The sequence below is a fragment of the Pongo abelii genome, chromosome 12 (genome assembly GCF_028885655.2).
Source record: "Pongo abelii isolate AG06213 chromosome 12, NHGRI_mPonAbe1-v2.0_pri, whole genome shotgun sequence".
Lineage (NCBI taxonomy): Eukaryota > Metazoa > Chordata > Mammalia > Primates > Hominidae > Pongo > Pongo abelii.
The window spans coordinates 50,716,244-50,788,332 of record NC_071997.2 but is presented as its reverse complement, the minus strand read 5'-3'; the positions used below and the strand labels follow the sequence as shown (position 1 = coordinate 50,788,332).

Here is a 72,089-nt window from a genome sequence, read left to right as displayed (position 1 = left end):
ACTAAAGATGATGAAAATAAAAATAAACCAAAGCAAAGGAATGAAGTCCCCAAGAGATATCAAGGACTTATGTAAGAAACAAAAGGTTAACTGGTAATCTACTGCAGTAGCTGATATTTTAAATTCACAAAATTGATCAACCATTAGGTAGCCTAATAAATCATAAAAAAGGAAAAAAAACAGATATCTAATAGTAAATTAACTGAATATACAGAAGACATAAATATAAAATTTTTGTTTGTCATTAAACCATTAGTTATGCCTCATTAACGGATGGAAAATCCACACCTATAAAACATCTTTGAAGAATATGAGGCAATTATCTAAGGACAAGACTCCACCTTATGCAACATGCCCATATTGATTCACAGGTGAATTACTTTCATCTATTAAGAAACTAATGGCCAGGTATGGTAGCTCGTACCTATAATCCCAAGCACCTTGGGAGGCCCTGGTGGGAGGATAGCTGGAGCTCAGGGATTTGGGACCAGCCTAGGCAACATAGCAAGACCCCACCTCTTCTCCCCAACAAAATTTTTTTAATTAGCTGGGTGTGCAGTGTTGCATGCCTGTAGCCCCAGTTACTTTGGAGGCTGAGGGAGGAGGATCACTTGACCCCAGGAGTTCAAGGCTGCAGTGAACCATGTTTGTGCAGCTACACTCTAGCCTGAGCAACAGAATGACAGCCTGTCTCAAAAAAGAAACACAAAACCCACTAACAATTTTTACCTAATTTACTCCTAAAATGAAGAACATTTTCTATTTTTAAGCCAGCATAACAGATATGAAAATAAATAATGAAGATTGAAAAAAAAGAAAACTTTACAGGTATCATTTATTGAGCCATGATATAAAATATAGAAAAGATTGGAAAGTGAAATCAAATGCATATTAAAGAATAATTCATTTTGATGTTTATTTTGTCAAAATGAAAGTAGAATTTACTGAAGCCTATTAATATAACTCAAAATTGAAAATAATGGTTTCCTTAACATATGCTAAATGTTTAATATATAAGAACTATTCTTGACATTTATAGAAATTTCATTTTTTTTAGAGATATGGTCTTGCTCTGTCACCCAGAATGAAGTGCAGCAGCTCAATCATAGCTCACTGCAGCTTGGAACTCCTGGACTCAAGTGACCCTCCCACCTCAGCCTCCTGCATAGCTAGGACTGTAGGCACGTGGCACTATGTCTGGCTATTTTTTTTTTTTGAGACAGAGTCTTGCTCTGTCGCCCAGGCTGGAGTGCAGTGGCGCGATCTGGGCGCACTGCAAGCTCCGCCTCCCAGGTTCACGCCATTCTCCTGCCTCAGCCTTCCAAGTAGCTGGGACTACAGGCACCCGCCATGACGCCTGGCTAATTTTTTGTATTTTTTTTTTAGTAGAGACGGGATTTCACCATGTTAGCCAGGATGGTCTCCATCTCCTGACTTCGTGATCCGCCCGCCTGGGCCTCCCAAAGTGCAGGGATCACAGGCGTGAGCCACTGTGCGCAGCCCGTCTGGCTAATTTTTAAATATTTTTTGTAGATTGGGGTCCTCATCTTGTTGCCCAGGGTGGTCTTGATTTCCTCGCCTCAAGCAATCCTGCCTCGGCCACTCAAAGTGTTGGGACATTTTAGAAAAATATGTTTATGCCAATATAGATAGATAACTTCTTTAAAAATAACTTAAAAGTAATATAAAAATTGTGATTAATTATGAATCATAAGAAACAGTCTAATAAATTTCAGGAAGAAAATAATTTCCCACCTACAACATAAGTATTTAATGTTCTTTTGGGAGTGAATGGCACATAATGTGAAGAAATATAAATGAAAAAAATCAATGAATTAATGAATTGTTCCATTATTGGTTTTGAGAACCATTTGCTCATCTATCTAGGGGAAGTAAATCTGGTTTCTTATTCATTCCATACTTCAAATCATTCTATATGAATAAATAAATGTAATATAAAAAGAATATACCTATATATTAATCAAATGAAGTGTGCATGTTTTTGAAGTAAAAATTTTTCTAAGAAATCACATCTAAAATCCACAAAAGAAAAGGCTGATTGATTACATACATTTTTTGCTTAAAGATAACAATATTAATTACAATAACAAAAATGATATCTCAAATATTTAAAAAATTAAAAATACAATGCAAATATGAATCAGATAATTATTTAGCACAGAATTTTCATTGAAATATTCAAAGAAAACAGTAGCCTGGTTGAAAAATGGAAGTTTATAGAAAACAATTATTACAAATGACAAATTGGCATAAGAAAATTTGTTAATACTTTTCAATAAAGAAGAAAATAGGACTGACAATTACAGTGAGATAATAGCTTTTATAGATAAGATTGAAAATGCTTACCATTTGATGATGCTCAGAAAAGAATATAGAAAAATAGCCACTTCCATACAATGGCAATAAAATAATAAATTTGCTAATTTTGGGGGGCAATTCATGAACGTTTATCAATATTTTAAATTCATATGCCCTTTTTAACACTACAATTTCACCTATTAAAATTTGTCTTAAAGAAATATATATATATAAAGATTAAAATAGGATTTATATTAAGAATTAACTAGAAACAACTCAAAAGTATAATCAGAAAATAACTAATTCATTTAAATATAGTACAGCTTCACAATAAAATACAATACATTGAATAAAATACATTGTGAGACTATGTCATAATTAATTATTCATTTTTATTAATTAACTTAAATTAAAACAAAGCTGATTGGGAACTAGTGTGTGGTTTAAAAATTATAAATGTATATATGTAATAATGCATAGAAAGAATATGGAACACACCAAATATATACATAAAACTGTAACTCCTATGGAGGAGGGTTGCGAGGGAAATTTTACTTTTCCTTTTAGAAATAATCAGATAAGTACTTATGGATAATTAGTTTCAGAAATATATATAGGACATAATGGATAATGAAAGACCTCAGCTGGTGAAAAGGCCTGTGAAGGAACAGGAGAGAAAAGAAGGGAAAAATAAGAAAGGGAGAAAAATAAGGCTCACATATAATTTTAATTCATTTTTGGAATGTCTTCAGTAATCTGTTTTAAAATTAAGTTTTGCTTTCATGATTTTATTTCAGTGCCCCCATTTCATTTATTTTGACACACTATTTAAAATTCCCCAAAAATAATGAGCTAAAAAAATGATTAGTAAAATGCCTAGATCTGCAACTTTATTTGGGTTTTTTTGCATTTGTACCAGGAAAAGAGATTACTAGCTTGGCTGTAAACTTCCCTCATTAGCTGCAGAACTTAGCAAAAGAATGTCAAGTAAATTCACACTGACCGTTATCTTTTTTCATCCTTTTGGCATACTGGGCCCATTTTGTCTTGTCCTTTGTACTTTCCACCCTTTGGCTACAAATCTCATTCTGATCATTTTTAGTATTTTTTAAGAAAGTACAACACTTGTTGCTTTCTGCAAAATTCTGTCAGCTATAAGACTTGGGGTACGATCTACAACTAAACAAGTACATGCTCATTTGTAAGTATCTGAAATAGTCCTACAAACCATTGTACCATAAGAATTATAAAATTAACCAAACACAAACAAAAAACACTGAAAATCTTTTTCACAATTAAAAACTGGTAACTATTTCAGCCAAATTTCAAAATAATTTAGTCATTTTTTAAGGCCCAAATTCATAAGGGCCACTTTTAGTTTTCCTTTTGTTTATTCACTTATTTAAAACAAAAAATGAACAAAAAATAATACTCCTCCCTCAAATATTAATAATTTAGTTGGTTTGGGATGACCATATAGAAGATGTTTAGAAAATTTTACTAGGTCACTAAAAGAAGGCAATTTGTGAACAAAACAAAACAAAATGTACACTTTTTATTTAAGTTTCAATTCCATCTCTTCCATCTCTTCAACTTTGGCCTCAGAGTATTTGGGCAGAAAGGACTCATGAGTCCTTTCTGCCCAAACTCTTCCATTAGAGAGTTCTAAATTAGTGGGAGGTGGAGGGGGAGAAACTGATTCGATATAAATTTTTAAGAGATTCCTGGAGGTGAGGCCGGGTGCGGTGGCTCACGCCTCTAATCCCAGCACTTTGGGAGGCTGAGATGGGTGGATCACGAGGTCAGCAGATCGAGACCATCCTGGCTAACACGGTGAAACCCTGTCTCTACTAAAAATACAAAACATTAGCCGGGCATGTTGGCGGGCGCCTGTAGTCCCAGCTACTCCGGAGGCTGAGGCAGGAGAATGGCGTGAACCCAAGAGGCAGAGCTTGCAGTGAGTTGAGATAGCGCCACTGCACTCCAGCCTGGGCAACAGAGCCAGACTCCATCTCAAAAAAAAAAAAAAAAAAAAAAAAAGAGATTTCTAGAGGTTAAGATGAAGAAATGGTCCAAACTAAAGACAGAAAGAACAATTTGTAGAGTTTTGTAATAATTTGATTGAAAAGTGATAATTGTCTCAAATAAGTACAGACAGTGGGAAGGGTTAAGATGTGATGTTTTAGAGCATTATTAAAGAAATAGCATTTACTGGACTTAGTAAATGATTAAAGATGCATGATAGAGAATTATTTAGAAATCATGTTAGATGTCCTAAATTGGCTGTGTAACTGACCATATATTGTATGCAATATTTTCATTGCGTTAGGGAGTAGAAAGGAGATGTATATTTGTTGTCAATATGATACAGGGAACAGCTTCAGTGAGCATGAGAGAGAAGTCCAAGAGGAAGTGGGGGAAAGAAGTTAAGGACACAAGTGAACATGTTTCCATCACAAAGGAGAAGTAGGTAGAATTCCCTCACATCTCTTCTCTGAACTTTGAGAAAAGAAGGGAAAAATAGTTAAGAATATAGAATGAAGTTTAATCTTGGTAGGAGAGAGGGGTTGTTTAGAGGAATTATTCATGGAAGCTCCAACACCCCTACAAGAAATGAAAGGAAGGTTGACTTCCGTCTTCTGAGAAAAAGAGAATGTGCTTGAGTAAGAGACTGTTAGAGAATATTCAAGTTTTAAAATAGCAATTATGAAGAGACAGAAAAAAACAAAAAGCAATTGGTGGGTTGTAATGAAGCTCTTAGAACAGTAAATGAAAATGATATTTTTCTTCTAAGTTCACAGTAACTCAGACATGCAAATAGAGAATCCAGATTGTAAACTTCATCCAAGATGGTCTGTTGTTAGAATGATCTGGCACATAGCAAGTGCGGGGGATGGCATTATTGGTGAGAGAGTAGGCCAGAGGTGTTATTTAATTCATTTGGTAGAACAACTATTTACCTCATCATTTTGCATCTGTTATGGAATGGCAGAGTGATATACTTAAAACAATTACTCCTCAAATTGATACCTTACCAAGAACAGGATACAATCTGAGCACTCTATTATGTCAGTACATGGCACAGCCCTTCAGAATCTGACCCCAACTTACCTCCCTAACAATGCCTCCTAATAAGTTCCCTTTTTTATACTGTTACTATGGTGAAATCCTTGGTGAATTATTTTTGAATGGATACCAATTAATACATTATCCATTATGCATTATGTCACACGATTCCTACAGGTGATAGCCAAATTGTTTCAGTCCTTCATGGTTTTACACAGCTTCTTCCCTCTTCCTAAGATTCCCTTCCCCTATCTGGGGAATCATAGTCCACCATCCACACAATCACTGCATATCACTCCCACAGTCAAACTTTCACTTCAATAACTTCAACAGACTTTGACCTCTGTTTAGTGAATCACCCTTTCCTTTATACAAATGCTGTGAGTAACACATAATTCTTATCATAATTTATTTCAATTGTTCATTTAAAAATGTTCTCCCACTAGATTGTGAGCAGATTAGTATCAATGACTTTGTGATGCTTCAGTATTTAGGGCAGTATGTGAAACACAAAAGTTAATAAATATGCATTAGTAACAAGAGAGTGTGGAGTTGAACATCAGGGGAAAGGTGGGTTTGAAGAGAGAGTGAGTATCCCTGAAGGGGTGGCCTGCCCCTCCACACCTGTGGGTATTTCTAGTCAGGTGGGACGAGAGACTGAGAAAAGAAATAAGACACAGAGACAAAGTATAGAGAAACAACAGTGGGCTCAGGAGACCAGCACTCAGCACACCAAGGACCTGCACCGGCCCCGATCTCTGAGTTCCCTCAGTTTTTATTGATTATTATTTTCATTATTTCAGCAAAAAGGAATGTAGTAGGAGAGCAGGGCGATAATAAGGAGAAGGTCAGCAAAAAACATGTGAGCAATAGAATCTATGTCATAATTAATTTGAAGGGAAGGTACTATGCCTGGACGTGCACATAGGCCAGATTTATGTTTCTCTCCACCCAAACATCTCAGCAGAGTAAAGAAAAACAAAGCAGCATTGCTGTAAACATGTCTCGCCTCCCACCATAGGGCGGTTTTTCTATCTCAGAATTGAACAAATGTACAATTGGGTTTTATATCAAGACATTCAGTTCCCAGGGGCAGGCAGGAGACAGTGGCCTTCCTCTATCTCAACTGCAAGAGGCTTTCCTCTTTTACTAATCCACCTCAGCACAGACCCTTTACGGGTGTCAGGCTGGGGGATGGTCAGGTCTTTCTCATCCCACGAGGCCATATTTCAGACTATCACATGGAGAGAAACCTTGGACAATACCCCGCTTTCAAGGGCAGAGGTCCCTGTGGCTTTCCACAGTGCATTGTGCCCCTGGTTTATTGAGACTAGAGAATAGCGATGACTTTTACTAAGTATACTGCTTGCAAACATTTTGTTAACAAGGCACGTCCTGCACAGCCCTAGATCCCTTAAACCTTGGTTTCATACAACACATGTTTTTGTGAGCTCCAGGTTGGGTCAAAGTGGCTGGGGCAAAGTGGCTGGGGCAGAGCTACAAATTAACAACATCTCAGCAAAGCAATTGCTTTAAAGTACAGGTCTTTTTCAAAATGGAGTCTCTTATGTCTTCCCTTTCTGCATAGACACAGTAACAGTCTGATCTCTCTTTCTTTTCCCTACATATCCCATGGGCAATTCTGAAAGAAAGATGATGTCTTAGGCAATCCTTGCATCACGATAAATACCTGGTTAGGTAATTTATAAAGAAAATACATTTAATTGGCTCACAGTTCTGCACACTGTACAGAAAGCTTGGTGTTGGCATCTGCTTGGCTTCTGATGCAACCTCAGGAAGCTTACCACCATGGCAGAAGGCAAAGGGAAAGCATGCATAACACATGGTGAGAGTGAGGGTAAGAGAGAGAAGGGGGAGGTGAAATATGCTTTTATACAACCAGATCTCATGAGAACTCACTCACTATAGTGAGCACAGCACCAAGGTATTCATGAGGAACCCATCCCCATGACCCAAACGTCTCCCACCCCCTATACTGGGGGCCCCACCTCCGATACTGGGGGTCACATTTCAACATGAGATTTGGAGGGGACACATGTCCAAACCACATCACATGGGAAAGTAAAAATGAGGCTGCTGAACTTGGAAGATAATGTTGGATCTGCCTTTATAGACTCCTTCAGAGAGTAGAAAATCATGTGAATATAAAGGTCAGAGGAAGCAATACTGTGGAAAACTTTAAAAACTATATGATGGAGATTAGATGAAATGTTAATAATAATGAGAATTCTGATGATTTAAATGTCTCTCATTCCATTTTTGGAAAACATTGGTTTAAGAGGTGAAATTACTCAAAAATATTCCATTATACTAAAATGTTTACCACCCTTTCCTTTACTACAACCATATGTTAAAAGTATTTTCTTTATTCGCTTAACTGAGCTTTTAATGGATTAAATTGTTCAAAACATCACTATTATGCTTTGGGGCCTTTTAGTCATCACATAATTGCTATGTACTCTTTTCCAGCTGTATATTAACATAAAAATGCAAGCATTATTTTTGCAAATATTGCATACCAAAGCTGAAATTTTGTTTGATAATAGAAAAAAGTATGACAAAAAGGCTTTAGAGTGCTCTATAGTTCACATGATTTGATAGCTATGTACACTTTTTTTTAATTTGAAGACCTCAATTTAATCCTAAATATTAGGTATGGTTTAAGACATTTGCTAATTAAAGAAGTAAAATCTAGCATTTAAATGAAATAAATTGATATGAAAAATCAAGTTATAGCTTGACAAGTTTACTTCAGTTATCACTGCATGCATCACTTTTAGTTCTTTTAAAGCATTTGCACATTCCCCATGGTACTGCAATTCTAGGACTAGAAACAGGCACATGCTCAATAGGGCACCACTTTGAACTTCTAAAGATGCTACACCAAGTACCCTTTTCAGGTTTACATAGGCTCCTAATTTTTCATTATGTTTCATCTCAGTTCACATATACTCTGCTTGCTTTCTTCTCATATAGTAGATGCTATCACATCTTCAGTTTCCTCTCTGCCTCTGAGTAAAACAAATTCCAGGGGTAGACTTAAAGGTAACCCCCTCAATTACCAATTTTCTTAATAGTCTCAAACATTGACAGTTTCTACTTAAGGACTTTAAATTTATGCCCCTGAGGGAAAAACCAAAGGAGGGAGGAGTAAGCTAATTATAGATAATCAGAAATAATTCCTGCATATTTTTTGTGTGCCAGTGAGTTTACATGCTTGTGCAATCTCCACCCCAACCCCATGGGACAGATCCTTTTTAAATTCTGGTTTTTCAAAGGAAACAAATGAGTTTGGGCCAAGTAACACGCTCAGAGATGCACAGAAATAGTGAAACAGACATTAAAACCTAGGTTGTCTGATATCAGAACCCCAAGTCTTAACTTCTACATTACAATGCATCAATAAATAATTAAACATTAAAAAAATCTTACCTACCTCTTAAAGATATGCTTTATAGCTTCCGAGGTGGTAAATCTGGTGCATAAACCATAGTATTCCTTTGATATTGCCTTTGATTATCTCAAATCCTGAAGATGAAAGTTACGTAAAATAACAGATTTACCCTGTGCTTTGAGGTTTCAAAGTGTGACAACATTTCTCTTAGTTTCTCTCATATTTCTACTCTCCAGGAAATATTGTTAATACTTTTGCCTTTAAAAGTACGAAGGCAATTTCATCCCCATTCCACCCTGTCAAGAATGGCCAGTGAAATTGGGAAGACACTATTGGATATTGATACTTAAGATTTCTTGGTCACCACATAGCAGATGAAAGGCATTGTCATCTCATTTGTTAATCAAGTGGATGACAAATTTGCTCAGGCCCCTTGATATTAAGATATCTTAAAAGCCGAGCATTGGCAGGAACTGTTTTTCCAATAATTGAGAAAGATCTGCTTAAGCCAATCTTAGATCGTCTACACTCCAGTGCACTTTGTAATCAAATAGAGTTGGTTTAAAAATTGATTTACTCTTTTTATTCCAATAACAGGTATTACAGATACCCCCTGTAGTCTCTCCAATAGATGTCAACTCCTATATTCTTCGTTACTGAATGAGATATTCACGACTACTGTACCAGTCAGGAAAGCAGAATTATGCTGCAGTAATAAACTATCCCCATTTTTTGTGCATGGTTTATTCAAGAATATATTCACTTTAGGTACAGCCAAAGGAAGAAGAGCCTTGAATAATTACAGGTAGAGGAAATAAACCAAAAATTTAAAAATTAAAAATGGGTACGAATGACAAAGAGATCCAAAAAAAATTGTATCACTGGATCAGTAAACTTTGTTGACATTTAAAATTTTAATTTTGGAGAATCTTAGCTATGGGAAGTTAAGGAAGGGAATTCGAGATAAACAGTTCTCCTTACACATGGAGATAAATGTAGCTAGATGTCACATCTAGAGAGTAATTAATTGCCTAATGCTACCAAGAAGAACTCAGAGAAGCAAGCAATAAGTATGGGACTGGGATGAAATGATGGTGAATGACTTCTTGGAAGAGGTAAAAATTCAAATGGAATTTAAGTTTGGTGAAATTGTAAAGTAATTAATTAAAAAGAGGAAAAGTACTACAGGTCCATACAATAAATAAAGGCTGGGAGCCATACAAGAATAAGCCACACAAGTAAGGATAAAGTTAAACTAGACTGAGAAAAAGACTGCTGACTTCCAGCCTGTGTTGGCTGGGTGCATTACTTTCAATTGGTCATTTTAATTATTTTCTAACCTGAAGACTGAAAGTGTTAAATTTTGACCTCTTTAACTCTACAATAGAATGACTTTTTTCTTTGTATTTTATCTCTTCAGAACCTCACGTTTCTTCTGAGCAAGTTGCTTCTCATTTTTAGACTGCTATAATCTGATGGTATCTGAAAATGTCTAAATGCAGAGATGTAAAATGTGTCATTTAGCTGATTCCAAATACAGATAATTATTTGTTAATTTTTTTCTATATTTATGTTCATTTTTTTTTGAGAACTGTGTTCTTATTTAGGTATGTGTTAAAACCCAGAGACCACAGTAACTATGAAGAATTTTAGGTATAAAATACCCAATGAGAACCACTTCCAGTGTTACCCTGGCTAGCCACTAGTAGCTCTAGGGTAGACAAAGAAACAAATTTCAGTCTATTTCAAGAAAGTGCAGAAGATTCTAATAAGCAGATTCTAACAGTAATGTGTGATATATATATATATACACACACACACACACACATATTTATGTATAATATACATAAATATATAGAATTAGACAAAGTTGTGTTACAATTAGTGTGTATTTGGACAGCAGACTTAAAAATTTCTAAAAGCGTTGCAAATAAGTAATCTGCCATCAGATATCCCAAGCTAGGTATATGGACTACAGTGGCAAATAATTTGGGAAGAATGATAGAGTGAGATTGTATTCCTAGACTAGTTATTCATCAGTGGACAAAAACCAAAGCCGACCAATAAGTTTGATTGTCCTGCTTCTACATTTAAGCAGTTGGGGCTCAGAAAGTGATACCCTGATAACTGGCATTTTGACATGCTGAGAGGCCTTGGAAGCTGCCTCAGAATCAAGGTCCTACAGACTTCTCTTGTTCTCTTGATAGACAGGGACTCTCTCTGGAATTTTCTTATCTGATCAAGACAGATTCTTTCCAAAATAAGTGCAATTGCCTTAAATCACCTCCCTTAGGATCTTATTGAATAATCAGGAAAGATCAACCATAGAAGAAAAGAGACTGGGAGTCATCACTATGCCAGAAAGACTTTTCATCTATTCTAAGGGAAGCTCCAAAAGATTACCTGAGGAACTTTGTATAATCAGTCAAGCTTTGTTTTTGTGCAGCTCTACCTCTTGCCATGAAATTTGCCTTCAACTTCCCTGGTCCATGGATCTCTCTCCTATGAGGAGAATACTTAAACATCAAACATCTGGTTCCTCTTTGACTTAATATTTTGTATGACCCCCCCCTATGCATATGGGTGCACATTAATAAACTTTGTATACCTATCTATTGATCTACCTTTTGTTAGCAAACCTTCAGAAAGTAAAAAAAAGTTTCCCTTTGCCCCTACAAAGCCTGAAGTGAAATATTGGATCTGGCCTCTTTCTATGGGGATAGATATGTGAGACTATGAATAGACTCAATCAGGACACCTAGTGCCTCTAGTACCTCCCTTAATGTCTAGGTGAAACTGTCCTAGACATACTTCCTTTTATCTTTTTTCCTCTCTTTTTAAAGACAGGGATAGGGAGGAGTGAGTTCACAAGGTCTTCCTCTAGGTATGCATTTTACATTTCTTAGTGTCTGCCAATTTGAACAATTGTGTCTGTTGTAGCTTAATGTTGATATAATAATTATCTACTTCTTATGTATCACATTTTTCTATCTTTTTGCATGCTTAGCATTCTTTTAATGTCAGAAATCTGAAATTTTATGTCTTCGGTTGATGGATATTTTTATATTCCTATAAATATTGTGGTTTGTTTTGGGATATAGTTATTTGGAAGACATTTGATCCTTTTGAGTTTTTTTTTTTTAGATCCATTACTAGCTGTGTTATTACTTAGAGAGCTTCTGATTAGTTTCTTCAGTATCCCAAGGAATATAAAGTTTGCGATTCTGGGTGATGGGCACCATATGTGAGTATTGGATACTATTCCCTCTATCTTTCCTGGTGGCTCTTTCCAAGGTCTCGGGTATTTTCTTTTATGCATATGTTTATATTGCAACTGCTTTTAAATAGAAGAGAGCTCAGGTCCTCCTCCTACAGCAAGTTTCTTCTTCAGAATTGAGCCAGGGCTAAAAAGGCAACAGACCCTTTTCTCTGGGAGGGTCATACTACCAGCCTCAGCAGGATTTTCTCCAAAAGTTATGCTCCTTTTGTTCAGCACTTGGCACTTAAGGAAAGGTGAACAACAAGACCAGCCCAGACTTATCAGGATTCTCATACAGCCACTGCTTTAGTGCTTCTTTGTCTTCATCTGCTTTGGGAGCCGACCCTCCCAGGAAGGCAGATAGTGTAGAGGATACACTAGCCATTTGACTGGGGTTCACTTCCTCCTTGTTGCCCCACATTTAACAATTCTTGGGCCAATTCCTCCTCCAGCTTCTCTAGTTCCCCCAACAGTTCATGATCACCCACATCTTCTCCAAAACCCACAGGTCAAGAAATGGCATCTGAGATCTGCTGGGCCACCTCCTGCTATTCTGTGATGTCATCCATCAGTTCATCTATCTTGCCAGTGTCCAGGTCCTGGTAGGCCTTCTTCATGCCTCACGCAGCTAACTACAAGGTACAAAGCATTTTTGCATTGGTAATGGCATTCTCAATGGCTTCATGCTGAAACTCTAGGGTGGATAATGTTCCATCAGTTTGTGCCAGCTGCTGTTCCCATCTTTTCTTCCCTTGTAAAGCCTGCAGAGCAGCTCTCCTATTCTTGGAACCATGGTTCTTTGATAGTCTGTTCTCAATGCTGCTAATGAACAATTCATGTGGAATCGTCTGCTCCAGAAACTCCTGTTTCTTGATTACCATCTCCTCTGTCTCCTTCAGTTTCTATATTGTTTCTTCAGGGGTTTCACTCCTCTTCTGTTCCTTCCTCAAGAGTTTGCTGGGACCACTCATGGCAAGCTTGCCTCTCTAGCCTCTGCTTCTGGGCATCCTCCACAGTTCTGCCTTGTGTTGATCATTATTCTGCCCAATACTCAAGAAGGAACCTCTGCAGGTCTATGGACTTCTCTCTTTGAATATCACTAGAATTATCTCTCCATGCTCCTCTTTCTTTCTGTTACAAAGTCTATCCTCCTCGGTCTCGCTGGATTCCACTTCCATATTCTCAACTCAGAGAGTCTGCCAGACTCTTTTTAGGTTCTGTTTTCTTGTGCTATGTCCTGGAAACTCTCTTAAGGCAATGCACTTGGACAATTTTAGGGCTCTCTCTTTTATTCCCATATCTCAGGGAACACTGTTCTTTGTTTCCTGATATATCTTGTTTTGAAGATTGTTGTTTCATATCATTTCCCTCCCATTTTGAGTTTGCTTCACATGTAAAGTTTCTCCTACACCATCTTGGCCAGAAGCTTCCCTTATGCTTTACAGGTAGATATAATTTCCACTATTCCCTCCAGGATAGAATATTGCTTCTGATTTACTATCTGACTCTCAATGAAGAGAGGCAGTTACACAGCTTCTATTTCTACAGCAGCTGTTATACAGAACAGTGACCAATTTTTGAGTTCTACCAAATTTTTTATAGCTCATTTTCAATATACTTTTGTGTACATGGAAAAATAACTGCCAGTTAAGTTCGTGGATAGAGAAGACACACTGAGGGCCTCAGCATGTGTCACAACTTCATTTATTATCTGTTCCCTTATGTTTTTCCCATTAGGGAGCCTAGTGATTATTTTGGACCCTGAATAGAGTATCAGCCTAATTTCTGTGTCCAGTCATCCTCAAAATGTTTGTATATTTATGTTGCCCAGTCTGCCCTTCCCTAAGTAAGTGGCAATTATATTATTCTGTTCTCAATACTGCTAATAAAGATATACCCAAGACTGGGTAATTTATAAAGGAGAGAGGTTTAATGAGCTCACAGTTCAACAGGGCTGAGGAGGCTTTGCAATCATGGCAGAAGGCAAATGAAGAGCAAAGTCACATCTTACATGGCAGCAGGCAAGAGAGCTTGGGAAGGTGAACTCCCATTTATAAAACCATCAGAGCTCATGAGACATATTCACTGCCACAAGAACAGTATGGGGGAAATCATCCCCCCCTCCATGATTCAATTATCTCCATCTGGTCCCACCCTTGAAACATGGGGGTTATTACAATTCAAGGTGAGATTTGGGTGGAGACACAGTCAAATCATATCAGCAATAGATCCATTTGAGGAAGTACTATGGGAATTATTGTAACATCGTTCCCCCCAAATATTCATTGTCTACTGTAGTCAATTGGTACTGGATCTGAAAAACTGTCCCTAAACAGAAATTAATTCAGAAATTGTGACTTGTTTGCATATGGTTGCCTTTAGCCCCTGAATAACTATATTTGACTTCTTTGATTCTATCCACCTCATCCCTACCTTGGGGTTTCTCAACCTCAGATACATGGATATTATTGTTTACTTATTTCTTTCTTGTGGGGGCTATTCTGTGTATTGTGTGATGCTTAGCAACAACTTTGGCCTCTACTATTCTGATGCCAGCAACATCATTATGCCAAAGTGACAGCCAACAATATTCCTAGACATTGTACAATTTAGAAAACTTTTTTCTGGTTGAGAACCACTTTCTAGGAACTTTAAGTATTTTTAAGCATCTTTATAGGCCTCTCAAATATTTCTTAGATTATATCAGATCTTCTCTAGTTACCTCTCAAATAATCCTAATTATTATGATCAGTCAGCCTTCTATCTACCACTTATTTCCTGTTTTTCACAATCATCTTTATTGCCAATTATGCTCCAAATGTTTGAGTAGCATTTCTTATCATCAGTATGGGAATGTAGAAAGTGGCCACTGAGCTTCTCAGGAATGTGTGCATACTTTTCATCAACATTGGGGTAAAATGAGTATTCTCTAGTCTCTCTCATGGGATATACTTAACTGGTGAGTTTTCCAGTCTTACGTTGTTTATCCATACCAGCATTCCTACTTCCATTTTTTCCATTTTATGCCATATCAGTTTTGGCATTTCAATTTTACTTTGTTTGGGTATCACCTTTCTCAAACTTCCAAAAACAGTATGTCAATTTCATTTCCTAGCACATTCCCAAGATGTTAAATCCTGTATTATGAGAGAGTGCTCTCATATCCATAAACTCTTCTTCTTTCAATTTTGCGTTCTCTTATCTTCTCCCCTAAATCCAGCCTCCTCAGTATCTAACCCTTATTCTAACAGTAAATGTTGGCTGAGCCCAGCAGCAAATTCTAGGTATAATCTCCTACTTATGGTACACCCTGCACTTTCCGGCTTGGTTATCTTCTAATTTAGTTTCAATTATTGAACTTGCAGACTGAAGGGTATTAGTGTGGGTAAATTGTAATGGGGGTTTATAGTTTCTTGCAAAACAGCAACCTATACATTGATTTCAAGCACGAAAGGCACTCTAGCAATTAACAGAGAGTAGTGGGCCTTTAATATGGGCTTAGAGTCTTCACAAGTATCTGAGCATTCAATAGTTTGAATTGCATTTACTCAGATAACCCTATAATATGCCTTTGAGTCCCAATTTACCTAATCAGAACCCTGGTTTTAGTAAGGTAGGCATTCATTCCAAGTTTGAGAATTCAACCCTCTTGATAGTTTTGCTGCTACTATTATTCTTAAATCCTGGGCTTGATTCTGTGTTTTGTCTGCTCGTCAACTGCAGTAAAAGAGAATTTCAGTAGAACTAACCAAGGAGGCCCTCTAGTTTTCGCTCGTAGCTTTTAATTGGTGACTAACTACCCTTAGCCTTTTCTTTATCGAACACACCGTAAGTCCTAGTAAGAACCATTCAACTCCACTTTCCTAATGATAATTACTTCCCTAAAATTTCTTAAACACCTGAAATATGCCCCCATTAGTGTATATGCCCAATATTACTTTAGCACAACGGAAAGCTTAATGATTACACTGCCAGAGCATGCTAGGCGCTAACAGTGTTACACATTCTACCAGTGATGGAGTTTTCATTGCTTGCAGTATGATGGTTAATCTAGCTCCAAATTTGCGCTTTCAAGTAGGCTTCCTCAGTGATTTTTGGCATCACCTGTCTAAGGGAAATTTCTCTAAGAAAAATCTGAAGCTGAGATTTGTGTGAAAAAAATATTAAGTAAGGAATGCTTCTGGGATCAACAACAGTAGGAGAATGAAAGAAGTAGGACAGAGCAGAAGGGTGTTGAACCGTGATGAAGTCACCACAAATCCTTCAGATGGTTCTGTGGGGAATTCTGGAGTGGAACAGTCCTACAAAATTCTTTACTTAAAGCAAGGGAGGCAAGCCCTTTAATTCCTACATTGACCCATCAGTGGATGTAGGCTGCTTCTCATAAAGGTGGTGTAACCCTGGCCAAGTCAGCTTTCTTTTGCAGAGTACAGTTACCAGAGAGGGACTTGGTTGACATTTTTATGCTGCCAACATCTCCAGAATCTTGGAGAACAAGCAACTCAGTCCTGAAGTGGAGAGTGGCATCTCTGTGTTACCCCACACTCATTATATTGCTTATACCAACAAATGAAGATGTGATTGTAGGACCTCCCTCACAGGCTTCAGTGAACTAGATGATTTTTTTTTTTTTTTTTTGGCAGGGGGAAGGGTGGCTTCTTGGCCTCTAGACAGATGACTTCTTTTCTTGGGGACTCAGGCTCAGCCCTGCTTAAAGACAAGGTGAATAACTCAAGAGTATTGCTAGTGAGATAATTGGCTGTCTCCCCTCTGCCCCTGACCCTGCTAGTTTTGTTATTGACCTCATTCCAGAGATTGCAATTAATCAGTGATGTTTCTTCTGATGGCTGGTATAAATAGTGACTTTCCTAAGTGGCAACTCAAGAACTTTTTATTCTGAAGTGACCTAAAAGGCAATAATGCGAGCTTGAGAAATATAGCCTGTATTGTTGTGGCCCTGAGCATTTGCTCCCATAAATAATACATGATACAGTCTTCCACATGGACTGTAAATTATTAAATGATGTGTGATACTTCTGAATTTAAATAGCACTGCTAACTAGAAGCAATAGATTTTGCACACACACACACACACACACACACACACACACACACACACCACTTCCCTGATAACAAGTAATGTCTGCAGTAGGAGACAGTGTGGTAGTAGAGGAACTAAGATTTTTTAAATGTTCTATTTAATTTTGTGAGGAACTTTTTAAAAAGTGAAAGTTCATTAAATGAAATGTGTTACCATTTGTAATTTTACTGGCACTTGCTGTCTGTGCAGTGGAAATTAATGCCCATTTTCATGTTCATATAGGGATCAGTATTTTAAACTAGACCTGGAAAACACGTGTTGTATTACATGCCAATGTTTCATATTAGTTCTGCCTTAGTGGGCAGTAATTAGGTCATGCCTAATTACTGATTTTCTTTTCCATTCTTGCTCTTTTGCCTCCATTAAACCCACACATTTTTTCTTATGTCTGCCCCTTTATTCTCCCTTTTCTCAATACTCTATTTGCTCATTCGCCTGAATGGATTGATTAACAGGTAATAGTACACAACACATTTATTATCACTGGTAATTTTATTTATTGCATATAAAATATTCTTGGCAATCCAATTTTTTAATCTTGTGGGTTATACTCACCAAGTTCATTGCTAAACACAAACCTTATGAAATTATAAAAAGTGAAAATGCAATAACTTCCTTTTAATTTTTTCATTCTTTTACAAAACTGCTGAATTTTGATGAAAATTCAATATACTATAATTGTGAAACATGTGGAATATTTTCTCACCTGAGAGACATTTGTATATTCTATAACCGTCATCCACTGAGGTAACAACAAGAAAGAAATTAGTTAGGTTCTCTAATATATACTTTCATATTTTTTACTTGATTGTCCCAAATTCCTATACTCTTTCCCAGCAAATTGTACCACTCATTGTTTCATTCATATGTTATACCTATAAGCGTTTCACACCTTACTGTTTCTTCCTTTACTCAATTTCCCTTCACTCTTTTTTTTTCCTAAAGAAAACTTACTTAGTCTGTGAGAGTAATCTCTTATGTCACCTCTTGCCAGACGGAAACCTAATTATCCTTTTCTCTGTGCTTTTACAAGCATTTTCTGGTGTTTACCCAATATAGCAGTCATTAAATTTTATTTTCTTAAATGTGTTCCTTTACCTGTGTAACTTGAGAACAAAGAATGGGTCCTTCCGTCACCACATTTGTTACAGTATTTTGTGAAATTTTTTGACCAATGGCATTTTGGTTTCAATCAGGGATGGAAAGTGATGGGAATGGAAAACCCCATTGGAATGATGCTTCTATTTAGAGCAGTGTATTGTATAACAGGGGAAATAGTATACTGGAGTGGTAGAGCAAAGGAGAAAGCCCCAGACTTGGGATCAGGAAAAGTTGCTTGCAATAGTTTCCCTAATATTCTCACGTTGTATACTTCTGGGTTTGCTACTTGAGTCCTTTGAGCCTCATTTTCTTTATCTGCTGAACATAAATAGAAATCCCCATGTCATCTTTATGCTTTATAAAGCTATGACTTAGATGTAGCAACTATAAAGTGAAAGCCACAAGTAAAGTGCATGAGAAGAAACTATATAATGGTTCAGAGCACAGTCTTCAGAGACATACCTGTTTATATCCATTCTCTGTCACCCATCTTAGGCAATGACTTTAGTCACTTCCTCCCCACCCCAGGTGGGGATAGTCCACTGGAGCCAACCTGGTTATGGGAAATAACTTGGAATCTAAGTCTGCAGGGGTTGACCTGGGATAGGGGTGGGTCCAAAGCCAGGGGGATTGAGATCAGTTCTGGTGGTGGGGCAGGCTTGGAGGCTCTGTGGATACCAGCCTGAAGCCTGGGGCTGTGGGATAGACCCAGTGTTGGGATCTGAGGCAAAGCCTGGTGCTCAATTTCCTCTCCACCCCCAAGCGGAGAGTGCCTTCTCTCTGAGCTGTGCCACTTGGAGTCTGGGGAGGGTAACATGGATAATGTAAAAGTGTTCTTCCTATCCTTCTCTATGTATCTTCTCTTATTTCTGTGCTACACTCAAGTGCTGTAATCTCACACTTCTTGTGAAGGTATTTTCCTGTGTGGATAGTTGTTCAAGCTGATGTGGCTTTCTTGGGTGGGGGCAAATTGAGTACTGAAGAGTCCTCTTCCACCGTCTTGCTCTTTAAATGGCCTTAAGCATTTTTATTAGCTCCACTGAATTCTAGTTTTTCTCAATATAGGGACAATATGCTCATCATAGATTGTTCTAAGTATTAAATAAGACAATACATGCAGAGCACTTACTGAAGTGCTAGTGTATAGTAGTGCTCAATGAATGACAGTGGTGGTTGAAGCAGGTAGTATTGGTGGGCTGTGATTTCAGATGACGTTTGGCTTGGAGTAAATAATACAGGGATGCCAGCAAGTGACAAGAAGCACCTTATTTATATTAGCGCATATATAAAGTATCCACATTTCAGTCACAGTCATGTTTATGTAAAAACCTCTTTTTGCCTTTATCTTTTAAGTAAAACTAAAATTTTATTAAATGAAGGTGTGCAAAGCAAAACTAATATCCATAAAGTATATTTTTAAAACAAAATTTTCAAATGATAATTAGGTACATTTTCACAAATCATGAAATATTATCAAACTTCCTCAAATTATCTGTTTTAATTTAAAGAGTGAAACCATAGGCTCATCTCACTTATCATTTCACTTCATATAAACATTCTGAGGTTTCATTTCTGAAGTGTTCTTCATAAATGAGGCCTCTCTACTATCAATGATTGATCTTAAAGCAGAGAAACAGGAGAATGGTAGAAAATTATAGTGCCTATCTTATGTGGCCACCTGTTAGAGTTGCCCTTAAGTTTTCTTGTATTTTGAGTTAACATCAAAAACGGAAAGGTATGCATTATATTTGAATTTGCTTCAGCATCAGCCTCATAAATCCTGTGCTTCTCTTTGCCCAATAAGAAAACAAAGACTGTACATTGGAGAAATAGGTTGGTGAAAGTCTTTGTAGAAAGTAGGTTACTTTATAAGTTAGAGCCAAGGATCTTGACAAATCTTTTTTTTAACTTGTTGTTTTACTTAATATGATAAACCAAGAACATATGCTGATACCCTTGACATTTTATAACTTGCCATGTTCATAACCACTCAGATAAATTAATAAAAAATAAAACCATTCTACCTCATACACTAAGGAATACCAACTTACAGATTCCTATTCAGATTATAAAAGGGGGAATAGCTAGAAGTCAGTGGATCAACACAGGGCAATTTAAGGCACAATACCACCCCAGAGAAAGAGATGATTTGGGGCAAGATGTGTTTTTCAATAATTCTTAATTAGACGCTCTGTAGGAAATTACATTTTTACTTATAATTGCTTTCTTTTTCTTTTTTTGAAAGTCTCACTCTGTTGCCCAGGCTGGAGTGCAGTGGTGCAATCATAGCTCACTGCAGCCTCAAACTCCTGAGCTCAATGAACCCCTCCTGAATAGCTGGGACTACAGACATGTGCCATCAGACTGGCTACTTTTTTTTTTTTTTTTTTTTTTGGTAAAGACTGTGTGTCACTATATTGCCTAGAGTGGTCTCAAAATCCTGGACCCATGTGATCCTCCCATCTAGCACTTCCAAACTGCTGAGATTACATGTGAAAGCCGTGGTGCCTGGCCTATGGCATTTTTTCATATAATTCTATCAGAGCAAGAATGTAACAAAAACACCATTACTTTCCTAGGTAGAAAAATTTTGGCATAAATGATTGTGAGTTGTAAACATAGGCTGGTGCGTGTGTCATATCACCAGTTTCACCAGATAGTACATAGCTAAGGCTATGTACCATCTTCAGATATGCCTAACTACAAAAGAGAAAAGGGTCAGTATGAGGGTTGATCCTGGGGATAACTGATTTTTGTAGGTGGTGTAATATCATATGTGGCCCTGGACATGTTTAGATGACCACATGGGAGTTACAGTTGTATTTTAGCCTCTAAGATATTTTTAAATTTTAACTTTTCTCAGACTTCTTAAGGAAGAATCCTGTCAATTTACCTGTAACTTCACAAATTAAAGGCACTCTTTGGACATATGCTTGAAGCCAACCTTATATAAATCTATATTTCCATAATTATATATTAGAAAATAAATTGAGTGTTTTCTACTGGGTTATGAATTTTGATTTTAACTGAAGTAGCAGAAGGAAATCTGAGATGGCATTAAAATGCTTAGGGGCATTAGTGGGTTGAAATGACAATAAAATGCTTAAAAATAATAGTATATTTACCATCTTCTTTTCTTAATGCACCTTCTGCCATTGGCCTAGGGTGTTGTATATACAGCATCCATTGAAGCTGAAATAATACTTTATAACTCCTGTTTTGTCATGACTGAGGGATAGGCTGAACACATAAATGATAGTCAGTACCAAGTATACATTAGATGCCTTGCATTGTCATTTAAATAAAATTTGAACTGAATTTTGCTAAATTATTTTCCCTTTTATTTGCAAAGCTGGAGGTAATTACTTGGAATTATTTGCTGTTTTGGGGTAGTATTGGTGTCTTAATCCTGATTTCCTATACTTTGCTTCTAAAACAGAGGTTAGGAGTGAATGGGATCTTTTCTGTCTTCAGTTGTTCTCTTCTTTCCTTTGGTTTGCACACACAATTATGTTCAATGGGAATTTTGGACAGTTTAAAAACGTGAATACACAGGAAATGTCAACTCTGCAGACCCAGGTTGCTCAAAGTGCATATCCCAAAAAAGTCCTGTTTTCAGGGCTGGCTTTTGACTTAACTCCTGGAAACTGAGCTCCTGAAATGTTTTATTTGATGAGTGCTTTTGTAAGCCTAAGGCTTTGAACCACAGTATCTAGTATTTCCAGATAGTTTTTGCTAACAATATGATATATGGTGAGCACCTGCTTTTTCTTTGGTGTTCCGGAGCCTAAGTAACTGAGGTCATTTTCACTGGTGCTGCATGCCTACAGGGCTGACCCTCAGTAAAAGTCCTGGACATCTAGACTAGGGAGAGCTTCCTAGGTTGAAAACATTTTGCATGTGTTGTCACACATTATTGCTGGGAGAATTAAATGTGATCTATGTGACTCCACTAGAAGGGGACACTTACAACTGGTTTCCTGCAGACTTTGCCACATGCACATTTTCCCTTTGCTCATTTTCATCTGCATTCTTTTCCTCTCATAGGCAGTAAATACGAGTATAACACTTCTAGGATATCATCTAACCTGAGGGTGGTCTTTGGGACCCCTGACACAGTGGGCTATTCTCCAGTTTCAGCTGTAGCAGTGAAAATATCATTTGGGCATCATAGGCTATCAGTTTTAGATTTCCAGTCTTTTATGCCACCTATTCCTCTTCTTGTCCTCTTATCATAAATCAGATAAGCCTCATCTCAGCTCCTTATTTTTTCCTCTATTCTAATTCTATTCCACTCCACTCCACTCCACTCCTCTCCTCTCCTCTTCTTATCTCTCCTCTCCTCTAGTGAAATCAATGAAGTCTACAAAAATAATTGTGAGAAGAAAATATTGGAATCAATGAAATACCCCAAATTGGTCATTATTAATAATTTCCACTTTTGTCCCTCAATTCATTCTTGCCGTTCTCTCTTCTGGCTCTCTCTCCCCACCAAATCAAACTGAAATCCCTTTGCCTGGCTTCAAGACATCAAAAATCTAGTTTTCCATCATCCAATCTATTTTATTTAACACTACTTTGCAATTATAACTTCTTCTTTTGTATAAGCTTAGTTTGTCCACTTTACTATCCCACACTATATTAATTTATTTAGCTCAATTATATACTCAGCTACTCTTTTAATAAAAAACTCATTTATTTAGTAAATTGGGTGTGCCATACACAGAGTTAGACATTATAAATATACAAATAAAAACTCAGATATCTTGCTTTTATGGAGTATACAGACCTTCGATAAATGCACAAATAATTAACTCCTTATAATTATGAGAATGTTTTAAAGGAGAAGCATACCTTTGCTTAAATCTCCTCATCTACACTTGTATTATTTCTTTTACTATTACGCAACATCCTCCTACCTACAACAATGGAATAACTATAAATAGATGTGACATTTGAAATTATTCTAAGAAATACTAGAAAATTTCTATACTTTGGCAGTATAATTTAGAATGAGTTCTCATATATCCATCAGAGTGGGAGCTAAAGGAAATCTCTTTTAAAGAGACACAAATCTTTTCAGGCATCTTCTACACTGTGAGATAGCTCTTCCCAATTTTTTCCCCTATCACATTAAATAGAACCTAGACAATACCCTTCACCCAATGGCCCTCTTTGAAATAAGAGTATGAGCCACCATTTTTTGCTCCATATGTATTAACTAAAGAAATTTAAGATGTACTTTATAATTTTTTTTAGCACAGATTTTGAAACAAAGTGGAATCTTATTGTTTGTGTGTGTGTTTCTACTTTTTGTTCTTTTTTGTTTTTATTTTCTGAACATTTATTGTTTTGCTGCTTGTCATATTATTAGTGCTTACACTTAACAATATTTTGCTTTCAGTATAAGATCAATATTATTGTATGTGTATAATTCAGCAACTCAAATTCTGCTATAAATACATATGCACACACATGTATTGACACACACTCACACACTGATACCATAAGTTTAAACAATTATTTCTTGTCTAGCTATAAGAGGACCAATGCAACTAGTTCATCATATCCCTTATTTGCTCCCCAAATTCTGTATATTTTAAATATTTCCAGGAATTAGGAAGTTGGCTAGCCCTTTGTATTTTGGCAATCTCTCTGTGTAGTCTAATGTAAGTTTTTGTGTAATACAAACACAAGATAAGTTAGGATTCAATTGCAAATTCAGAATAGGACCCTCAACCCTAATATATCATTACTAAAGAGAACTTCAAATATATGTATATTTGTTGAACACTTCCAAAAAGAGTAAAATAGCAACTGTAAAGGGAAGAGACTTGATACAGTTCATGTGCTTATTTTTAAAAATTCATTTGCAATATGAATAGGGCACCATTATCTAAATTTTACACATGAGGAAACTGGGACTGCCCTCTGTGACACTGAATATTAAGTCCAGGATCACAGCAAAAGTAATTAGAATAGATCGAGGCCACTAACTCCAATATTAGTGCCCCTTACATCACAAATTACTCCCACTTGAGGATTCTTTTTACCTTCATGATGGCATTTCTTTATTTCCCACTCTGAGTATTTGTTTTCAAATACATATCACTTTAACTCTATTACAGTTTTGAGTAAACAAACTTGTTAATTTCTTATAAAATTTTCTCAATGCATCAGATAATTCTGTTGGCAAATATTGAGTTGATGATTTAAAATTCTTATTTATACTATCATTTGTTTTAAAAATAATTGGAGATGACTTAAAGAAACACAGACAATATCTTGAGCGAGCATGAATGGACAGTAATTAATGAGTTCTTAATTGATAAAAGAAAATTTGGTTGTGAGTGTCCTATTTAAGAAGGTTGAAATAAATTGAACATCTTTAAAGAAGTATAATATTTAATCATATAATTATAGTTCAGTTGTTAAGAATTTGGAAGTTGAATCAGAGAATCCAGATTCAAATTAGAATATCAATCATTCCGTAGCTGGGGGATGTTGAGCAACTCACAAAACATCTGTAACCCTCAGTGGAGTATCTGAAAAAGTGAAATAATAATAGTATATTGTGAGGATTCAATGAAATAATGAATGTTAACAACTTAGTCCCCTACCTGGAACATAGTAAGAACTTAATTAAGATTGTGTGTTATTTTAAAATTATATATAAAATCAACCTGAATAACAGTAGTTGTTATACCTACTGCAAAAACCCATTAAGTGCATTGTCTCTTTTAACCCTTTACAACCACACTAAAAAGGAATTATTATTAGGGAGGAAAAATCACTCACTAAAGGCTTCAGATGTGGGGTAATATATGGCAGGGTTGGCTGGTTACTGAAGTTAGGCTTCATAAAATAGTCTTAAATCCTCTTCTCAGCTTCCCCATCATTCATACAGAGGCAATGAAATAAATACATAAGTTCATAGTTTTTATTAGTACCCATTTAGATACATATAAATTTTCTATTTACCATTGCTACATTTACATTAGTGATTATTTCTGGCTAAATTAAGTGCCACATGACTAATGTTAATATTAGTTTGATAACGTATTTCACTTTATTACATATATCATGGTGGTTTCTATTCACTTTGTGGGGAGCAGGGGTGGGGAGAAGATCCACCTGCAAATAAATGAGGCTGGTGAGGGATTGTGCCAAATTCTCGAACTTAGAGAACTGTTGTCAAAACGGAACCTGAGACTTGTTACTTTGACATTGTGAAGCACAATCGTGAATGACATTATGAAGCACAACAGTGACCCTGGATGATCAAGGTCAGATTTCAGGATCAGCCAGGCAATTGCGTAGGTCCCCTATTTAATATTCTCCAGAGGCAGAAAATGGCTATTGTACAAGCTACAAATAAATTATCATTTTAGCAACTCTTCCCATAAAGTAACTGAAAGATTCAAACGTGATGAGCAAAATTACTCAAATACTATGACCCAATATAAAATTATTTGGAAAAATTGATTTTGTTGATTCTGATGTTTGAATAAAATCAAGAAAACTAATCAATACTTTACTTAATACACATTCTTCTTCTTACTGGTCGTATATGAAGGCCCACCAATATCTTCGGGGATCTGGAGATGGATTAGCAAAGTCCAAAATTCAAGGAGGTTATAGCTTTGTAAGAGATAAATACAATAAACAATAACGATACTAGTGTAGTAGAGCCAATGATGGGACACTCATATTTGAGTAGAAAGTCACTCTGTGCACAGAGTGGTGTAGGGATATCTTATTATGTAGGCGTAGTGAAAGATGATAATTAAAATTTGGGAGGCAGCAGAGGTATTATCACAAAGGACATTCAGTTCTAGGGAAGGTTTTCAGGAATGAAAGTTTCTCAAGCAATGGTAAGAAATTCTACCTGGTCAGGAGTGAAATACTTAAACTTATGGCAGTGTCACTATAAACATTACAATTGTTGTTCCAGTGTCTCTTGTGCTTTTGATGATCCTATCCAAAGCTAAGTCATATTTCTGACTAACTGAAACTCTATCTTTGCTTCTCTCACTCAAATTAAAATATCTCAATGCAAGTGAGAAATGTGAATCTACCCTACTTCATTTAAAAATAGGTAATATACCCACAAGCAGAGGATACTTGGTAATATATCATTTAAATCTCATTCATGGCCATTTAGTACCTCAGTCTATTAACATTGCCAATGATACCACTATGCAGAGAGTTTGCCTCAGTTGACATGTTCAGGGACAGAGATGAACATGAGAAGTGGCTATTTGTGCTGGTTTTCTGAACTTATAGCCTTCAAACTTTCTAAATGGCTCTTCTCTTTAATGTAGGGACTAATGTTCATTTTGCAACTTGTCCTGCATATCTACAAATTGTTTTTCTGCCAAGCTCGCTAACATATTGCTTTCACATCAAAGTTGAATGCAATTCTCAGGTGCACTATTATGTCCCAGTAGTGGGTCTTAGAAAAGAGAAACATATAATTACTCCTATTCTGGTGTAAATTTTCAAAATGATACACAATTAGTGAATTGATCTAGCAAACTCCCTTAAAGAAATCCACTCCTCAGAGTGCTCATTAGCTCTCCAGGATTCAGCACTGTTTTAGCACCTTTTCTTACTAAATAGCAGCTCCCATAGGGTAAACTCTAATATGTTTTTCATTCCTAACTTGCTTTAGCAACAAGATTTGTGTATGATAACCACTGAAAGTCCATCCCATCTCAGCAAGTAGATGCTGACTATGTTACCTTAACCTGTTTATGAATACTGGGACATGACATTTGCTCTTGTAGTTAGGGTACTGCAAGTTTCTTCTCTGTGACTGGTCCTCATCCTGTGTGGAAACTTTGTCTTTTCTGTCCTTCTCACTCACTCACCGATTTTATTTATTATCCTGATTTCATTTAACAATAAATATTTGTTAGATCAAGCTTGTCCAAACTGCGACCCGTGAGCTGCATGTGACCTAAGATGGCTTTGAACACAGCCCAACACAAATTTGTAAACTTTTTAAAACATTATAAGATTGTGTGTGTGTGTGTGTGTGTGTGTTTCTAGCTCATTAGCTATCGTTAATGTTAATATATTTTATGTGTGGCCCAAGACAGTTCTTCTTTTTCCAATGTGGCCCGGGGAAGCCAAAAGATTGGATACTCTTGTGTGAAATGCTCCTCCTGTACTATCAGTCATATCCATAAACAGAATGTTTTCAGTTACTCTTCCTTGCATTTTGACCTCATATTTATTGGAATTTATGCCAACACTTCTAGCTATGTAAGGATTGTAGGTTTAAAAGAATATATTCATATTTAATCTCAAATTAAAGATAATGCTGATGATAGAAACTTGGCTGTATTTCAAATATGATGAAATAGGGCCAAATGTGTAGTCAAACCTCCTTCTCCTTAGTACAAAAAACAAATATTTTGAAAATCCATTACATTTCAGGGGAGTGGAAATCATCAAATATGTAAAAATTGACCCAGGACTTTAAATAGCTGAATTAGCAAGTTGTACTTTCCAGAGATTCAAAAAAATCAATAGTAAGTAAACATAATACATGTACAAAAGAAAGTAAAAATAAAAATATTCAAATAAGAAGAGTGGAGCTCTGAAAATAATTTTTCCACTACTAAAATCTCCTTGAGTAGACCATATATGTCCTTTCCCAGCTCAGAGCTCAACATAGGAATATAGGTTTTTGAAGTTGAGGAGGGAATTTAAGGTGTTACTAATCTGTTTTAATTGGTCATATGAAAAATTGACTGTGACACCACAATATGTAGAAAATTTTTCAATAATGAAAGTATCTGTAATGTAAAAACCAAAAACTACAACACAAAATCATACATAGTTTGACCTGAAATATAACACTCCACCAGAATGTTTCATAGGAAGCTTGCCCTAGAAAATCTTAGGTGGACAGTCATTTAAATATAGTACAGATATTACTATAATCTACATAATTTAAAATTATGTGTATATATACATATATTTTCACAGACATAGCAATGTTCAATGCATGATGTTACATTTGGATAGTATTTAACCTTATCTATGGATTATCATGCAGAATCATAGCAGTTGAATGTCACAACAGTTTTGTAAGAAAGACCAAATATTATTATTATTCCAATTGTAGATGAAGAAACTGAGATTTAGAAAAATTTCTTTAATTACAGTGTAGGTGGTTCTTCAGGTTGAATCCCTGTATATGGAAGTATGTTTAATATAGTAGCCTAGTCACTGATTTCTACTTCTTGCTAATGGCTCTTCAAAAGATGCTGTATCCATAGGAGTCACAGTATGTGTGGCGGTGTGTTGAAGTACTTCCACAGCGAGACCATGATTTAAAAACTTTATCATCTTATTTTTTCAGCCTGTGTATATTTAACTCTCTACATTATTACTATTTTAAAATATTTAATAAGTCAATATGGCCTTCCATTCTAGTATTCTTTTGACATTTCTGTGACTTTTAGTCATTCTTGTGCTTAGATATACAATGGAAAAATTATCCATTACCTCATCTTAGAATAGAGTTTAGGTTTAGAATAAAAAACTTTTGAAAAACTGCTTTACTAATTTCTCCTAACATAAATTTCTTTCAAATTACTTTAACCAGAGTTGGAACTAATGGAATTGGTCAAATCTTTAATATGAGATACTGCCGCTCCATTAAAAAGAATCATGGCCTTGACCAAATGGGAATTAATTAATGTTATCTATCACATCAAATAGGCTAACAAAGAAAAATCTCTTGGTGATTATCAGTAGAAGCAGAAAAAACATTTCACAAAATTCAACAACCATTCATAATAAAAACTCTTAGTAATCTAGGAATGAAGCAGAACTTTCTAAACTTGATAAAGAACACCTTGAACTCAGCTCTGCACCAAGCAAACCTAATAGGCATCTACAGAAGTCTCCACCCCAAATCAACAGAATATACATTTTTTTCAGCACCACACCACACCTATTCCAAAATTGACCACATAGTTGGAAGTAAAGCTCTCCTCAGCAAATGTAAAAGAACAGAAATTATAACAAACTGTCTCTCAGACCACTGTGCAATCAAACTAGAACTCAGGATTAAGAAACACACTCAAAACCGCTCAACTACATGGAAACTGAACAACCTGCTCCTGAATGACTACTGGGTACATAACGAAATGAAGGCAGAAATAAAGATATTCTTTGAAACCAACGAGAACAAAGACACAACATACCAGAATCTCTGGGACACATTCAAAGCAGTGTGTAGAGGGAAATTTGAAGCACTAAATGCCCACAAGAGAAAGCAGAAAAGATCCAAAATTGACACCCTAGCATCACAATTAAAAGAACTAGAAAAGCAAGAGCAAACACATTCAAAAGCTAGCAGAAGGCAAGAAATAACTAAAATGAGAGCAGAACTGAAGGAAATAGAGACACAAAAAACCCTTCAAAAAATTAATGAATCCAGGAGCTGGTTTTTTGAAAGGATCAACAAAATTGATAGACCGCTAGCAAGACTAATAAAGAAGAAAAGAGAGAAGAATCAAATAGATGCAATAAAAAAGGGTAAAGGGGATCCCTTTACCGATCCCACAGAAATACAAACTACCATCAGAGAATACTACAAACACCTCTACGCAAATAAACTAGAAAACCTAGAAGAAATGGATAAATTCCTCGACTAAACCAGGAAGAAGTTGAATCTCTGAATAGACCAATAACAGGACCTGAAATTCTGGCAATAATCAATAGCCTACCAACAAAAAACAGTCCAGGACCAGATGGATTCACAGCCAAATTCTACCAGAGGTACAAGGAGGAACTGGTACCATTCCTTCTGAAACTATTCCAATCAATAGAAAAAGAGGGAATCCTCCCTAACTCATTTTATGAGGCCAGCATCATCCTAATACCAAAGCCTGGCAGAGACACAACCAAAAAAGAGAATTTTAGACCAATGTCCTTGATGAACATTGATGCAAAAATCCTCAATAAAATACTGGCAAACAGAATCCAGCAGCACATCAAAAAGCTTATCCACCATGATCAAGTGAGCTTCATCCCTGGGATGCAAGGCTGGTTCAATATATGCAAATCAGTAAATGTAATCCAGCATATAAACAGAACCAAAGACAAAAACCACATGATTATCTCAATAGATGCAGAAAAGGCCCTTGACAAAATTCAACAACCCTTCATGCTAAAAACTCTCAATGAATTAGGTATTGATGGGACGTATCTCAAAATAATAAGAGTTATGTATGACAAACCCACAGCCAATATCATACTGAATGGGCAAAAACTGGAAGCATTCCCTTTGAAAACGGGCACAAGACAGGGATACCCTCTCTCACCACTCCTATTCAACATAGTGTTGGAAGTTCTGGCCAGGGCAATTAGGCAGGAGAAGGAAATAAAGGGTATTCAATTAGGAAAACAGGAAGTCAAATTGTCCCTGTTTGCAGATGACATGATTGCATATCTAGAAAACCCCATTGTTTCAGCCCAAAATCTCCTTAAGCCGATAAGCAACTTCAGCAAAGTCTCAGGATACAAAATCAATGTACAAAAATCACAAGCATTCTTATACACCAATAACAGACAAATAGAGAGCCAAATCATGAGTGAACTCCCATTCACAATTGCTTCAAAGAGAACAAAATACCTAGGAATCCAACTTACAAGGGATGTAAAAGACCTCTTCAAGGAGAACTACAAACCACTGATCAATGAAATAAAAGAGGATACAAACAAATGGAAGAACATTCCATGTTCATGGGTAGGAAGAATCAATATCGTGAAAATGGCCATACTGCCTAAGGTAATTTATAGATTCAATGCCATCCCCATCAAGCTACCAATGACTTTCTTCACAGAACTGGAAAAAACTACTTTAAAGTTCATATGGAACCAAAAAGGAGCCCACATGGCCAAGTCAATCCTAAGCCAAAAGAACAAAGCTGGAGGCATCACACTACCTCACTTCAAACCATACTACAAGGCTACAGTAACCAAAACAGCATGGTACTGGTACCAAAACAGAGATATAGATCAATGTAACAGAACAGAGCCCTCAGAAATAACACCGCATATCTACAACTATCTGATCTTTGAGAAACCTGAGAAAAACTAGCAATGGGGAAAGGATTCCCTATTTAATAAATGGTGCTGGGAAAACTGGCTAGCCATATGTAGAAAGCTGAAACTGGATCCCTTCCTTACACCTTATACAAAAATTAATTCAAGATGGATTAAAGACTTACATGTTAGACCTAAAACCATAAAAACCCTAGAAGAAAACCTAAGTATTACCATTCAGGATATAGGCATGGGCAAGGACTTCATGTCTAAAACACCAAAAGCAATGGCAACAAAAGCCAAAATTGACAAATGGGATCTAATTAAACTCAAGAGCTTCTGCACAGCAAAAGAAACTACCATCAGAGTGAACAGGCAACCTACAGAATGGGAGAAAATTTTCACAACCTACTCATCTGACAAAGGGCTAATATCCAGAATCTACAATGAACTCCAACAAATTTACAAGAAAAAAACAACCCCATCAAAAAGTGGGCGAAGGACATGAACAGACACTTCTCAAAAGAAGACATTTATGCAGCCAAAAAACACATGAAAAAATGTTCACCATCACTGGCCATCAGAGAAATGCAAATCAAAACCACAATGAGATACCATCTCACACCAGTTAGAATGGCAATCATTAAAAAGTCAGGAAACAACAGGTGCTGGAGAGGATGTGGAGAAATAGGAACACTTTTACACTGTTGGTGGGACTGTAAACTAGTTCAACCATTGTGGAAGTCAGTGTGGCCATTACTCAGGGATCTAGAACTAGAAATACCATTTGACCCAGCCATCCCATTACTGGGTATATACCCAAAGGACTATAAATCATGCTGCTATAAAGACACATGCACACGTATGTTTATTGCGGCATTATTCACAATAGCAAAGACTTGGAACCAAGCCAAATGTCCAACAATGATAGACTGGATTAAGAAAATGTGGCACATATACACCATGGAATACTATTCAGCCATAAAAAATGATGAGTTCATGTCCTTTGTAGGGACATGGATGGAACTGGAAATCATCATTCTCAGTAAACTATCGTAAGGACAAAAAACCAAACACCGCATGTTCTCACTCACTGGTGGGAATTGAACAATGAGAACACATGGACACAGCAAGGGGAACATCACACTCTGGGGACTGTTGTGGGTGGGGGGAGGGGGGAGGGATAGCACTGGGAGATATACCTAATGCTAAATGACGAGTTAATGGGTGCAGCACACCAGCATGGCACATGTATACATATGTAATTAACCTGCACATTGTGCACATGTACCCTAAAACTTAAAGTATAATAATAGTAAAATAAAATTAAATTAAATTTAAAAAAAGAACATCTACAAAAAACCTACAACTAATATCATACATAATGGTGAGTAACTAAAAATGTTTCCTTTAAAATCATCTAACAGAAACATCTAAACTGACATTTGACCAAATAATCTGTGTACCTTCACCTAGCCAAGCTGATAAATAAAATTAGCTAGCACAGCCTAGTTACCATAGACAGAGGAAAGAATTTGGGGGTTAATTAGTAAATAGCAATAAGCCTAACTTAAATCCTTTCTTTCTCTAGCATCCCCTGTTCATCCAAAAGTTCAACTATTCTCTCCCTATGCTATTTTCCTCTGCTGTATGAACATATTCAGTATCTCTTTAAAAATCAGTTCATTTATATACATATCCTCTAGTTTTTCTTGTTTTCACTTTCCGAGCCATCAGTAAAATCATGTACATAACATGCACCTGCACAGTCTGGTACAAAATAAGTCTGCAATAATGGTTGAAAGTTATTAAAGTTCTCCTTTCTTTCTATGGTTTTAATCATTATAAAGATAATGTCTATGTTTCCTCAGATTATTGTTCAATCGTCTTGAAATCTTGTACTTCTAATTCTTCTCTTTATCGCTGGCTGTTGCTTATGGTGGATTTTTTCAGTTTTTTGTTAATTTGTTTTTAGGTAAACTTTGAGATTTCCTTTTACTGTTGGGAATTCCTTGCAGCCTAAGTTGTAAAAATGTCACTCCACGGTGCTAGGAACCACAGTAGTATTAACAACTTGGGAAAACTATTTTTGGTAGTATTTTTGCTTGTGATTTTCTCCCGAAAGTATTAGAATAAATTTAAATCTCTAATGTGTATGACATTTAGGGATCTTCCCTGGATAGTACATGAGTCATACAAGTGGAAGCAGAGACCTCTATAAAGCCGGCATTGTATACGGAAGGGCTGTACCCATGGTGAAACATTGGACTAGTTACCAGAGAAGAGAGTCAATTAAGCAACATCTCTAAGTCAGTGGTTTACAAACTTGGCTGCACGTTAGAATCACCTGGGTGGCTTTCAAACAAACAAATGTACAATAAAGGAACAAAAACCAGGATGTGTAGGTCATTTCTAGCAGAGTAATTAAATCAGAATATCTGTTGGCACTAACATTGATGGAAAGCTTCACAGGAAATTCCAATGTGCAGCCAAGTTTGAGAACTACTATTAGAGGTGATCTCTGAGAATCTAGAACCCTATTGTTTATTACGGTTTTTGTTTGTCAAACTGTGGTTGAGAAGACACTAGACAATTTGTTGCTCTGTAATTGCTACAGTGTTAAGATATTTATGACATAGAGGCTAGAATCTGTGTTTTACACCACAATAGCCATTCACGTGGTTATTTCAATTCTACTTTAATTACTTGTTAAAGAAATCAGTTTCTCATTCACGTTAGCCACATTTCAAGGGCTTAATAGACACATGTTTTTAATGGCAAGTGTATTGAATGGCACAGATAGACTAACTATCCATCATTTTTGGAAGTTCTATGGGACAGTATTAAGCTAGAAAACTAGAATATCTTCTTGAGGCAGTCGGCCCTATTACTCTGGAAAATTATCCAAAGGATATTGTTAATTCTCAAATGTAACTTTTGAACAAAATTGTAATTAAGGCATGTGAGACAAAACAATGTTAGTTTATTTCCTGTATTATAGAACAGTTACAGAGGATTTCACGTCCTTAGGCTTTCTACATGATTGCAACACGTTGAAGTTTCTAATTTTACAGTCAAGCAACGCAAGAGAAGTTTAGAAGCTTCTCAATGCCCAGGCGGCTAGTTGAAATAAGAAGAGATAAATTGCAATAGAGAGAAATGAACCCAGAGCTGGGCCTATTGCTCCACAGAGTAACCACGTGCAGGTGGGTATATTAAAATGTGCAAACACAGTTTCAGAGTGCCTGGTGCTAAGACACAAGGACCGCTTTTGTTCTTCTACAAGCCCAGCATGATTTCAATGATGTGTAGATGGAGCATCTATAAAAAACAAGGTGGCATCAAAAATTCTGACTAGGCTTACCACTAGAGTAAGATCCTCAGGAGTCTTTGGCTTAAATTAGCTCAGTATTTCCAGAGCTGCAGCACAGTTACCTCTAGTGTACTATTTAGCATTACAATAAATCAGTGCTTCTTTGTTCCTTCAGCTCTCCACAGCCTCCATGGACTGAAGCAGCACAAGATGTTTATATTCTATTCCAAGTGCACATGCTTTTACACAGCTCATAGTTATGAGAATGTCTTTGGATATTCTTGGAGTTTTCCATCAAGTAGAAGAAGTTCAATTCTGTTTGGTAATTATTATCATAGAAATTCAAGTAAATGCCAGAATAGAGTTTTTAAAATACACTCCTTCGGAACACTCTGTCTTCAATTATCTGAGTCTTAGGCAAATCATTTCTTTTGTAATTCACATTTTTTATTAACTTTGACTCTTCAGTGATTTGTTTGAAAAAGCTCACTACAGAGACATTTAATATAATAGGTGCACTCCCCACCAACACACGTTTATATTTCTCCCTTAAGATAAAGAATAGACTAGTAGTATTCATCAAGAGGAAAATATTCAGATTTCTTTTTTAAAAAACCCAAGTCTAGTGACTGATTTTTCAAACTTTATGTCAAAGAATGGGCAGCCATAAATTCATTGAACAAAATTATTTATTTATTTGTTTATTTATCTATTTACCGATTTAGATTAAATTTGATTTGTTGTTAAGCATGAAAGGTCCTTTCCTATCTACCTGGAAACTTTCTTCGGGTGTTATGAGCCTCAGAATCACTTTTAAAAATATACTTACTCTCAGGAAGGTTACAATGTTAGTACAAATCAACATCAATGGCTTTCTCTTGCCACCGTCCTTTAGACTACAAGATGAGGACTTTGATGTAAACTAGACTGAAAACAATTCTTTTGAGTCTCCAACAGTTTAGCAAATTCTAATTAGTTGAGAATAACATGCCATGGTTCTCAAAAAAACCCACCTCTCCTAATAACACTCTCAAAAGATACAAAGTAGAAATAATTATTTGAAATATGTGCTTTAGCCCTCCTTATGTAAGTGAGGAAAAAAGGGCCCACAGATACATAAATGGTGAACAAGAACAAAAAAAAAAGATGTTCAGAATCATTACTCATTAGGAAAACGCCAATCAAAACACAAAAAAACTACTGTAGTTGTATTTGGCATTTTCATTAGGTTTTGTTTTGTTTTAATGTTTTTGACAGTTCTCTGTCAAGTCCTCAAAATTTATTTTGAAAGTTTTTTGACCTGGTAAAAGAATCTTAACATTGTGACTCACTAAGACCAGAGCAAGTATCTTTTTCCTCTTCAGCTAAATTTGAATGATATCATTCTGGGATTCATGACCTAATTGCTATGTAACTAACTCAAATTAGGCAGTCACTTGCAAGAGCTATGATGAGACAAAAATAAAGGAAAACAGTTTCATTTTTTCTTAACACAGAGGTTATAAACTGGTAGCCTACGTTCCCTATGTAGCCCAAAGTTATACTATGGGCAACAGCATTGTTGTTTTAAAACTAAGTTTTACGCCAAAGTATAAAAGCCCTGGAAGACAACCTAGGCAATACCATTTAGGACACAGATACAGGCAAAGATTTCATGCTGAAGATGCCAAAAGCAATTGAAACAGAAGCAAAAATTGACAAATGGGATCTAATTAAACTAAAGAGCTTCTATACAGCAAAAGAAACTATCAACAGAATGAACAGACAGCCTACAGAATGGGAGAAAAGTGTTACAAACTATGCATCCAAAAAGATCTAATATCTAGCATCTATAAGCAACTTAAATAAATTTACAAGAGAAAAACAAACAACCCCAATAAAAAGTGGGCAAAAGACATAAACAGTCACCTCTCAAAAGAAGACATACAAGTTGCAAACAAACATGTGAAAACAAGTTCAACATCATTAATCATTACAGAAATGCAAATCAAAACCATAACAAGATACTATCTCACACCAGTCAGAATGACTATTATTAAAAAGAAAAAAAATAACAGATGTTGGTGAGATTGAGAAGAAAAAGGAACACTTATACACTGTTGGTGGGAGTAAAGATTAGTTCAATCATTGTCGAAGAAACTGTGGCAATTCCTCAAAGACCTAAAGACAGAAACACCATCTGACCCAATAATCCTATTACTGGATATATATTCAAAGGAATAAAAACCATTCTATTATAAAGACACATGCACATGTATGTTCATTGCAGTGCTATTCACAATCAACCTACATGCCTATCAATGATAGACTGGGTAAAGAAGCAAAGACATGGAATCAACCTAAATGCCCATCAATGATAGACTGGATAAAGAAAATGTGGTACATAAACACCATGGAATACTATGCAGCTATAAAAAGGAATGAGATCATGTCCTTTCCAGGGACATGAATGGAGCTGGAGGCCATTATCCTTAATGAACTAACACAGAAGGAAAAAACAAATATCACTTGTTTTCACTTATAAGCGGGTGCTAAATGATGAGAACACATGGACACATAGAGGGGAACAACACACACTGGAGACTATTGCAGGGTGGAGAATACAAGGAGGGAAGGTAACAGGAAAAATAATGGGTACTAGGCTTAATACCTGGGTAATGAAATAATCTATATGAAAAAGCCCCCAAGACACAAGTTTACCTTTGTAACAAACCTGCACATCCCACACATGTACCCATGAACTTAAAATAAAAAATAAAAACAAGTGAAGTAACTCAGGAATAAAAAACCAAACATCGTAGGTTCTCACTTATAAATGGGAGCTAAGCTATGAGCGCACAAAGGCATAAGAATGATACAATGGACTTTGGGGACTTGGGGGGAATAGTGGGAAGCAGGTGAGGGATAAAAAACTACACATTGGGTACAGGGTACACTGCTTGGGTAATGGGTGCACCAAATCTCAGAAATCACTGTGGAAGAACATTGTAACCATTCCCCACCAGTTCCCCCAAAACTACTGAAATTTTAAAAAAGTAAATGTCATCTAAATCAAAACAAAAACCCCAAAATGGGGTTTTAATTGACAATTTTTAAATGTATTATTTTACATTAAAACTTGTATTTCTGGATTATCTTTAATAACCCTGAATTCACAGTCTGACATGGGCAAGAGCAGCAGGCATTCCATCTGATTCAGTATGCATTTACCATTGGACTTGTTGCTCCCCATTTTCTATCATCTCTTACATTTGTCCCACTTGACTCTTGTTTTATTCATATGGCCCTCTGTCTTCACACCAGCTGAAAGGAGATAATTTGATCAAAAGAAAAATTAATAAAATATATCTCTAGTTCATTCTTTTACAATGCTCTTCTTAGCTTGTCTTACAACCACATTGATGGTGAAAATATTCCATTAAAAAAATTCGAACAATTGTTTTGAAGTTTTGTTTGTTTGTGTTTATTTATTTGCTTTTGTCATCTTGTTTTCTAAAAGTTGAATTCAGGACAAAAGAGGAAGAAACCTCTACTATTAATTGTATAATTCAGCTAGTTTTTAAATATTTTTTTCCCACCGTACACCTAAATGCCAATCTACTTCCATAGGTAACAGTAGATAAACTGGGAGGTATGTGTCTCTCACAGTAGAATGGACTTAGCAGGGAGAGGGGCTCTCAGGGTTCAATAGAAGATGGATGTTACATAATTTTTTTTAAAAGCTCAGCAATTTATACTAAGAAACTGTTCCTCCAATACCAAGAATTACCCCCATAGAGAGTTATTTATTTTGAGCCTTTCCAAACTTGTCTGGAAAAGCTTGGAAATCCCTCCTGATTGTTTAAAAAATACATGAATGGATGCATCTAGGGCATGTCTAATAAAAAGCCATATTACTAAGGGCTCTGGTGAATGGATAGTTAGCTCCAGAAATGGGATCAAGAGTCACAATAAAAAAAGAAGAAGAAATTTTCTTCTTTCTTCTCACCTCTCCTTAATGACTTTGTATTCTATTTCTTTTAACTCAGAATTGAATAAGGAATAGAATGATAAACTAAAAAAAGAAAAGAAACAGAAAACCACCCTGAGTGAATTAATTCATATAACTTGAATGAAATGTTTATATCCTGAAACATCACCTCTTTAATATTTATCCTGCTTACATTATGTGGCAATATTTTTTTTCTCACTTACTTATTTTCCTTATGCTTAATGCACCCATCTCCCATTTTAACTCTTTTCAACATGTCTTCTCACCTTCTCTCTTACAACATGACACATTAATCACTTCAGTGGAAAAGATATAGCCTTGAAATTTAGTATTCATTAGTCATACTCCCCCTCCAACCCAAATCAATATTTTGGCCCATATCTAACTTATTTTTGTTCTACTACTCCCAACCCCAGCTCAATTGATTTTTTCTCTCCCATCTATGTCCTGAGATTCAAACAGTCTGGTTCCTAGGCCAGTTCTGCCTTTGAATAAGCTGGATCATGTCTTTGAGCCTCAGTTTCCTCATCCATAATCCCCAAGTTTCATTCCATCACTACCTTTCTATGCTTCTTTAGGATCACACACCTGTGGATTCAAAGGTTTCCTCTACCCTAACAATGCCCCAGCTTTGTGGACCTGGAAAAGATCTTGGCCTAAGCAAGTTTAAGGCACATATTATGCTTTGCCAAGGGTATTATGGGGGTGGCCAGAAACAACTTTAAATCTATATGGTACATATTATCTGCTCTTTCCATCTTTTCCATTTGAGCATTAGTCCTTTCATTTATCAATTCATTCTTTGAATATCCATTCTATGAATGCCTACTACCTCTTAGATACATTGCTAGATGCGATGGATTTAAAGACAATGGCAGAGACAGACCATTTAAATAAACCATGCCAATATTCCAAAATAACTAAACAAACAGCAGAATATTTTATCTTTTTTACACATCACCTGAAATAAAGCGGAGACATGATCTCAAAATATGAGGATGCCAGCTTTAAAAACTTTAAAAAGTAGATTTACATGGGAGTAAAATCCTTTTTTCCAGAGGAGAGGAAGTAAATAAAAATGTACATATTTTTTCCAAGTATATAAGAAAATGTTAAGTGAATTATTACTTGAAGATATGAGTATTTAGTAGTTAGAAGAACATGGTGAATACCTCTAATATGGAAGGATGACTCCATGGAAAGCTTTCTTAACACCGTTTCCTTATGCCCTCATCAGATATAGTTCCTGATTGGTGGGAATATGAAACGTAGTTTCAAGGCCGTTTCTGATTCCAGTGTATACTTGTGTGGCCTCATTCTGCAACATTCCCCACTTACGGTTAATATACCTGCTGTTGCCAAATATACCGTCTCCCATTTCCAAACACAACTCCATCTCTCTTGACCCTTTGTCTTTGCAAAGATTCTTCCATATGCCCAAAATATCTGTTTTTATTTGTCTACTGGGACACGTATAACTCATTTATCAAGGTAATCTTAAAATTTCCTTTAGGAAATTTTCACTGACTTTCAGTCTAGGTAAATTTCATCCTCTGTACATAACAATTGCATGTAGTACATTATATTATATCTAATTCCTTACATTATTGCCATAACTTAGTAGGCTTTTAACCCTTGTGATCCTAAAAATGATGTCAAATTCACATTAATAACTTAAAATTCTAGTAATCACTACCAGATACATATTTGTATATGTTTATTATACATATTTGTATATGTTTATTATACATATATGTATGTTTGAGAAAGAAATGAACAAATGAATGTGCAAATTAATGCTGTGTCCACTAGAAAATTTGATTTTGTTGAATGTATTGACTGTTGTGAGAAGAGAATATAAATCACTTTTTGTTTGCTTTATAGACTAATTGTTAAATCATCAATCCCTCTTTAGTGCTTTTGTACTGAAGATAGGAATTATATCAGCTTTACGGATAAGGATTTACATCGCAAATTCAGAAGAAAATATTTTTTATGCTGGATTTGGGATTGGTAAATATTGAGTAACAGACTAACCAATAGACAATTATTCTATAGTTTAATTGAACAAAAAATATTTATTGCCTCACATAGTTGATGCTTACTGCTTAGATTTTCATAATTATATCACTTCTTCCACAGTAGTTTCAATACTTGAGTTTATTTTTAGCAGGCATGTTACTAATCTCAAACACCACCCAGGGAGAATAAGAAAAATGGTTACTACTATGGGTATAATATCTCTTTGCATTCCTGACTTTCCTTATAAACTGGAACCATCTTAATGTTTCAGTGTTGCAAAAGAAAGGTAATGTTTGCATATAAAAGTACCTAGAGTTCTTTTAGCTGTCATTTAGGAAGACCCAAACATTTTGTATAGCATGATTTATATAACTTTTGACCTTTTATATTTTATTTTATTTTATTTTAAATTTGTTCCAAATGCCAGGAAACATCAAGGCACTTGCTTGTCTTAAAGAAAAAGGTCACCCTAAAGAAGAAAGTTAGTCCTGGGGTGAGTGACAGTGTTTCTCTGTTGTCTAATACAGGATGTCGAGTACTAATTGTAGAGCGCCTGAAATGATAGCTTACTCTCTTCACTGATCCCAGATTCACAAGAAGGTTTCAGGAACTTCTGCAGCTATTTCCAATGCAAATCTGGTGAAATGTGACAATTATCCAAATCTAACTGTCATGGTAAATGTAAGTCAGTGTCTTAAAGTGCACATGTCTTTGTGAAAGCCAGTTCTATATTCTCCAAATAGAGTCCATATTTATTTGAAAGTTATTCATCACTGTCCCAGGTTATCAATACGGAGGTACCACTACAAACTCATTGCCATGTGGGAGTATGATTTTTGCTTATAACAAAGTATTCTATTGAATATCATTCTTACTGCAATTATATGATAGAATAAGCATATAAAAAACACACAAGTTTGTTACAATGAAATAGAATCACACTCAAGACTTTTCTTAAATAGCCAATTCTAAAAGTAAATGAGTTAACTCAATATCATGAAATTATTATAAGTATTATAAAATGCTACGGTTGTGATGAACCTTCTCATCTATTATTAAAGAACAGTTTTGTTCTTCAGAATAAAGTATGAAGATAGAAGGAAGCTGAAGCTAAGCACTTTGCGCAGGAACTACAGCTCATTACTGAAAAACTTAGGGCTGGAAACCTGTTTCATATCCTTCTGCAGTACATTCTGTCCCTACACAGTTTGTGTCTACTACAATACACAGGTAAACTAGACTTTAAACTTTGCTATTTGTTTGAATTGTAATGATCTACTGGTTTCAGGAAATGTTGATGTCAAATCAACTTTTAAGTCTAGGCATTATGGTCATATAAGAGTAATAAAAAGAAATAAAGATTGTAAGACAAAATTTATGACTCAGTTTAATGTTTGAGATTTAAAGAATTTATAATTTATAATCTCAGAATATGTACTATTTTACTAAATCCATGAGGTCAGATTTAGAAAGTAAGATGTCAGTCAGTAGACTCCCTTAATATCTTATTTGCAGTAGACTCTATAGTCAAATATATGACAAAAATAAATTCTGAAAGATATTTTTTAAAAAAGGTCTGTAGTAACCACTGGAATGGAGACTCTGCTCATGTTCAGGAATTAAGGAAAGGAGGAACTTACAATGCAAATAATAGCCAGGAGTCATCTCAGCTGCCTGAAGTAGCAAACTGGGTGAAAACAGGAAGTCACTGATAAAACCTTACTCCTTTCCTTAGTCAAAGCCCACCACCAATCCCGTATCAAAGCCCTCATGTCTGTTTTAAGTGGGCCAGACACCTGCCTTCCACTGTATGGAAAGTAATGACTTCTCTTCTTACCTGTCTTCCAACCCTCGTGCAAATGCTTCTCATTGGTGCAATCTACCACGCCAGAAAAGAGAGTCTGTGGAACAAGTTTTTCAGGTCTCCAGACACTGGCAATACAGAGAAGAATGCAAAAATTAGGTGGATTCATGCTTAGATGCCAACAGGCAATATAGCATGGTTTCTGTCCTAAAGAAGACATAACTGAATGTAAGCATTTGTATTCTTTATTAGCTTTGTCCCAACTTTTTGGGAAAGTTTTTGTCATATAAATAGAATTCAGTCTTATATTGTCAGCAGTTGATTTGGTTAATTTGTACAAAGGAGATCTTCATCTTGGCTTCATTACTTTCTCATTTAGACATGGAGCATGGGCTTGAGCAAAGACAGGTAGTTGGAAGTGGTTATTGGAATCAATGTATTTCTTATTTGTGATGACAATAGTCTAGAATTGAATAAATCTTACCTCTTAAAGTGTTCTGGCTGAGATTTGCATGTTGTGACTTTATTTTAGAAAATGCAGGCTTGTCTGGGGAACTGGACAAATACACCATTCTTCAGAAATGTAACTTTTAGTCAAAGTCATGACTGGTGATATGTCTATTTTATAGCAAAAGTCAAAGGTTACCCTATAGCAGTCATCCTTCATGTAAGGTTCCAGGATCAGTAACATCAGTATCACATGAGAATATGTTAGAAATGCAAATTCTTGGGTCCCATCACATATATAGCAGACTAGGTCTCTGAGCTTGGACCCAGATGTCTGTATTTTAAAATGTCCTCCAAATAATTCTAAGCCAAGATAAATTTGACAACTGCTGGCCTACATTATGTGTAATTGGGAACATGGCTTCCGGAGCTGAATTTAAGAGAGCAGGCCATTGCTATTGCCAAGTTTGCTATGAGCGCAGCACAGGTGACTATGTAGAGAATGTTACAATGAATCAGCACTCAGAATATAACCGTTAACATAGAAGACTCTACTGAGATCCATTATTCTTTCTCCTGCTCTTCTTCACTCTGTCTCAGTCTTCAGATGCTAGCATTTACATGGAGGTGATTTTTGTGGTTAGTATTCTCCAACAAGCTGCTATTGATGTACCCCTTGATCCAAATTTCCAGGGTATAAGGATATCTGGTAAGAATGAGGATACAGTGTGCTGATAAGCATAAGAATATGGTTTGACATGCTTGATTTCTAAATGATTGAAGATATTCATTGGGAGACAATTCTTCATAGGTCTCTCATGATTCTGGACATCACACACATACAGAAATTGACTTCTTGTTCTGGACTAGCTTTTAAAAATATGGTTATATAGTAAAATGTTTGGGGGGATATAATGTCTCCATCTAGATCAAAAGGCATGTTTCTTACAGTTTATGATGAAACAGATAGTGTCTCCCTTCAAAGGAAATGGTAGTTCAGCCTATTCTGCTTTATAAAAACTTGGATTCCCTAAATTCATGGGTCCTTTCCTACAATGCAACCCACTGCATGTGCATGCATTACTTGACCTTCTTTCTATCGCCGTGTCCGAATTGAGGTTCAAGGAACCTATGCAAACACTGAGAACTCTGGCTACAGGTATTGCTGTGAGTAATAAATCATGCTTCATCTCTAACGCAGAAGTCTATTATCTTGTTTCAGCACCCATAAACAATTCAACTTGCAATTAGGTTAAAAACTCTTAACAGTTTTTGGAAATGTCCCGTGATTTCAATATTTGTATGGACCAGTGACTACTTGGGCTTTCCAGTTTTTCCCCTTTTGAATAAGAGTATCTAGAGCCATCATCCTAGGTCTGTGGCATCATTTCATGTTGGGTGTGTGAGGACAAATAACTTGTCTTTATTTCGCAAATCTCTGTACAGGAAAAAAAAAAAAGAATTCAACGTGTTGTACCTGATTAAATGCACCTACAGAGTCTCATATTCACCTGGGCCTAATTGAATGAACATAATCCTGAAACTGGAGCTTGATCCTGATGCCTACTAGGACAAGATTGGGGAGGGGACTATCTTAGAAAGGGATGAATATGTTCTATATGGAGGGGTGCACAGTTACGATTTGCTGTGGCTGGAGGGCAGACTTTCACAGGATGTACTTTCCAAAGAAGGATGTCACCATATCTCCCATTCCATATGCTCCTCATGAACCTTGCCTGAGGATAATCAGCTCTAAGGAGATTATTGTTAAAGGTCCTAATGGTTTTCATTTCAAACCTGCAGAATCAATGACCCTAACTGCTTCTTACATATATATTTGTAATCAATCCAGTAACAGTTTTGTCTCCAAAAATGAACAAAACTTTCTTTCCATTAGGGTGAATCAAGGTCTTTAGATTATTATTTGGGATACCAATTTATATTTGCACGTACAAGCTATTTAATTAGTCTTAGTGATTGAATTAGTGAAAACAGTTTCTGCCATTATAATAAATATTAGGGAAATACAACAAGGAGTTAAATGTGCCTTATTTGAAGACCTTGTACATGAATTAATTCCATAAATATATAAATTACTGCTATTAATGAGAGCAAGGAGCAAGACTAACACTGGCTGGAATTGTCAGAGAAGATATCACTTGATGTGTGGAGATTAGGTGAGGTCTTCAGTGATGACATAGTTTGAACAGTTTTCTAACTGTTAAACTTTTTCTTGGTCTTAATATATTGAATCACACTGATTAGAGAGGATCATTCTGTTTTCTTTGAATTTTTAATGTCCACCATCCATCCTGGCTTTGAGGGACTTCATCCCACCCCAAACTTGACTACAAAATGAAAAACTTACCTTCCGCACTCCTCCTCCTCGTTGCTTATTTCCACTTCTTTCCTAACACTAAAGAGTGGCAAGCAGGCCTTTCTTATTTGCAAGATTTATCTCTAGTTACTGATGGTTGGTAGAGGAGAGAGTCTAAGAGTAATAAAATAAAAAAAATGAGGGACATATAAAATCTAATGTCCATTCTTCTTTTCTCTCTGTATCAACTGACACTTTTTTAGCAGTAGGGCTCAGAAGAGCACTCTTTGATCTTTGTGTTACCTCTCTCTCTTTCCCTTCTCTCTCTCTCTGTCTCTCTGTGTGTTTGTGTGTGTGTGTTTCCTTTCTAACAAACACACACATGCACCACACTAAAGTTATCCTCCTGTCATTACTATTAATTGGGTAAAAAATTTAAGAAGCACATCAGTGACCACTTAATAAACACTGAATAAAATTGAATGTCACTTGTATGTTTACTGTGTTCACTGTGTATTTCCAAATAAATTGCAAATTTGTCGAGAGCAGGATTCATACATCATACACTATTGGTCCCATTGCACATACTCTTGGTCCCCTAGCACGTTGGTCCAGCATGGTGCTAGCACGTAAGGATAGTTCATAAACACAAGCTCTGTTTCTGCTTACCTTCTGTCATGAAGGACCCTACCATTCATTTATGATCATCTCAGCATTAGATGAAACTAGTTCTCTCTCTGTGTACCCATGTCCTTTACTTGAGTGACTGTGTTTGAAAATAAGATATCCTTATTTGCATTTCACTGCTGGAGCAAGAAAACATATGTGTGAAATTTTACATAGAGAGCAAACTGAGCCAGAAATAATCATGAAAGTATAATATACATTATGGTTAACTCTATCATGGTTTTCCCCTCATTCTCTAATTATATATATATATAATTCTTTATAAGAGATAATACATATATATGTATATATATAATTAGATGTATATAATGAGGTATATATATAAAATTAGACATATATGTGTGTGTTTGTGTGTGTGTGTTTGTCTGTGTGTGATATTTGGTGATTTTATGCTCCTCAAATTATGAAGATTTTGCATGATTAGTTCTTAAATTTTTTAATAGCTAAAACTTCAATTGTTTTACTTATTAAATCAGTTTTGATTCTGTTTTGAGTTATTCAGTAGTATGCAGAAAAGCTTGCTAGAACAGTTCAATAATTATTTCTTTGTGCTTGTAGTCAATTATAATTTTTACTTGTTTTATTTGTATTGTACAATCCATGTTGAAAAACCATCGTTGTTGGACATTTGGGTTGTCTGTCATTGTTGGACATTTGGGTTGGTTCCAAGTCTTTGCTATTGTGAATAGTGCCACAATAAACATACGTGTGCATGTGTCTTTATAGCAGCATGATTTATAACCCTTTGGGTATATACCCAATAATGGGATGGCTGGGTCAAATGGTATTTCTAGTTCTAGATCCCTGAGGAATCGCCACACTGATTTCCACAATGGTTGAACTAGTTTACAGTCCCACCAACAGTGTAAAAGTGTTCCTATTTCTCCACATCCTCTCCAGCACCTGTTGTTTCCTGACTTTAATGATCGCCATTCTAACTGGTGTGAGATGGTATCTCATTGTGGTTTTGATTTGCATTTCTCTGATGGCCAGTGATGATGAGCATTTCTTCATGTGTTTTTTGGCTACATAAATGTCTTCGTTTGAGAAGTGTCTGTTCATTTCCTTCACCCACTTTTTGATGGGGTTGTTTGTTTTTCTCTTGTAAATTTGTTTGAGTTCATTGTAGATTCTGGATATTAGCCCTTTGTCAGATGAGTAGGTCGTGAAAATTTTCTCCCATTCTGTAGGTTGCCTGTTCACTCTGACGGTAGTTTCTTTTGCTGTGCAGAAGCTCTTTAGTTTAATTAGATCCCATTTGTCAATTTTGGCTTTTGTTGCCATTGCTTTTGGTGTTTTAGTCATGAATTCCTTGCCCAGGCCTATATCCTGAATGGTATTGCCTAGGTTTTCTTCTAGGGTTTTTATGGTTTTAGGTCTAACATTTAAGTCTTTAATCCATCTTGAATTAATTTTTGTATAAGGTGTAAGGAAGGGATCCAGTTTCAGCTTTCTACATATGGCTAGCCAGTTTTCCCAGCACTATTTATTAAATAGGGAATCCTTTCCCCATTGCTAGTTTTTCTCAGGTTTGTCAAAGATCAGATAGTTGTAGATATGTGGCGTTATTTCTGAGGGCTCAGTTCTGTTCCATTGATCTATATCTCTGTTTTGGTACCAGTACCATGCTGTTTTGGTTACTGTAGCCTTGTAGTATAGTTTGAAGTGAGGTAGTGTGATGCCTCCAGCTTTGTTCTTTTGGCTTAGGATTGACTTGGCAATGCAGGCTTTTTTTGGTTCCATATGAACTTTAAAGTAGTTTTTTCCAGTTCTGTGAAGAAAGTCATTGGTAGCTTGATGGGGATGGCATTGAATCTATAAATTACCTTGGGCATCATGGCTATTTTCACGATATTGATTCTTCCTACCCATGAGCATGGAATGTTCTTCCATTTGTTTGTGACCTCTTTTATTTCATTGATCAGTGGTTTGTAGTTCTCCTTGAAGAGGTCCTTCACATCCCTTGTAAGTTGGATTCCTAGGTATTTTATTCTCTTTGAAGCATTGTGAATGGGAGTTCACTGATGATTTGGCTCTCTGTTTGTCTGTTATTGGTGTATAAGAATGCTTGTGATTTGTGAATATTGATTTTGTATCCTGAGACTTTGCTGAAGTTGCTTATCGGCTTAAGGAGATTTTGGGCTGAAACAATGGGGTTTTCTAGATATACAATCATGTCATCTGCAAACAAGGACAATTTGACTTCCTCTTTTCCTAATTGAATACCCTTTATTTCCTTCTCCTGCCTAATTGCCCTGGCCAGAACTTCCAACACTACGTTGGATAGGAGTGGTGAGAGAGGGCATCTCTGTCTTGTGCCCGTTTTCAAAGGGAATGCTTCCAGTTTTTGCCCATTCAGTATGATATTGGCTGTGGGCTTGTTATAGATAGCTCTTATTATTTTGAGATACATCCCATCAATACCTAATTTATTGAGAGTTTTTAGCATGAAGGGTTGTTGAATTTTGTCAAAGGCCTTTTCTGCATCTATTGAGATAATCATGTGGTTTTTGTCTTTGGTTCTGTTTATATGCTGGATTACACTTATTGATTTGTGTATGTTGAACCAGCTTTGCATCCCAGGGATGAAGCCCACTTGATCATGGTGGATAAGCTTTTTGATGTGCTGCTGGATTCTGTTTGCCAGTATTTTATTGAGGATTTTTGCATCAATGTTCATCAAGGATATTGGTCTAAAATTCTCTTTTTTTGGTTGTGTTTCTGCCAGGCTTTGGTATGAGGATGATGCTGGCCTCATAAAATGAGTTAGGGAGGATTCCCTCTTTTTCTATTGATTGGAATAGTTTCAGAAGGAATGGTACCAGTTCCTCCTTGTACCTCTGGTAGAATTTGGCTGTGAATCCATCTGGTCCTGGACTGTTTTTGGTTGGTAAGCTATTGATTATTGCCAGAATTTCAGATCCTGTTATTGGTCTATTCAGAGATTCAACTTCTTCCTGGTTTAGTCTTGGGAGGGTGTATGTGTCAAGGAATTTATCCATTTCTTCTAGATTTTCTAGTTTATTTGCATAGAGGTGTTTGTAGTATTCTCTGATGGTAGTTTGTATTTCTGTGGGATCTGTGGTGATATCCCCTTTACCCTTTTTTATTGCATCTATTTGATTCTTCTCTCTTTTCTTCTTTATTAGTCTTGCTAGCACTCTATCGATTTTGTTGATCTTTTCAAAAAACCTGCTCCTGGATTCATTAATTTTTTGCAGGGTTTTTTGTGTCTCTATTTCCTTCAGTTCTGTTGAGCAATTTTTTTTCAGGAGTCTGAGTAAGTAGTTTTGTAGGTATTCCTAAGTATTTACTTTTTAAACATAGCTATCATATGGAAGGGGGCATTATACTAGTGTGTGGACATGTTTGAGGTTCAGTCTGTAGCTATAATAAGAGATCAGTCTCTGCTAAGAGTTCGAAACCATTGTGTATCTGGGATGTGGAGCTTTTCCGAGACATGATAAGGAATTTGTTCAGAGATAGATATATGGGGACAGCTTATGTCTAATGAAATGGGCAAGGAACACAGGGAAGTTTTAGCCAACTGTCAATGACTGTATCCCTTCTGGAAGGGAATGGTAAGATATTAGTGACCTAGCCTTCTCTGCTGATTTCAATGTCATACTTAGTGTAAGCTCTAATTATTACAACTCATGGAGTTTTATTTCTTTGTTTTACTCCTATTGCTAAAGATGCATTGCCAATAGCAATCCATTCAGTATCAGTGTCTAGTGTTTCAAGAACTACAGCTTCCCTGAAGTGAATGGAGATTCATAGCTGATAGCAAACCATTGTTGAGAATGAGTTCACACTAGCAAAGCTATAACTCCAGTCAAAGGACCAGCAGTTCAGTCTGATAGTGTCCTCCTGAGACAAATAGTTCCCATTTAAGCACCAGGATGTGATAAAAGGGTAGGAAATCGTTGCTTTGTCAATATTTCTCAACAGATTTACTTTGGATAGTTATGACCTACCTCTGCTTTATAAATCATCTCAAAAGTTAACTTTTGAATTTATGCTGAAATATGTCTCTGCCGGGAATAATCTGCCATTGATAGAAGAGTTAACACAAAGCTTTTTTTTTTCTTTTCATCTTTAGTCAGGACCATCTCACTTCTCTTTAATATTTCCAACTATCTTTCTTGCTTTGGTCTGATTTCACCAAATGAACAAAGGACTCAAGAAAAGCACCAGTTCAGGTAATGAATGGATTAGAGTAAAAAACATCATATGGTTTTGTGTGACTTATCCATGAAAGCCATCTGTATTAAGTGAAGCAGAAACTTTGCTTTACTTTCTGTGGAGATGAAAGCTTGAATTCTGTGTACACAGTTTTAGAACGATTTGTCAAACGAGTGAATTTAGTTAATTTTCAGAGGGAAAAAATTACCAGGACAGATCTATTTAGTCTGTTTAGGAGGTCCAGTAGTCCTGATAAAACTAAGCCTTGAATAGACATAAAATTCTTGGCAGCAATTGATGTAAACCCCAGTCTGATTCTGCTCAATAAAAATCTAGTTTATCCATTAATATCATATTTTCTCTTCTTCTGTTTTCACCATAGTTTGGCTGACTATATCATGAACATTCACATACTAACAATTTAATTGTGTACATATTTATATAGAATAAAATTAATAAAGAGTACACTACGAAAATTCAATCTCCCTTGCCTTCCTGGCCTAGGCCATACAATATTCCCATCAAAGGGAACCACTGTTATGAAGCTATTCCAGCATATTCAGATTAATGTGTGCATGCTTACATTCAGACACACAATTCAGTTTTGTACAAATATTGGCACATTATATTTCCTATTCTACATATTGCTTTTTTTTTTTTACTTACCGGTATGTCTGTGATCACAAGATGAAAAATTTTAAGATGCTGCTACATTGTTTGTAAACATATTAAAACCACTCTTGAGCCACTTTTAATTTGTAACTATATCACCCAAAGTAAAGAAGTTTGTCCCAAATAGAACTACGTCTTAGGTAGAGAAAAGTTTAACTGTAGCTCTGCTTATGTGCTTTGCAGATTAGTTGAGCTACTTTGTTTAAACAATTCACTAATCAATTTTACTAATCAAAGAGGCTTTTGCTACTATTTCTCCACTCTAGTCTTTCCTTTGTCTATGATGTCAGTCCATGTATTTATTCAATATCTGTGTGAAGAGTACCAGCCATATATCAGGGATTTAACTATGTGGTCAGGATTTGAAAAACATGCTGGACCCAGTCAAAGTTGATACTGCTTTGGTAAAGGTGATTCAAAGAACAGGAGGAAGGAGGATGCCAGATTAAAAAAACACAATGCAATTCAAGGTGATACATACACACACACTCACACACTCCACCACACACACACACGTGTATATACACATATATTTTTATATATTTATATATAAATATGTAGATACATTAATCTTACAAAAGGAAGCAGGGGTTATCTTTACTGAATAAGTCAGAGAAATTATGACAGAAAAAGCAACATGAATGGAGTTTTGGAGAAAGAAGTTTTCTAACAACAAAAACAACAAAAAACACATAGAGTAGCATTCCAGGTGAATGAAGCCACATTCGAAGAGCACAAAGAAGGAGGAAGAGGAGCAGAAGCAGGAGGAGAGAAAATTTTAAAGAAAATAGGTAAAGAAAAAAATGTGCTGTATATGGAGAGGTGCACATATTTAGCTATGACTCAAGGTTAAATTTTAAAGGTAAAACATTGGAGAAACAGATGGAGAGATAAGGAGAAGACAGCTTCTTTAGATAACAGAAAGTGTGCACAAATGTCATTTGGTAGTGAAGTGTCCCACTGGAGTACTTTAAGCAATGGAGAAGGTATTTCTTTGTATTTAAGTAAAATAATTCATCTTGCTGAGTGGAGAACAGCCTGGAAGAAGAAGAGACTTGAGGTGAAAAAGTATTTAGAGGATACTTGTCTTGGCTCCATCTAATGAAGCTCATAACAGTGGAAGCAGTGAGAGCATAGTGAGAAATTATCTGGAGCAATATTTAATAAAAACCACTGGGTTTACTGGTAATGGGAGTGAGTGAGTGGAAAGGAGTGAAGATAACTCTCAGGTTTTGGCATAGCAAACTGGTGGATAGTGATGACAAAACCTTCCACTGCGGAGATGACTATGTCAAATACTCCATAGTTAACATCATGGTCAAATCACATTTTGGAAGGAACTTATTATAAAAACAGATTTATATACTTAAAGAATGTATATTTTAGTACATATTATAAAAATGTATTAAAATATACATTCTTTAAGTATATAAGATTTATTTTTTATGGAAGGAATTGTGATTAGGAATTTGCTACATATCTGCCATATGAACTGAAAAATACATTTTAATTGAGTCAGGAAGAAAAATAGTATGCCTTATTTCATCCACTTATTTTAGAATAACAGGAAATTAAGACTCAGAGATACTATAAATGACTTTACAACTACTATTAAGTAAGTATATTCAATTGCTTAGTCTTACAGTTACCAATCTTTGTATTGCATAAAATGCCTCAATGAAAGCATACATTAGTTTATTGGATATTTGCCATGATTTTAATTTAGCTCTGCCATTGGTTAATTGAGCTATATTTGACAAGTTGCCTAACTAATCTATATTTCAATTTTTTTCATTCTTTGTATAAGAGAGATAATAAAAACTTCCCAAGCTACATCACAGCTCTGCAACAGAATAACTGATAATACTATGAGAAAAAAACACAAAATATTTGAAAGAGCATTATTTATGAATAGCAAAGGCATGTTTTTCTGATTATAGGTATGTTAACTATGGGTCAAACATGAAAATTTTACAAATAAGGTGTTTCATTAGCAGATTACTAAGATGTCATTTATTTTCAATGTACAAAGTATCTGAACCAGGAGGTGGTAGAAATTTACTGGAAGAAACTCTAGGGCAGGAAAAAAAATTGACATTAGGAAAACAGCAAAGTCAAATATTTAAACTCATGTAAGAACTTGCTTGTGACTGGAAGGGATTTAGGTAAAATGTAGAGATCAATGGAAATATTTCTTTCGAATTTGACAGTGGTTTCAGGGTTAGTAGATGACTCAGCTAAGATTCAAGGTCAGACTCTAGTCCCAGAGGGTGTTTTGAATGTAAGTATTTCAGGCAGTAGGTATACTAAACAGATTGTGAGTACACAAAGAGAGTTCTGTAAAGAGGCTGCAAGTCAGTGTTCAAGTAGCTACCTCTCTTAACATTTGCATTCAGCTGCATGTAATAGAAATGAAAACACCAGAGACTTCAACAAGATAAGAGGTTTATCTTTTACTCAGATAACAAGATCTCCCAAAATATTTGGGAAATAGATAACATAGGATTATGTAATGACTTAGGTATACAAAAGCGGGGAATATCAGCAGTGATATTCAACATTTGAAATCACCAGTGTGGCAGGGACATAGAACTAATCGGAATGGATACCTGGCCAATCAAAATGGGTTCTGGGCAAAAGCAACCAGTAAAGCTCTACTAAGATATAGGAGCCAACTGTAATCTTTGTCTGTGATTCAAATTTTATATCAATGCTTCTGGCAGAAAAAAAGAAAAAAATAATAAAAGGACATGTGTTAACTGAATCAGTACCCTTTCTAAGAAATTTCTCCCAAACTCTACCCAGTGACTTCTGCAGATACCCCACGTGCCAAACTGTATTCCAGCAAGAAAACCAACTGCAAGAGAGCCTAGAAAATATAGAGCTATTTTTGTTTTTGTTTAATTTCCTTGTTCATTTGCTTGTCTGTTTACTTTTAAATTGGGCACATTGCTACCCCCCATCCCCCAAATCAGAGGTCTCTTAATAAAGAAGAAATGGAGGAACAGATATTGGGCAAACACTTCTGAAATTTAGCCTTTTCTTCCTCCTATGATGACTAGAGCAGAAGCAACCATCTTGACAAAATGACGAAAACCCAAGAAACTATCAAACTTCAGCCCTGACTCCCTTGAGTCACTGAATTAATGTCAGTCATCACTTATATGGGGATTTAGAGTAATACAAAAATAAAATAAATTCTAATTAATTGCTGTTATTTGATTTATCCATGTTATGAAGCAGAACACAGTCTCTAAGTAATAAATACACTGTCCAAAGGTGTGGTCAACTCCGAGTCTATAACTAGGCTTCAGTGTGCACTTAATACCTAACTCCACCAACTGATATAATGCTAGACTGGGTTCTCATTGTCTAAGGACAAAAGTCTGAGTCTTATGAACTAGGTTTTCACTGCTGGCTGCTAGGTGAAGTTTGAACAGGCAGAAGATGAAAAAAAAAGTTTAAAACTTGAAAATAAGTTCTATCAATGCACCACAGACTGACATTTTGGTCATTGATGGACTGCATATATGACAGTGGTCTTATAAGATTATAATGAAGGTGAAAAACTCCTATTGCCTGGTGACATCATAACCACTTTGATGTAGTAGCACAACACATTACTCATGACTTAGTGGTGATGCTGGTGTAAACAACCTATTGCACTGCCGATCACATAAAAGTGCGGCACATACAATTGTGTACAGTTCATAGTACTTGATAATGAAATAAGCAACTATGTTACTGGTTTATGTATTTATATACTACACTTTAAACTGTTTTTTAGAGTGTAATCTCTCTACTTTTATATAAGGAAAGGTAAAACAGTCTCAGGCAGGTCCTTCAGGAAGTATTCCAGAAGAAGGCACTGTTCTACATGAAAGATCCATTTATGTTATTGCCTCTGAAGACCTTCTAGTTGGACAGGAAGTAGAGCTGGAAGATAATGATATTGATGATCCTGACCCTGTGCACACTTAGCTTAATATGTGTGTTTGTATCCTAGTTTCTAACAAAGAAAGTTTAAAAAGTAAAAAAATAAAAAAAAGAAGGTAGAAAAATCTTATAGAATAAGGACATGAAGAAAGAAAATATTTTTGTGTAGCTGTGCAATGTGTTTGTGTTTTAAGCTAAGTGTTACTATTAAAAGTCAAATGGTTTTTTAAAAAAGTGTACAAGGTAAAAATATTACAATAAGCTAAGGTTAATTTATAACCCAAGAAATAATTTTAAAAAATAAATTTATTGTCATCTAAGTGTTCAGTGTTTATAAAGTCTACAATAGTATACAGTAATGTCCTAGACCTTCACATTCACTCACCAATTATTCACTGACTCACTCAGACCAACTTCCAGCCCCGCAAGCTCCATTCATGGTAAGTGCCCTACACTGGTGTACCATTTTTTATCTTTTATACCATATTTTTTACTGTACCTTTTTTAATGTTTAGAAACACTAATATCATGATATAACAGTTGAATATAGTATTCAGGACAGTAGCATCCCATACAGATTTATACCATAGGAGCAACAGGCTATACCATATAGCCTAGGTGTGTAGTAGGCTACACCATCTGGATTTGTGTAAGTACACTCTATGATGTTTGCATGATGATGAAATTGCCTCTTCACATATTTCTCAGGATGCATTTATTAACAGACACATGGCTGTATATTCTAAAGTCAGAGAACTCAAATTGGAATCAAAAGATTCTATTGGTTTGAAGGAATACAATAAGCACTAAAAAAATTGAGGTGAAGTATGAACTTCCAACTTATAATTCAGTTAATCATCCAAGATAAAAATATGCTGTTTTATTTAGAGTACCAGTCTAGCCAAGAAAATTTGGTACTTGTGCAGTAAAAAGGATATTCAAAAGTGAGAGGGAAATTGGGTGTTGGGAGCTAAGAAATAGGAAAACTGGAATCCGGTGGTAGAATTTCCACCATTGAGGGAGTTTAGCTTCAGGAGTGGAATTTCAAATGACTAAGTATAAGGCAGGAATTCACAGGACAAGAGAAGGAAAAAAAAGAAAAGAAACGTAGTGAAAAATATGAGAATTAAAACAGAACCCATTAAGTGTAGACTGTGATGCCGGGTTATTAAATTTGATGCCAAATTCTTAAGTTTACATCATAGAACTCCTTGGAATACTTTTTGAGTACCAGGGCTGACTCAAGAATGTGAAACAGAAAAGAAAGAAACCTTTCAGCAGAGGTTAAATGGCTCCGTAATGTGAATGTGAGCAATTGAGTATGGAAATTCCAAGTAGGTCATTACAACTTAAGCATGATTTTATGACTTTCGAGATATTCAGATACAGAATAACCAAACATTGTATAATGCCTATAGCAAGGTCTATTTTAGGTTAGCATAGGAAGCAGTTGTATGTAAATTAAAAGATGCGGGAGTTCATATTAGGATGAGAAACCTTAATGAGAAAGTGCTATATTATATTGCTATTACCACTGAATTCCAATTTAATTTGATTTTTCATACAATTTTAGCAGTATTTAGTAAGGCAAATAAAGCAGTAGAAATTCAACCTGTTAAGGTGTAATCAGAGTAGGTCGAGAAAGAATATGCCACAGAGGGTTTCTACACCCTTGTCTTAGAGCAGTCGTAGAAATTATTGGAAATGAAGAAGGTTAAAAAGATATAGGAATTTAACTATGGTTATAAAGGGATTCATGTAAACAAATATGGCATTGAGTGAATATGAAACAAGTGTGTCATTCCCCCCCATCTTTATAGTTCAAGATTTTGTTATCTATAAGCATATTTTTCAAAAGTGAAAATGACCTTGAAAGTTTCACACTTTAAATTACAAGCCACTAATAGATCTGTGTGAAAAAAATACTTCAATTAAATTCAGCAAACATAAATTTAACAGTATTAAGTTACCTAGACACACTGTTCCACCTCAGGCCTTTATGGTAGGCAGACTTCTAAGGTGGCCCACAACGAGAACCATCTCTTGGTATTTAAGTCAGTCCCTTTGTGTGTGGGCTGGCAGAAGTGACTCACTTTCAACCAATAGAATGAAGCCAGAGCAATGGATAGTCAATTCCATAGTTAGGCTACAAAAGGACTCTCTCTCTCTACTATCTTCTTTGGCCTATACTCTTTGATAAGAAAGTTGCCATGTTGGAGAGGCTCATATGACAAGGAACTGAGGGCATTCTCTAGTCCAACAGCCCTTGACAAACCAAATTCTGCCAACAATTAAAGCTCTTGGAAATAGATACTTACCCAGTTCAATCTTCAAATGACTGCAGCCCAGCAGGTACTTGGAGTGCAGCTTTGTGAGAAACCCTGAACAAAGGACCCAGCTAAGCCAGGCCCAGGCTCCTGACCCACAGAAAATGTAGATAATAAATGTATGTTGGTTTAAGCTGCTACATTGGGATACTTTGTTTGCAACATTAGGTAACTAATAACAGACTTTCAGGAATAGAAAAAAGGATGAGATAATGTCATCCAGAAATTCTCAATATAGGTGACAACATTTCTGAGAACATTAATAACCAAAATTCTGGCTGGAATATGTAGATCTGGATCTGCATACGTATATATACACATTTATGTGTGTGTGTGTGTGTGTCTGTGTGTTTATATGTATCTTTTGGAAGCACTAACAAGTGAGAATAGGCAAAAATAAGAAAATATATCAAGGGGTACGGTTTTATCAAGCATATTATGATTTTTTTAGAGTGAATAATTAAGAATTTATTAAATGGATAGAAGTGTACATCCTTAGAAGAAAAGGGAAAGCACTTTTGTCTAAAGTGTGGGGTACTTAGTGGGTGGGATAGTGGCATGTAGGCTAGAAAAGTAGATCATGAAAGAAAATGGAACATCTTAAAGGCAAAACTGAATGGGTTGAGCTACACTCCTTAGGTGATGATTGCTTTCCTTCTTGCTTGGAATCTGCAATCAGTCCAGGAAATGAGAAATAATAAAAGAATTGGCATTGTCTAGGCTTGACAAAATTCATGCATATCAGCATGTGGAAATAATTGGCTCTTCACAGTTTCTCAGTTGGAAGTGAGAAACTAGAAACTGGAATGAAAGGACAATACAGTCACCAAAACAGAATAAAAGTACCTTAAGGGATAAAAAGTTGTAACCTATAATAAAAGAATTCAATAATACAAATAGAGATAGAACATGTCTTCTCATGAAAATATTTCACTTTTCAATCTGCTTGTTGGAAACAACTACCAATACCTAAGACTACAGACCAACACTTTTATGGGAAAGAGAATTTGATTGGTGGCACATTCCTTCCCAGTTATCCTTCCTCATCAGAGCACGCACTTTTAGAGTAACACAAAAAAATGCCATCAACATGATGAATAAACTCAAAAGTCTGCCATAAAAAAAACTGATGAAATAGTATGAGATGTAGGGGCCGAAAAATAAATAATCAGTAAAATGGGGGACATTTTAAGTGTCCTTATATATTCCAAAAGTTGTCATGTATAAAACAGGTTAGCATTGGTTATGGGAATCCAATGGACAGTGTTAGATCCAATGACATACATGCTACAATTCAATCCATAAACAATTAAAAGACATTTATGGCATATCAGGCCCTCGGTAGATATGGGAATATAAAGATGAAAGAGAGAAAGTTATTGGCCTCAAGGAATTTACAACATAGCTGGATAAATGGCTAATGTAAATACGCTATAAATGAGAAGAGAGATTTAAATATTTACTGAAAGGAGAGAACAGGGTTGGTGTTAGAAGTCATATTCCCACATACAGTAGACTAAAATGTGAAGGAAACATTAGAAACGGAGTTTCTTCTTTGCATAGCTCAGAATCTGAGGAAGTAGCAGTATTCATGGTTTAATCTTTGTGTCAAACACTGTGCTGAGCCTTCTTTTAGAGGAAAAGCTGTGAAGCAAATTGGAGAAATGTAGGAGAGGCCCAGAGACCCCCTTTTTCCAGTTGGCATCAGAAATCCAGGTTGCAAACAACATGATGGGTCAACTTCTTGCTGTAGCACCCAGATAAGAGATTGATCATCTATAAAGATTTCAGCAATAGTGAGAAAGGAGTATGATGCGTCACTTATGTGTATCTCTCAAAGAGGCAGCCAATATAAGGTATGATTTATCTGACTTAGCAAATCACCACTCTTTTCTCTCAGAAAAATTGAATATATTAATAGCACTATTTATACTTGGTTTGTATCTTAATCCCTTTTGTGTTGCTATAACGGAATACCCAAGACTGGGTAATTTATAAACAATATAAGTTGATTTGGGTCATGGTTCTAGAGGCTAGGAAGTCCAAGAAAATGTCACTGGCATCTGGCCCCTGGTGGAAGACAGAAGGCATCACATGGTGAGAAAGAGTGAGAGCATGCAAGGCAGAGGAATAGAGGAGGCCAAACTCCCTTGATAACTAACCCACTCCTGTGATAACAGCATTAATCCTTCATGAGGGAAATGCCCTCATGACATAACCACCTCTTAAAAGTCTCACTTCTTAATACCATCACAATTGCAATTAAATTTCAACATCAATTTGGAAGGAACATTCAAACCAGAGCAGTATGTATAGAAAGCCTTACCTAGCCTTCATGCTGAGACCATGTACCAATTCAACCTTTTCCCAAGGCTCTTTTCTCTAAGTCAAAAAGTACTTACTATTAGTAAAACGCTACATTTTAATCAGTATCCCTCTATTTATTCCCCAGGGTAAGTAATGGTTGGCACCAAAATACTAAAACATCCCTGATATATGATAAAATTAATTTCAAAATGTCATCTTGATTCCTAACCCTCCTAATCCTCCTAACTCCATACCTGCTACTACTTTTGAGAGTTAATACTAAGTAGACCCTGGATTAAACCTACTACCCCAAATCTGATATTATTATCAGCTTCCAAGCTCATTGCCAACCCATTCCACAACTCTACTATGCCCTCTCTTGACCCTGTTTTATTGCTTCCACTTTTGGGTCCTGAATCTATTCCCTTTCTCCACTGTCTGCCTGCCTGTTACCCAGAAACCATCATATCTACCTACTATAGGCACAGGAAACACATTGGACTCTACAATCAGACCTACACTGATTTTAATCTCTACTTTATTTGAATGCTGTGCCACAATGAGCAAGCCATGTAAATTCTAAATATCCACTTTCTCCTGGGGAAATATGAAACTTAATGCACCACAGAGTACCTGGTAAATAGTAGGCACTTTATAAATGTGGATTATGTTCCTGCCTCATTTCTATAATCTTATATAAATCAATCTGAAGAAAATGCTTAACTGTGAGGAAGAAAAAGAGAGAGCAGTATTATACAGTTTCTGAAGAGAACTCACCTTTCTCTTGAACGATTTATCTGTCAGAATAAAGAACTGTGTTCACCACATTCTTTCATTCTGTGAAGTGGTCACACTCTAGATGTGGTGATGAAAGGAAGATGCCTTCTTCTTCACTTGCACAGTACAGCATGCTGCTATCTGGTGAATGTTTCCATAGAAACAGCAGAATGGCTGCTGGGGAAGGAGGCACACTGGAATTCTTTATGGAGCCTTTTCTTCCCTTTAGCAGCCAGTGGCAGTCCTGGTTTGGTTGAACTTATGAGCAGACAGATATTGATTTGAAGCTGCATGTTTAAGAAGAACCAAGCTCAAAGCAAACTTTCAACATGTAGTCTTCTAACTTCAGGCAGAAAGGGGAGTTTTGGACATATGTTCTGCTGGCACTAAATCAAAGAAAGTGTCAATCACCCATTATTCAGTTAAACTGATACTTGGGGCTAGCAAAACCAGCAGAACTGGCTGTGCATTTGTGGTCAAATGATTGATTTAAATACTTTGGTACTTTTATAGGTCTACCAGCCTATGAAAGAGTCACCTCTACATTTTTTACCAATAGATGATCGTATGAACTGCATAATTTCCAGGATTGGGAAGATCTCATTGGTAAAAATAGTCCATTACACTGTTGGACAGCTTTAAGTCTGTTCTTCAATTTCACTGAAATTTGTTTTTCCCTCTATTTTTCAAGCAGAAGTAAAACAGTAAAAATTATATCTATGGCCATGTTGAATTTGGAGGTAGGCATAAGTATGGAGTAGGAATTCTATTAATCTTGAATAAAGGATGTTTCTCACAATTTTTTTTTGTTAGTTTCTATCATGAAAGAGGATTTTAATGTTTTGCATTCTCAGAAATATTTGGGCTCTTCTGTGTCCTAGGATTTTGCTTTGCAATTTATGTAGCTCATTTCTTAAACAGCTTATTTGAACATAAGTGAGGTTCTATCAAATTTTTGACAGATTCTTATTCCTCACATTCTCCCTGGCCTTTAATAAAGAGAGCTATAATGCAGAATTTTTTGGGGTGTGTGTGTGTGAACCAGTTATGGATCAAGTTATTTGAAGGGTTTGAAAGATTTATTTGGAAAATCAAAGATAAATTAATTTTTGGAAGAAAGTATCTCAATCAAGTGTTTCTATACTCGTCTATACCAACTGAACATGCAGAATTCTTAAGTTTTATTTCTCTAAGGCTGTGCATAAAAAATAGTTATGCATGTGTGTTGGGGGATGGTTTTTGAATCACATTACAGTAACAAGTTTAGGAAAATAATACACTTCAAGTAATTACATTGACTTTTCCTCTAAATTTTTACTTCAGTCAGTGAAAAGGCCTTTTAATTGAAGAGTGGCACGATTTAAAAAAAAAAAAAGCTTTGACTACTTTTAAATGTTAATCTTAAATAGAAAGTCACAGATAATGTGTTCAGAACATGCAATATTGCTAAGAAAAACACAGGGAGATTTATTATATGGTTACTGTATTAGTCTCTTCTTGAACTGCTACAAAGAAATACCTGAGACTGGGTCATGTATAAAGAAAAGAGCCTTAATTGGCTCACAGTTCCAGAGGCTGTGCAGGAAGCACCTTAGCATCTGTTTCTGGGGAGACCCCAGAGAGCTTTTACTCACGGTGGAAGGCATCTTTTACCCATGGTGGAGGGCAGTGGGGGAATAGGCATCTTACATGGCAGGACCAAGAGAGAGAGGGGAGGTGCCACAAACTTTTAAACAACCATATCTCATGATAACTCACTATTACAATGACAGAATCAAAGGGGATGTTGTTGAACCACGAGAAACCACCCTCATTTTTAATTACCTCCCATCTGGCCCCATCTCCAACACTGATGATTGGACTTGAACATGGGATTTGGGTGGATCTAAACCGTTATCAGTTACTTATTTGCAATTTTCAGACGAGATGGAAAGGCAGAAAGGGATAAACAGTTGAAATGGCAAAAAAAAAAAATAATAATCAACAAGATAAGGTTTATATTTCACTTTCACCACATTATATTTTCAATATAGCTTTCTTTCTTTCATATGCATTTGAGTAGTATTTAAAATTGCAACTTCAGTTAGAGTTTCCTTTTGTAACTCTACCTTAGTTACCATAGGCCTTTTTGTAATTCATTATCCCTTGAAATCTCAGTTACCTAATGACACACAGAACCTTACTAGTTCTGCTGATCCTACCACACCCTTTCTTCCTAAATTCTTCACTTATGATGATGTGTGCATATAAAAGCTCCCTAATATTCTCACCTTTTTCCTGTCCAACATTTTTCTAACCATCTTACATTAACTGAAATCGGACTGTCTTCTGATGTTATTAAATTCCCTCTCCAACTTCACATTTTCTCACACCTTATATATCTTATGGTGGCGAGCTGGGAATGGAATTATCTTCATGCATCAGAATCAGCTCTAGGTTATTACTTCCCCTCTATTTTCTAACACTGTCAGCTCTTAAAGTTCATTCCATTCACCTAAAACCTTCTCTTTCCCACCTGGTTGCTGAAATCTATAGACATTCTTCATTGAAATTTTGTTTATGCTCAGTGATTGACAACCTCATCTCCAAATTCCTTTTCATCCTCTCTATTTTAGCCACACAATCCCAAGGTTACACCATGGATTTTGTTAACAAACACTGCAGATTGCCAACACCATAAATTCAAACTGGCTACAGTTTTCTAGATTTTCAGCTCATCTAATTTATGACATTGAAAGCAATCTTTGTGGCAGAGAAAGTATTTGCCAAATTCCCCAAATGAAATGAGCTTCTGTTTACTTTCAAAACTCCCTTGAAGCACACTGAATTCATGTGGCTAATTCTAGTTAAAGTATACCAAATGAAAAGAGGATGTACAACCTCTATCCCATGCTTCCTCTGCTTAAACGACTTTGGGAGTCATGCATTAAAATAATAGCATGACAACACGGATGAAGGCTAAATCAACTCCTAGCTAGATGAAATAAGGAGTCCTCACTAACACATTTCAAGATGGTCTTGCCTAAGAAATTACCTTTTGTTATACTAGCCAATGAAAATTTGAGGATTTGTTTCTTGTGCGACAAGTGTTAATTATCCCAAAGAAAAGTCGGCTGTCACAATCCATTGACTTCCTTTCCTTTTATGTAGTGACACTCCCTTTCTGCCTCTACTTTCCTTTTCATCTAGCTTGTATTTTATGGTCCATACTTATATTCAGCATTTTGTTAATTAAATCTATCACTCTTTATACTTTCTCCTGTCAAAACCTCACCCTTAGATCAATAAATCATCTGCGTTCTCTAGTCTCGCACCCAAGCACCCAAATGTTTTCTTATCTACAATGTCATGATTACCTCTTTAAAAGAGTACTCTACGTGGGAAGATGTTTGATTATAATTTTTTAGTATGTTTACTCCACAAAATGTTTATTACATACTTTTAACATAATATTTAAAAAGTCTCTCTCTTCTGCTTTTATTTTGTTAATTAATATGCTTCACACCTTATTGAGAAAATAGAAACCATTTAAAAATAAATCTCTTCTTCTACCCTCAAAACTATTTTAAAACTATCATCCTCTTCATTAGTCATTGTCTTCTTTTTTCCACTCACTTCTCCATTCCTTCATTCTAAGGAAGTATTTCTATTTGTATGAAGGACTTATTCATTTCCATATGTTCAGTTTCCATTACCTCTTGTCTTCTCAAAGAATCTAGTATTCTCCTCCACATATCTAATAATAATTGTATCTGGAAAAGTCACAAATTTATTTCCTATCTCCTTCCACCTACTGCCCTAATTCTTGTTCCACTTCACACTCAAACTTGTGAAAGAAATGTTTTAACATTTACTGTGTCCACCTCCTCACCTAACCTTTCTCTCTTCAGTCCATGACTCCCATGCACTATTTCGCAAAGACTGTTCTATGCATATACATACATATTTACAAAATGTATTATTTTACTACCTCTAATTTTAACATGTATCAGGCACTTCAGAACATCTAGAAAGACTAGACCTTACAAAAAACTTTAGCATTGTCAACTATATATACAGTAGTGAGAATAAAATGCACACAAAACAATGGATAGAGTATGAAACGTCTTCTAAATATGACCAGTCTAGCACAGAACCCTCTTCTCTTCCTTCTCAGGTCTTCTGCTCCATGTCCTCTAGCCCACTGAACAAACGTGGACGTGTTGCTTCCAGAAGTGGTCTAATAACTCCATTTCAAAAAGTCAACTCCAGAAGACATTTTCTATGACTTCTTTTTAAACAAATGAGAATTTGCAAGGTGTGTGATTTTCTAACTCTACTTCATACGTCGGCAACCTCTTTACTCTAGAAGGGCTGGATGTTGCAAATGCTTTCTTTTAAAAGGTTTTGGGTGGGAGAACTTGAGAGCAGCTTTTTCATATTATATAGGCAGGCATTCTATAAACAGCCAGTAAATCTTCCCAAAAGATGATGGGCATTTCCAGTGGGCCAAATGGGGCATGTCATTCTGCCATTTCTCTCTTCCGACAGCAAGGTCTGGTAGAGCATAGAGCAAGCGCCGCTAACCATTCCACTCGTTGTTGTAGGGACTCCGCTCACCTTCCAGTCCCGTTAAGACCATTGTCCCTTGTTGTCAGGACTAGGTACCTCTCTTGCCCATTCAGGACAGAGTGGTCACCCAGGACCTGGATCTGCATGGCTCTGTGACCTGAGAAGGCAGCTAGCTGAGCCAGCGTCCGTGACCGCCTTCATGGACCCTCCACACCCCAGCGGCTCCATCACGTGACGCTCAAGTGGCCGCCATTATTATGGCCCGACACACCCACCGCCACCCAAAGTCTCTGAGTCCTCGCGGCTGGGCAGGGGCTTTGTCTAGGCCCGACAGGATTGGGCCGAGAGACCCGGCGGGTTCAGGGCTGGGAAAGGCCGCCGCTGCCATCAGGTCTCCAGGCGGAATAGGGAAGAGAGGTTAACCACTGCTTCAATGCCTCGGCCCGGCCTTGGCTGCCACAGCTAGGTCTCTCGGGGCATCTGCAGGGCAGAGGGTGCGCCCGCCGCGTCCCCAGCTCGCTGCAGGCCCAGGCTGCGTCCAGAGCGCCCCCGGGGCGAGGGCAGCTGGCCGTGCTTGGCTTGCTGTCTGCCAGAACCGAACTCAAGACCGTTAAGACATATACCAGACCACTGTCTTCCTGCATAGAAGAAAACATTTTTTTCTCCTTATCTTTTTAGAACTCATAACAACAGAGTTGAGCACTTTTCCTGTTTCGAAACACATTGGTATGTTTCAAATGGCCACTCCGTCTTTATTCTCCAAATCTCATTGTACACAAATGTTTGTGTTTCTTCTGTTTCCATCCTTTTACTTTCTATTTTCTTTTACTAATTCACTTCATTCAGTTTTTACGTCTGTGAATATCCTCTCTAATGCCTTAACTACCAAATTTTTCTCTCTTTTTTTGTTTTTAGAGAAAGGGTCTCACTATGTTGCCCAGGCTGGAGTGCAGTGTTGTCATCTCAGCTCACTGCAACCTCTGCCTCCTGGGCTCAAGTGATCCTCCCACCTCAGTCTCCTGAGCAGCTGTGACTGCATGTGCACCACCAGGCCTTTTTTTTTTTTTTTTTTTTTTTAATAGAGACAATCTATTTTGCCCAGGCTGGTTTTGAACTCCTGACCTCAAGCCATCCTCTTGCCTTAGCCTCCAAAAGTGCTGAGATTACAGGTATGAGCCATCGTATCCGGCCAAAAATTTTCTTTCTTATTTTGACTCCTAAGCATATTCAATTAGTGCTTGATATCTTAACTAACACCGTTCAAAGTTTCCCAAACTTAACATGTCCAAAATGAAATTCTAATTATTTTCTTCCAAGATTTCTCCTGTATTTTTGTATATTTCTGTAAATGTGCTGCTGCTAAAATGCTGGAAATCTGTCATTATTAACAACTCACTGTAGCTCAACACAATGTTCTATAACCAAGCCTGTTTATTTTACATTAAATATGTACTTATAATTCATGCTTTTTCATTCAAATCTTTGCAGCTACTGTTGACTCAATCTTCTTGTATTTCAGTTGTTTCTTTAGTGTTGCCCCTGTATTAATCTTCTTACCTTTATCCCACCCATCCTCAATTTACAATCCATTCTACTACACAACTTCTAGACTGTTTAAAAAATCATGAGTGAGATTAAATTTCACACAAGGTTTAAATAACCGATTGTGAAAAATTGGTATTTTGAATTGTGAAAAAAATTTCAAACACCTTTGCATGTATTACAAAGCCCTGGTGAGCTGATCCCTACCTAGCTTTTCAGCTGTATCAAGCATCACCTTTCTCCTGTGCTTAATATGTTCAAGACATTTCTTTCAGTTTTTCAAATTAACTTTTAGAAGTTTTACATATACAAAAAAACTGAGGAAGAGTATAAAATTTCCTACACACTTTATAGTCAGTTACCTCTATTATTAACATCTTACATTAATATGGTCTATTTGTTAAAATTAATGAATTAATATTTGCATGTTACTAATAACCAAAGTCCATACTTTGTGTTTTTTTTGGTTTTTACCTAATGACCATCCAGGACCCCATCCGGCTTACCCACATTAGATTTAGTCATTATGTTTCCTTAGGTTTCTCTTGGCTATGGCAGTTTCTCAGACTAACCTTGTTTATGATGACCTTGACGTTATGGAGAGTACTGATCAGGTATTTTGTAAAGTGATCGTCTATTGGGAATTGTTTGATTTTTTTTCTTATCATTAGACTTAAGAGTTTTGGGGAGAAAGTCCATATCCCATTATATCAAGGGTACCTACTTTTAACATGACTCATTACTGTTGATATTGACCTTCATAACTCAGCTAAAGTGTTATAAAAGTAAGTATAAAGTTACTCTGTTTTATTTTTTTCCCACTTCTCTCCTCTTTGGAAGAACATCATTATACACAGTTATGCTCTACCTTCTTCAGGGCAGAGAATATATATAAATTATTTGGAATTCTGAATAGGAGATTTATCTCTTCTTCTCCACTTATCAATTCCTTTAATTATTTATTTATTATATTTAAATAAACTGGTAGATATTGATTTTATACTTTGGAGTTTAATACAATACTATTTATTTATTTTTTGGTTCAAATTGTTCTAGCAATTGGCTATATAGGGAGCTCTTTCTATTGGCTCCCGTTTCCCTTTAACATATTCCCATCATCTTGAGTTTTTGGTTTTGTTGTTTTTCTGAGCATTTCCTTACTTCTTTTCATTACACGATGCTCCAGGCTTATCTTCTGTATGTCCTGTCCTGTGTTTGTATCAGCTATTTTACCAAGCAGTCCTGGTTCCTTTTTTTGTAGAATATTAATAGACCTGGTAGCTATATGTGCTCATTGCTTTTGCGGTATCAATGTTTCTAGGGTCTTTTAGCTGACAGAGCAAGAAAATGTATGTGTATGCAAGTATCTCTTCATATTTCTATATGTAGCCATCTGTATAGATATTAAGCTAAAGCTGAGTTCATAGTGATGTCTCCAATTCTACTTTATTAACACCTGGACCTCTATAACTTTCTGCCCTTGCTTATCTGTAATCTCTCTTTGCAACAGTAAGAAATCTGGCTACTATCATTGCCATTCATTTGCAATTGTTTATGTTCAGTGTGCACATTAGCACTCTTAACTGGAGTATAGTGCTTATGTACAGCATCTTTTGTCTTTAATTTTAGATTCCTTTTCCAAAGGTATTTAGGTCACCTACCTTTACCCAACTGCATTCAGGGAGGTTGTTTTATATTTCTAATACCATTTGATTTTTTTTCTACATTCTGCATTCCATCCTGGATTTCCGCCAACCCGTGAAAAAACATATATATATAATTGAATATATATATATATAAAATAATTGAATATATATGTGGAAAACCATCCAATATCACTAAGACCAAGGGACCGTGCAACAAAAGAAGATTCTATATTAATCAGTGCAGTTGCTAAATTAACTTTTAGTCATTTTTATATGTTCAGAATAGTTGAGCTTCTTTTCATGGGTAATTTTTTACTAGAATTGAAAAGATTAAGAAGAACAATAAAGAACCATTAGATCACTAACTCCATTTATCTCAATTGCAGAGCAATCTTTGGTAATAAGGTTCTGTTTAATAATTTTGCATGTTTCTGTCATTCAATATTTTTTTTATTATGCACTTGGACAAGGTTCCATTGTAGGATAGTTTTTGGTTGTAGTTTTGGTTTTGTTTGTTTGTTTTGTAACCCATGAAATTAAAGATCAAAAAACTACCTTGAATAAGAATACCATTTTATTGTCATTACCCTCCTTCTGCCTCTGATACCTTTTCTCTTTCCTTACCAAACTAAACCTCATTGGAATAATAGAAATAATAATACTGTATGTGGAACATGAATGAAATAGAAACACTTTTAGTAAGCAAAATAACATAACTTTGTATATCATATTTATCTGGGCTTGATTTCTCTATGCTTACATGTTTATACCCTTGAACATGGTCTTCTTTTCACCAGAAGAAAACAATCAAAAATAGTTTACTTAAATTTAAAGTCACAGTCTATAGCCTGACTTAGCGACCATCTCTACATGACTCAATGTGCCTAAATATGTTATTTTATTACGAAAACAGTACATTCTCACTTAATAAAGACATTTAAATAAATGAAAAAATGTTCAATGGTATATAATCATATAATCACACTGCCTGCATATTTTATTAGTATTTTCATAATCTATGAAACACATTTGTGTGATTATATTATGTATATGTGCTTATACATAAAGTTAAATGAGTACCTTACAAAATGAGATGATATACATAGATACCATATGTATATACATACATGATGACATACATACATTACATATATAAATTACCATATTTATGTTGGCAAATAATTCTATGAAAATATAATACCATATTAGTTTAATATCTATAGCTATTTAGATTTTGTCCCATTTTTTACAGCTTTAAACAGTGATATACATCTTTGTATTCGTATCATTTTCAATTGTATTCTTTTTAATATAACTGTGTGGAATTTTGGAGTCAGCATCTGATCATTTTCTTTTAACTTTCAAAACATTTATTAAACAACCTGAAAGGAAGTATTTTACCAATTAGCAATCCTAATTGGTATGTATGAGATGCCCCATCAATTAAAACTTTTTAAATTTTGGCCAGTCTAGAAGGCAAGGTTTTTACATATCTCTTATTTTTGAGTTCTATTTCTGGTAAGTTTGACTTTATTTATTTATTTATTTCTTATACACCACAGGCAAATTCTGAAGAGTCAGAACGTGCTAGGAGGACATGACCTATGTATTACCTACAATATGTCACAAATTATCTCCCCATATTAAGAAGAAATCTAGTAAAAGCACATTACTGAGTATGTGGTGAACCTGTTCCAGCACATACAATAAATGACATGTCAGACCAGGCTGGCTTTATGGGTGTTGCAACAGGATGCATTTGGCCATTTTGAACTGACTTACTACCAAAAATATCTCCTGCTTTGTTTAGCCACTGTGCAGATATTTTCATTTTTTACCATTCCTTTTAAATATATTTTAAGTAAGAAGCTAGATAAGAGAACAATTTAAGCAGGAGTAACTCTGTATTACATTTAGCTTGGAAATATTTATTATACTTAATGGAATACAACATCTGTGGCACTGACGAAAGGGAAGTCCATTTTCATGGTAGATCTCAAATCAATAATTACTCTTTCCGAGGTAAGGAACAAAATTTAACATTACTGCTTTGATATATTAGTAAATTTTGAGTTTCTGTAGGAGGGGGATATGTAATTTACTTTCTATTTATACTCCTTTATAGTAATACTAGAAGTCCTAGTAGAAATGTTCAACTTATACTACTTTCCGTCATTTTTATAGGTTAATACTCTCCAAATATTTAAAAATCAACCGGTCTTTCATATCTAGTGTTATTTCTTAGACATACATATATATGTCTAAGAAATACACACGCACGCGCGCGCGCACACACACACACACACACACACACACACACACATACCAGTAAAATGATGGCCTTGCATGCAATAGTTGTTTCCGATATTCCTCAACTAAATCCACCTGGCCATAGTCTGATGGGTTTTCAGGGCATTGACAACTTTAGATAATTTAAGTCTCACTAGTGCTACAAGCTAAAGTCATTAGTATGAGGGATTTACTACACTGTTGTAGATCCAGGTATTTTTTCACCTTCTATAATGCCTTCATTTTAGGCATACTTTCTTAGTTTGAGAACAAAATATCACACAAACACACACATACACAAACACACACACACAAAACTTAAACACACAAAGATATATGCAAGTGATTAAACCCATTAATATTTCTATTTTCCTGAAGATAAAAAGAAACTTACAAATCTTTGTTAGCATTTCATCCAATCCTAATTATATGTTACTATTCTCTAATATTTTAGTTCCCTGATATTTTATTATGCCACGTTTAGACATCATCAAGGTCCTTATTATTATTATGTTAGACAGTTTATATTTATTTATAGTACCCATGATTACTAATATCTGGCTCTCTTGCTTCTTAGACATTATTCTTGCTTCTCAGACATTCTTTCTGGAACTATTTTACTTTGTCCTGTTTTCTTTCATAATAATATTCAACTATTACATCTCTTAGGGTAGGCTAGATTATACTATAGAAATAAATATGCCCAAATAACCAAAGGTGTATGTTTCAAACTTGTGCCGTATACCCAACATAGGTTGTTTAGGATCTTGGACTGAAAAGGCTCTATCTCAAAATATGCTTCTACCAACAACGCAACAAAGGAAAGGGATTGGGCCACTGCATTCTGGCATTTAAAGCTTATTCTGGAGAGTGGTCGTGATGTAATTTTACATGTCAGCATGGCTAGGCTATGTGCCCAGATGTTCGGTCAAGCACCAGTATAGATGTTTCTGTGAAGGTGGTTTTTAAATGTGGTTAACATTTAAATCAGCAGGATTTGAGTAAAGCAGATTACTTTTTATAATGTGAGTGGGACTCATCCAATCAGGTTAAGGCTTTAAGAGCAAACACTGAGGTTTTTCAGAGAAGCAGTTTTACCTCTAGACTTTCTTCCTGAGTTTCCAGCCTGCTGCCTTACAGAAATTGAATTCAAGACTGCTACATCAGCTGGGCATGGTGGCCCATGCCTGTAATCTCAGTACTTTAGGAGGTCGAGGTGGTCAGATTGCCCAAAGGCCAAACCTCATCTTCATAAAAAATACAAAAAACTATCTGGATGTGGTGGCACGCACCTGTAGTCCCAGCTACTTCAGAGGCTGAGGTGGGAGGATCACCTGAACCCAGGAAGTTGAAGCTGCAGTGAGCCATGATGGCACCACTGCACTCCAGCCTGGGCAACTGAGTGAGACCTTATCTCAAAACAAAAACAAAACAAACAGACAAAAAAGACTACTACACCAACTGTTGCCTTAATTTTCAGTATGGTGGTCTGCTCTCAACACTTTAGATTTCCAGGTCCCACAATTGCATAATTCTGTTTAACTTTTTGAGGAAACATCAAAATGTTTTCTCACTGCAGCTACACTATTTTACGTTTCCACCAGCAATGTATGAGGTTTCCAGTTTCTCCATATCCTCACCAACACTTATTGTCTTATTTTAAAAATTATTATAGCCATCCTACTGAGGATAAAGTGTAGAAGACTATTTTTAAATCAAATTGATGTGATCTTTTTATTTACCTTTTGCTTTTTTAGAAAATGTTTTCTGTTTTCTAGATTTGAATCGTAATTATTTATAGTCTGTCTAATAATTTTATTAAATTAAGTCCGTGTTTCTTTTGTTTGTTTCTGCCTACTCTTTTCTATAGTGAATTTTGTTTTTGTTTGAGCTTATGCTTTCTAGCACTGTGTGAGTAATTATAAAAGGTCTGAGCATTTATCC

General features: G+C 35.9%; 1 long non-coding RNA gene and 1 pseudogene across 1 annotated transcript; both read right to left on the bottom strand.

Annotated features, from left to right (window-relative positions):
* Positions 1-12,303: 12,303 nt before the first annotated feature.
* Positions 12,304-13,039, bottom strand: LOC100443941 (charged multivesicular body protein 4a-like; annotated as a pseudogene).
* An 11,652-nt stretch (positions 13,040-24,691) lies between these two features.
* On the bottom strand, positions 24,692-60,263 carry LOC129057586 (uncharacterized). Its single transcript, XR_008522224.1, has 5 exons — positions 60,118-60,263; positions 42,496-42,590; positions 37,856-37,948; positions 25,060-25,148; positions 24,692-24,806 (listed from the first exon to the last, which is right to left on the bottom strand). It is a non-coding gene; the product is annotated as an uncharacterized LOC129057586 (long non-coding RNA).
* Positions 60,264-72,089: the final 11,826 nt, after the last annotated feature.